The 72,089-nt window shown below is 32.8% G+C and overlaps 3 protein-coding genes and 1 pseudogene across 5 annotated transcripts; 2 read left to right on the forward strand and 2 right to left on the reverse strand.

The window, feature by feature from the left end:
- The first annotated feature begins 14,192 nt into the window (after positions 1 to 14,192).
- LOC121115271 (interferon-inducible double-stranded RNA-dependent protein kinase activator A homolog) lies at positions 14,193 to 16,640 on the forward strand. 3 transcript variants are annotated; one of them, XM_071887460.1, is made up of 4 exons: positions 14,210 to 14,486; positions 14,552 to 15,114; positions 15,175 to 15,256; positions 15,406 to 16,640. In XM_071887460.1, exons 3-4 carry the CDS (start codon positions 15,208 to 15,210, stop codon positions 16,434 to 16,436), a joined length of 1,080 nt encoding a protein of 359 aa, XP_071743561.1. In that variant the 5' UTR covers positions 14,210 to 14,486; positions 14,552 to 15,114; positions 15,175 to 15,207; the 3' UTR covers positions 16,437 to 16,640. The 3 variants fall into 3 exon arrangements, with proteins under 3 accessions (XP_040565413.1, XP_071743561.1, XP_040565412.1); XM_040709479.2 differs by having other exon boundaries at positions 14,193 to 15,114; XM_040709478.2 differs by lacking the exons at positions 14,210 to 14,486; positions 14,552 to 15,114 and having other exon boundaries at positions 15,115 to 15,256.
- Positions 16,641 to 21,069: 4,429 nt separating this feature from the next.
- On the forward strand, positions 21,070 to 25,301 carry LOC121115272 (GATOR2 complex protein WDR59). Its single transcript, XM_040709480.2, has 8 exons — positions 21,070 to 21,355; positions 21,648 to 22,034; positions 22,203 to 22,900; positions 22,964 to 23,284; positions 23,353 to 23,493; positions 23,556 to 23,863; positions 23,936 to 24,502; positions 24,558 to 25,301. Exons 1-8 carry the CDS (start codon positions 21,157 to 21,159, stop codon positions 25,066 to 25,068), a joined length of 3,132 nt encoding a protein of 1,043 aa, XP_040565414.1. The 5' UTR covers positions 21,070 to 21,156; the 3' UTR covers positions 25,069 to 25,301.
- On the reverse strand, positions 25,293 to 26,693 carry LOC121115273 (aspartate dehydrogenase domain-containing protein). The gene is made up of 3 exons (XM_040709481.2): positions 26,547 to 26,693; positions 25,713 to 26,310; positions 25,293 to 25,632 (listed from the first exon to the last, which is right to left on the reverse strand). Exons 1-3 carry the CDS (start codon positions 26,587 to 26,589, stop codon positions 25,440 to 25,442), a joined length of 834 nt encoding a protein of 277 aa, XP_040565415.1. The 5' UTR covers positions 26,590 to 26,693; the 3' UTR covers positions 25,293 to 25,439.
- Positions 26,694 to 37,135: 10,442 nt separating this feature from the next.
- On the reverse strand, positions 37,136 to 38,719 carry LOC121115388 (sperm-associated antigen 7 homolog; annotated as a pseudogene).
- Positions 38,720 to 72,089: the final 33,370 nt, after the last annotated feature.

Consider the following 72,089-nt stretch of genomic DNA (forward strand, 5'->3'; position numbering starts at 1 on the left):
TGTAGTCAATCAGGGCTGTATGGGGGCCAAAAATGTAAAAAAGGAGTTCACAAGAACTCAAAAGACTCATGCAAAAGAGTTCTGCAATGGAGGAGATGGTTTCTTTCATTGGTGCTGTCAAAAGTGCACTCTCCAACTTCTCAAGGATCTTTCCACCCACTTTTTTAATAGCTCTCTGGACAGTCTGTTGTAAATACATCGAGATATCTTGGAAAGAGTTAAGGGGATTGGACTGGGCTGTTTTTCCGTAACTCCTCCTGATCCAGTTTGGCCTTTTTCATTGAGGTCTTCTTCCGCCAGGACGTTTCGGACTTGCTGAAGGCGTAGACGGTAGTCCTGGAGACGTCAAACTGCTTGGAGTGCTCAAATGGAAATTCGACGATCACGTTCAAGTGTAATTTTCTCGACTTGTACATAAGCTGGAGAGCTCAGGTTTGGTTTTGTAACTTTGTATGAATTAATTTCAATCACTCAACCTTAATTAATTATTGAAGTAGTTAGTCTTTAGATTTCAATGAACCGCCCGATATAATAGGTACGTCGATATCGGCCTATGATATAAAGAAATAGATATGACGGGTTAACAAAAAAAAATGTATTACTATCTCGTCAACATATACTTATATCGAAATGTATATTTTGGACATAACTAATTGTAAGATAGATCAAAGCTTTGTATATCTTTTTCTTAGCCTCGCCATGGTTTTGTGATCAAAAGTTGGGTTACCTTGCCTGTAGCCCAGGCTAGAAAATTACCTTCTATGACGATTTTCAAATATTATTTTTTATTCTGAAATGAGGAGTCATTCGGATATATTTTTATTATACAATCTGACGATGAGACTGTCTTGCTCCAGGACTAATTGGAGCTAATTCTATAATGAAAAAGAAAATCGAAAAATATCATAAACACACTCCTATCGTACGACATTAAAAGGCATCATTATGAATAAAAATTTCTACTCTTCTTTATTGGAACAAAGAAATATGCCTTTATTATGAAATAAAATATTTACGGTGCTATAATCTTTATTGTATTTATTGCGTGTCTATTCATTGTACCGCAATTCTTTATGCAACATATCTGGCCAATCAACACAAAAACAAGCTAGAAGGTTTTTTTCACAAAATTACTATGTATTAAATTCCTATTCTTCAACGTATTATCGTACGTTTTTATCCATAAATGACTCTTATTAATCCTTTGGGTGCGTTGCAAATTGCAATTAAAGTATCAAAAAATGACTATAGGAGAGTTGTGGAGGATATTTGTGCAATTTTAATTTCGATGATTGCAAGAAACGGAGAGTTTGAATTGAAGTTTTATAAGACTATTGCAGGTGCTTGGAACTGAGCCTCTCACTTTATTAGATATCATCCATCAAACTATTCTATACATTAGTGGACATTGCAAAAGATTCTAAAACTTTTTAGAAGGAATTGGAAGAAACGAGCTAGTTGTAAGCCTCAATATGATTCTGCTCTTACTATTGCAAATTTCAATTTTAGTGGTTTGTTGTTTAATTATTTATTTCTATTTTGACGAGAATTGATATCAAAATGTCGTATTAGTTTATTTTATTGATTTTTATTAAACTAATATTTTATGCATATTTTGTTGTTGAGATGCAAATGTTTTTAAATTGGATTTATGAATATTTAAGTTTGTATGTAACTCTTAATCTAGTGAATAAATTTTAAACTAGAATGCTGAATTACATTTCTTCAAATGATAAATCTAATAGTCTAAATAAAAGTAAAAAAAAAATAATCATCACAATAAAATAATGAAAAATTGATAGATTTTATTTGAAAAGGTCCCATATCGTATCCAATATAAGTATTTTTAATAAAATAAAGGTTACCAACTCTAGCTACAATTATTGGATATCTTAAATTGTCCCAAAATTTTTAATTCATTTACCATGGTTGACTCAAATACGTCTATGACATATTGGGATGTATAAAACAATTGGGATTATTATTTTTGTTCTAATTTTTTTTTATGTTGACATACCAGTAGGTTTGTACCCGTACAACCTTTTTGCATTCATTCGTTCATTTTGTAAAAAAAAAAACCCGTTCGCCGTTCATTTCTTCATTTTTTTCGTGTTCAATCGTTTATTTTTGAATTATTTAAGATTTCTCAATACATAAAAATGGCCCTTAAGGGGCTTGCTTACTAAAAGCAAAATAGGCAATCCCAAGGGTCCTGAAATGTACAGGGCTCTGATATGCAGGTAAAAATTATGTTCCCAATTTTAGTGTTCAATTTATTCAAAAACAGCCTCAAAATAGCCTCGAGTCAGTTTTTAGGGCAGCCTCGAAAAGTGTCTAAAGGAATTACTATTATTCAAAGCAATTTCCAATTTATTTTCAACAGCCTCCCTCCTTTAAAAAACAGCTAAACAGACATATTTTTTCAGAGTACCTTATTTACTAGCAAGGCCGACCCGCTTCATAGACAATATAGGCAAATGCTAAGGGTGTCGTTCATTCCAGGGGTGCCATAATGTGTGAGGAAAAAAGGAGAGCCTGAAACTAACCCGACTTTCGGGTTGTGCTCAATTTTTCCAACATGATAGTTTGGGCAAGTTGGACCCATAATAGAACGACCTGGTAGGGCCTTAATTTTTGTATTGTCGTCCTAGTCGGGTTTCATTTTTTATTTTGAGGTGTATTTTTTTTCGAAAGGCCTTTGATTGGTTTTAATGGCTTTGCTGATTTTTTTAAAGCCCTGTAAATTCCTCCTGTGAGCTCATCTTTGATATACCTATAACTTAGTTTGTTTATAATTTTAACCCCTCCAGACAGGTGGGTTCTGTTTTTTATTATTATTATTGTTAGAGACATTAATGCAAGACTTTGGTGTGGAAGGGGGGGGGGATTGCTTCACGTGCGATACAACAAAATTAGTTCCGAATTACTTGTTTATATTTTCGGCTACAACCTAACCTAAATCCACTGCCCTGACTTGTTCAGAAATGCATTTCTTAGTATTAAGATAATAAATTCATTTCAAGATTATACATATATTCGTGCAGTTGTAATATTTGTAACTTATTTTGAAAAACTTGTCTACAGTTTTCGTTTTGTACATAGTTCAACTTTATATTTTGCATCGGCTAATTTTTTTAATTATTTATTATATTATTAGAGGTTTTTATTATTTCTCAGAATCTAATAAATGTCCAAGGCAATTAATATTTTCAGCTTTCTGTGAGAGTATAATATTGAATATACATATTATTGGCTAATATTTTGCATAGAGCGCCAAATTGATTCGGATTGGCCCTGGTCGATTGCATAGCTAATCACAAAACACCTTAAATGAAATTTTTAAATACAAGAAGCAAGAGTAGGTAGAAGCGTCAAACGTCATCCACACCCTTTTTTTTTAACTGGCTTTGTTTGAGGTCTACAAAATGAGTAACAAAATCCAACTAAGACGAAGATAAAGCCATAAAATCATCCCAAATTATAATTGTAATATGAATGAAAACCTTTGAATATCTTTGAGTGGTGGGAGCATTGTTATCTTTTCAAAATGGAGTATCGCAAAAAAAGTTCAAATACTTGTGCTGTACCCACATGTATATTTCCTCATCTGGACTCAGATCAAGGGTGGTATTGATATCACAGGTTTCCGAAGCCACACAATCTCCAAGATAAATAGATCAATGCTTATCGCGGAGAAGACACATTTAATCCTAACACGGCAAAAATGTGTTCTACACATTTTGAAACCAATGTTTTGAAAGAAATTTGAAGGCCGAACTAATGACAAATTTTGGGGGGACTACCCGTAAGAAAGTTCGGAAAATCCAACGCTGTACCAACTCTCAATTTATGTTTCAGTTATCCTACAAGGCGCGCTCAAGAAGATCAATTCAAAGTCATGAGAAATCAAAGGTTATATTTTTATTTTTACTATAATATTAATAAAGCTATTCAACAAATTTCAAAGTCTTTCACTTTTTTTGATCGATTGAATTGTTTTACTGTATTTGCAATAGATATATTTTTTTCTGGGGTTGCAGCCCGAAATACCAAAAAGATATTTCATAATCTGGTTCATGATATCGAAGACGATAATGAACATGGTGAAGAGGCAATGGACGACAGTGAACAACACAGGTTTGGATGTTTTAAAGGAAGAAAAATTATATGAATCTCTATCAATTCAAACAAATGTTGATATCGATGGATATAATAATTGGAGAAATGAGAAGAAAAAAATGCTTTTGACAAATTAGTAGGCTTAAAAAAAGAATAATTTTCCTTGAAAAGATAAAATTGGCCTAGGACGCATCAAAAAGACAAGCATTTAAAACTTTGAAATTAAATTTGTGTAAAAAGATATCTTCAAGTCAAGCAAATGTGCTTCTTAGTAATAAGGCAAAACAAGACCCAAAAAATGTACAGAAGAAGACATTCAAAGATCATTGATGCTAAGGTTCTTCTCAGGAGAAAATGCCTATAACTATCCTTAATAAAATTATCCTTTCCCTTTGTCCGCATTGTCAACTTTAAAAAAGTGGCTTTCAAAGTTTAAATGCCCACCTGGAGTTCAACACAAACTACTTGATATTTTACAGGAAAAAATGGATGGTAAATTGAACAGATTATTAAAATTAATAAACAAATAAGTATGAAACGAATTTTTACAGAGTTTTCCAAAACGAATGATCAATTAAAAAAGTATTTTGGGAGTTTTATCTTTCTATGAAAGGGGCATCAAACGAAGCATCGATTATTCACACTCTTTTGATCAAGTATTTGGGCCCTAACAAGATGGTTCAAGTGGCAATGTTACGTAAACTTTGTGATTCATGGAAAATGCCAGTATATTTTGACTTTGACGTTCCCATGTCTATCGAAAATTTATTTGACCTAATCAAAGAGATAGAAAAAAGAAGAATATCTGTTGTGGCAATTGTTTCAGATATGGGTCTGTCAAATATCAAATTACGAAATGCACTTGGCATTACTGAAAATTCTCCACATTTTTGGAACCCTTCTAATACATCAGAAAATATATATTTCTTCTATGATGTACCTTATTTGATTGATTAAACTTATAAGAAACCATCTACTAGATAAAGGGTACCTTTTTCCTGATGGATCCACGATAAAAAAGGAAGATTTTCTTCAATTGATGCCTAGAAATTGGCAGGAATTAAAAATAGCCCATAGGATTAAAAATCTCCACTTGGATTGTCACAGTAGTCAAAGACAGCGTGTTTGTTTGGCAACACAACTGTTAAGCCATACAATAGCCTCAGCATTCAAGTATTTATTCGCAGAAAAAAGTCACAATCTCAGTTTATTGAAAATATAGACTCATGGTTTAATGTCTTTAATAGTCGAAAGCCTTTTGATACTAGGAAAAAATCTTGTAGATTTGGCATCCACTTCGATGAGCACAAGGAGGTTCTTGAAAAGATGAAAAAAATGATTAAGAATTTAAGATCGATTGGGAAATAACGGATGCTAATACCCTTCCATTAAGGGATTTTAATTTCTATTTCATCTTTAAACAACATGTTTCAAGATTTGAAAGAAAAATTTAACATAAAATATGTCCTAACATCTAGATTAAACCAGGACTGCTTAGAAAATCTCTTCTCACGTTTAAGGGCCCTTGGAGTTGCCCGACCAGTGTGGACTGTATCAATAGACTAAGATTACTCATTCTTGGTTAGGGCGGCAAAATCAATTTGAAATATTCAGTAGTTGAAATGGAAAGTAATGAGTCAAATATTTTCCTTAGTTTTCTCGTGAATGATCTGGAGCCTGAGACAAACGAGTCAAGGATTGATTAGGAGGAATATGAGGATGCTTCTTTGTTAGGAAATGAATTATCTTTGAACCCAGATTTTGAATATGAAGCATCAACATTTTCCTCCACTTCTAATTCAAGGTATCGGGTACATTCCCGGATATTTGGCCAAGAAATTTAAATATCCTGAATTTGGATGAAAAACATTGGAGTACCGAAGTATATATTCAGATTATACACCATTGATATCAACCTTGTCAAGAGGAGGCCTAACTAAGCCAACAGAGTCCTTTTTAAAATAAATAAGAAAGTTTGAAAATATCGTTGAGACCTTTCATTGTCCGGAAATATCAGGCCAGCCTCAAGTTATTCAATCCTTGATATCTGTACTGCAAACATCAGCTCCCCACTTCCCTCTTGAGGTCATTAAAAAGTATGCTCGATTAAGGACATTCATGAGAATGAAGAAGTTAAATGTACAAATTAATGTTTAAAAAAATACAGAAATCGCAAGAAAATTCAAAAAGTTGTCAAATAATTTAAAGTTTTTCCAAAATGTTTATTTATTTATTAAATTAATTATTAACCTTCTGAAAAAGAGTTTCTTTAGTTACTCTATAAAATTTATTATAAAATTTATAATTTGAATGTTATTAGGTAAGTTTTAATAAGGAAATTTATTCTATAAAGATATTGAGCAACAATTAGGCTATTGAAATAAAATTTAACAATCTATATGCACCTAATGAAGAAAAATTGGAGAAAAAATAATTTATTTTACCCCTTTTTCTCAAGTGTCAAACGCAATTTCACATTACAATGACGTCATAAGTCGTACCGGGCGAAAAACTCCCTCGACACGCATGGACAGTTCTGAAGAACATACCTTCTATGAGGCCTGCCATTTTGAATTTTAGCTAAAAATATTAACATTAAAATACTTTATATCTAAAAAATATAAAAATAAGGTATTATCTTGATCATAGCAAAAACCAAAGTTCAAATAAATTAAATATCTATTGAGATATTAGATGTTTAAACTGGTTTATTCATCTTGTGATATCTGCAAATAATCTCTTCCTCCAAATGCAAGGCTCTCAGTCCAACTTGGACAATAATCCCGCTATGATGACTGGTCAATATACTACAAATTGTGTGGTTAGACATTTCATAGAAAGTAATCAATGAACAAAGTATTTGAAAGTTGTTCACAACAAAATTATATCTATAATTTTTGAATATACGATTAAAACTATATTTTAGGCATTATCTATCATCACATCACATCATCACCACATATGCATATTGTACACCTATACACCATTTCCCTACAAGATCTATAAAGGCACAAATGTGTTGTGATGACTATTATTTCAATATGAATGTGAAAAACCCATGCAAAGTCTTGAAAAGCGCATTTGGCTTGTAAAAATTAACTCTTTGTAATTTGTACAATTTAATTACAGGTAAACAGCATTGACAGATTGTTCTCCTCTTGAAGCCCTTTAAAAAATATCATTTTAGGTTAGACGGATCACCGACCTCATTTAAATGCAAGCCCAAAACGGATTAATATTTTCCGTGGGGACGGTGCCTTAGCTACAGAGTATTTTTCCTTTGTCGTCTCTATAATTGCTAATTTCTTGCAAATGGAACTTGAAATTAAAAAGTACTAGAATTCAAATATTATTCAAGGTTAATATATTAGTTTATATTACTATTTTTAAATGGAGGTTATAGGCGGAAAGGTTACCATATTATTCTAATTTTTCAAATAATAGTAGTTATTCCGTTCTCTATGATCTATCCTTTGAAGAAAAGAAGATATATTTTAACCAATGATGACGTGTACTCCATAAACTTGTTCTTAATAAAGTACATTTGATGTTACTGTTAAATTATTATTTTATTCGACTTTTCAATTACGTGTTTGACACAGAAATAACATGCGGGATTTCCCAAAAAATATTCACAAATGACTATAATCTGTTAAAACATCAGAATTGGGATTTTTTTTAATAAAACAAAAGTATACAATACATTCACAAATATGACATTCATTAGTTGAGGAAACAATCATGTTTTGAAGATTATTCGTATCTTAAATTCATTCAATAACAGTATACATAAATACTAGCGTTTTGGTTCGGCCTAAAAATCCTAAGCCGGACGGAGACCGTTATGATTTTTAGTGTAGCTAACTAATTTGGTCCGCAGTGGGTGGGCTGGAGGAGCTGAACCCCATCTCAAATAAAAGAAATTTTCCTTTTGACTACAATATTTAATATTTGAAATTTTTTTTTCAAAAAATTTAATTTGTCAATTTTTTTGATTTTCTGTGAATAACTATGGATTTTTTAAATTTTTCTCCAAAAAATTTAATATTTGAAATTTAATTATTCAAATTTTTTTCCAAAAAAAATTTTTTTTGTGAACAACAGTTGATTTTTGTAAATACTTGTAGATTTTTGAAATTTTTTCCAAAAAATTTATTTTTTTGTAAACAGGTGTGGATTGTTGAAATAATATTTTCCCAAAATATTTAATATTTGAATATTTTTTTCCCCAAAAAATATTCAATACTTTTTTTTTTCAGAAATATTTAAATTTTTTTTAATAGCTGTGAATTTTTTAAATTTTTTCTAAAAAAAATTATTTTTGGGGAATAGCTATGGATTTTTGTGTTTTTTTTTTGTTTTTTTTGGTCAAGATACTCGATAAAATTATTACTCGTGATAACAGTTAGTTCTTAATTTATAAAAGTAAATTGAAACCCTACTGTTTATAATGGCGAGAGGGTCATTCATGTCAAATCGACCAGGGATTGAATGATTTCTGGCACACAAGCTCAAATTTATGAGTAAATTAAGTATGCCAAATTTTAGCACATAGTTCTGAGTGTTTCGCAAGATATAGATACTCGTCTCAGTGCCTTTTTGGACCAAAATTTTCAACGTCACTTAAATGTTTTATCTCTGGGTGCTAACTTCTTGAAACTTAGTATTATTTTGAAGAGTGAGGATTCCAAAAATGAAGTCAAAAGTAGAATATTTAAACTTCTTATGAACATTTATGAAACATGAAAATTTCTCAGTACAGTAATGTATGGAAACTTTCAGCCCAGCTTTACAGTAATTATAGAGGTATAAATTAAAAAAATAAAAGTTCCGTCCATTTAATGTAAACGGAACCTTTCGAAATCAGATACCTACTCATTTGAAAAATCACAAAATTCCGAAACATTCCACCCCTTTGCAACTCTAACATTAAGTACAGCTACCATCTTCTTCTAGCACTCTACAAAATGCCCATCCCTACGTGTCATTCAATTTGATTAATTCAAACTTTGACTTAAATCCAAATGTTCAAGGATGGAGCATTTAGAAATATGTTGAAAAAACAATATAATTGAACTTATTAACAAATTGAAAAAAGTCATTTAATATACTCGTAAAATTAAACAAAAACCATCATTAGGAGTTTAATTTCATAGAGCAATCAAATTTTATTTCCTTATAAATATTCAAAATCTTTAACTCAGCGAAATTAAAGACGATGTTACTAACTGAAAAACATTTCTTCCTAGCTTAGGTGGAATTTGCAAAAGATTCCGTCTTGATTTCGAGATCGTTTAAATAGATCAGTAGTAAAAAATTTATGTATAAAATAAAAAAATAGAACAATAGAATTTCAAAAAAAATAATACTATAAGTATTGTGGATGTGTATATGTATTTCAGCTATTTAGCTTCATTTAGCAGCAATGATGGTTTCCAGGCGGCGGTGGAAGACCTGACAACCACATCAGATATAGTCCTCTTTCATGGCGTCCCAGTGTTGACTGGCAATGGCACTGAGGGCCTCAGTGTTTGGATGACGGACACTGCAGGTTTTCTTCTCGATATGTACCCAAAAGGTGTATTCAAAAGGCTTGGCATAAGAGCTATAGGGGCCAAAAGTTTAAAAAAAAGAGATCAACAGAGTCTTGCAAGAGAGGAGATGGATTTCTTTTATTGCTGGTGTCAAAAGTGGCCTCTCCACCCTCACAAGGCTCTTTTCACTCACTTTTTGATAGCTGTCTGGACATTATGGTGTGAAATCCCGAGTTCTCTTGCATAGGACTTGAGGGGATTGGTCTGGGTTTTTTTTCTAGACTCCTCATGGTCCAGTTTGACCTTTTTGGCAGAACCCTTCTTCCTGTTCAACGTTTTAGACTTCCTAACGGCGTAGACGATGGTTCTGGAGACGCCCAACTGCTTGGAGTGCGCGAATAAAAATTCGTCTATAACGTTTAATTGCCATTTTCTCAACTTGTACATAAACTAGAGAGCTCAAGTGTGGTTTTTTTGTAACTAATTGTTCATGCTTTAATTTATCGAAATATGAATTAATTTGAATCACTCATCCTTCATTTATTATTGAATTAGTAAGTGTTCAGATTTGAATGTACCAACCGGTAGCTGATCTCCTCATAAAAAAATTCAAATTGTCAAGGTTACCATGTTGATTTTCAGTTTTTTTTTAACATGCCCATTATACACAGGATTTTCATCAGCAAATTTTCTTTTTTCTAATCTTTATCATTTACTAACAGTAGCACCCGGCATTGCCCGGAGTAATTAGGCGTCGGCTACAACACAAGTTCTCAATTTTTCATGAACACACTCACACGAAACTACTCAATACGCATATCAATTCATATTTATTCTAATCTCAAGAATGAAGGAATAGAAATAAGAATTTTAGAAAAAAGTAATATAAATATTTGAGACTTAATGCCTGTAAACATGTTAGCCTTGGCTGCTGCAGGGTTGGGTTGAAGGGCGTGTAGCCTCATCCCAAATATTACAATTTGCAAAACAATTTTTTTTTTCTATTATTTTTTTATTTTTTTTGTGAATAGCTATGGATTTGTGAATATTTTACAGTAAATTTATTTTTTTGTGAATAGTTTTTGATTTTTTTCATCCAAATTTTAATATTTGAAGTTTTATATTAGAGTTTTTTTCCAAAAAAATTAATTTTTGATTTTTGAATGAATATGTATGGATTTTTGAACTTTAAAAAAAAAAAATTATAAATATATAATCTTGCAGACGCCCCTGGTAAGGAACAATTTTTGGTCCCTTGAAGTGATTGGTGTCTGGTTATGTATTACCAAGGCAGTGACGTTAGCACAAAGTAGGAATATAATAAATAAGGTCTCAAAAAAAAAAAAAAAAAATACATGTCATATATTATTTTTGGTTCCTTTACTTCCGATCTTATTTAAGAGCCTCTGAAGTCTTAACTAAATTTTATACACGATCTACTGTTACAAGGACTTCAGCTGTTGACATAATCAACCAGTCACCAAGAAAGGCCCCAAGAAAATAATTATATAATACAATTTCCTTTTTATATTGCTAATAGTTTAAAAAAGTTATAGTAAGTTGTTTCTGGGGGAAAAAAACCTTAGTCTTATGCGAATCTTCATACTTGGGTTGCTTGATTTAATTCAAGTTTTCCCTAAAGGTAAAAATAGATCAACAACAGAATTTGCATTATGAATTTTATTAATTTTTTTTTAATTGATAAGGATTTCGAATCAGTGATAGCTTGTAAAGGCTGATTTAAAAAAACAAAAACAAGGGAGCCCGATTCAGTTAAAAAGTTGAGGTTACAGAAAATTTTTCTCTTTTGTGATTACAATCATTGATATTTATTAGTGATGTCTCACGAGCAAAACTCATAAATTACTAATGAAGTTTTATGACGTAAATATAAAACGACAAAACAAAACTCGGCTCGTAGGCATAAAAAGCCGAGTGTTACTCGGAACTCGTCATAACTTTGGACTCTCTGTTTTTCTTTTTCGAGCCCATTATAACATGTAAATCTTCCTAAACTGACTTCCTTTCTATGTGAAATTTAAATTTATGTTTTTCCACTATGTAGAAACAGGTTGACTTTTGTGCAATGTGTACTATTAATCCCATTTCGTTGGAAAAGTAATCTTGGTTTAATTTTTTTAAGCTAGGAGGAGTAATCGACATTTCTAGGAATTACGCAGTTTTTTAAGCAGACTCTCAAAAAGTAATCCTCAGACCAATTGACAGACGAGAAACTTGGCTCCATTAATATAGATTAATGAATATCTCTAAATGCATATGGGACGAACCGCTATTAAACATAAATTTGAATGGTCAAATATGACTCTCAATCGACTAGCTACTAATTTGTTTGGCATATCCCTTCAGATTTAAGTTTAAAACATGCTCCCCATTCCTCTAGCTCTTTGAGTCTTTGAGTATTTCGGTACTAGAGTATTATTTTAGTAACCATCCAATACCTCCTTTGTTTAAATAGTAGTTACATCTTAGAGTAAACTAATTCTTAAGTGAATTTTGGAAAATTAATTATGAAAACAGTTTTCATATAACAAGTTTTAATAATTCTTTAAAAAATAAGATTTGTTTTTGTATGATGAGTTTTTTTAGTTAGCAAAAGAGTTCAGGTGTGTAACGAGTAAAGTTCGTAATTCCTCGAGTATTTTTTTAGAAATTCGAAAATACTCATGCTGCAAAATTCAGCTCGTGGGACATCATTTATATTTACCAAAGCAATAGTGAGCGGTGCTCATTGTTTTGAATCACGAGCGAAAGTGGAAGTGCGCTCACCAATTCAGAAGAGCGATAAAATAGCTCGATTTTTCGCGCTCATTTGTATAACTTTTTCAGTTTATGCCTCGAATAAGATAACATCAAAAAATTTGAGAATTAAAGAGTAATTTTAAAGATTGCAAGAAAAGATGGTTGAAGTTATGTTTCAAGATAAGTTAGGATATTTTCTTCCATGCTGCATCTGTAGATCTCTGCTAACTTCAGTTGACGAGTTTTTGGCTCCCATGTAACTGGCCACTCTAAGAAGACTCATACATAAGTTCCCTCATAGACACCACCAGCTCCTTATTCAATATGCCCACCTTCATTATCAATAACAGCCTTTACACGTCGTCTGACGGCCATGCATGAGTTGATGTCAAACTCCTCCGACATGTTGTCCTATACATCCACTATGGATGATTTCAGTGAGTCCATAATTGGATGTGAGGTCCTGTTGGTTTTCCTCTCCAAATTGCTCCATATAAAAAAGTACAGAAGGTTTAAATCTTGTGATGAAGGGGGATATCTCTTTGGACCACAATAGAGCCACATTATCTGCGCTTAACTTTTGGCACTTACTGGATGTGTGAGAAAGGACGCCGTCCTGACTCCACACGTAGTCCGCGTGGTTGGTCTTGAGCCATGGCGAAATGGTGTACCTAAGCACCTTATAGTAGGCCTCCTGGGCGATTTTCTGTCTAGGCTTGAAAAAGAACGGAGAAATCTTCTTACCATCAGAGGCCACAAAGCCGAATACCATTGTTTGGGCCGGATATTTGGTGTGGTAAATATCTTGGACCTCTTCTATTGTTTCTACATGTCAGCAGTCGTTGCGGCGGTTGTGGAACTGATCATCTGTGAAATCTTCTTGTTCGAGAAATTTTTCAGAATTGGAGCATTTGCCATAATCCATTTGAGTATTTTCTTGCACCTCTCGAGCCTTCTGGTTTTAATGCTTTCTGTCAGATGTTAGCGTGGGGGTACTTGTGAAATAAACTAAGCCCAAGTTGTGTTTTATAGCCCTCCTGATGGGTCCAAGAAGCCACAGAGAAGTCGTTGGTGAGGCAATTCATCAACTTAGTCGAATCCTCCTGTATGATCTTTATGACCTTTTTGTTAATTAAAAAAAACTTCGTATCCCTTTTTAAATGATGCCCTCCACTTCTTGACATCCTCGAGAAGTCTTTTCCATTTTTTTTTTTTTTCATCTTGGCCAATTTAAAAAACAAGCTCTTAGAACACATAACAATCTTCTGTAATCTTCATCATATCAACTCCAGCATCTAGGAGATCTGAGATGCGCTGACGTTTTGCCGCCCTACCCTGTATATATTTTTAGTGAAAACCTATAGCGAAGAACTGGTCTTTCTATATTAAACTTAAGCAACGTTTGTCTATTTCTCTGACTGGGGATGACACATTTTGAAGAACGTGAGTAGCTAAAGCTCACCTCCTCATACTTAATAAGTAAAGTAAAGTACATATTTGGTGTGTTAACATAAAAACAATCTTAAACATCAATTATGAAAAGAAAATCCTAATTTATTTTTTTACATCATATATACACAAAGTCCAATATTTCATAAACATATTTGACTCAATTATAAGTCTTGTATTCAAACTTGTGGTATGAGTTAAAATACCCAAGACTTTAAACTATTGTTTGATTTAAAAGACTTATATTGACCCCGATATGGTCCTTCAAATAAAATCTAGCCATTTCTTTTAAGACAATAAATTTTGGCTACTTTAAGTACAATTTTCTGCACACGTAAAGAGTTAATAAGAATAATCAGTTGATAGAGATTGACGATAATTTTGGCCTTTGTCTTGAAGGGCCCCATGTATATCCAAGGATTTTGGTTCGATTTTGTATTTTTTGAGTGATCTCATTTTTTAAGGGGGTGTACAAGCAAATATTATGTAACATTCTTTTTACCATACCTTTTACCATTTCAATGTAATGATAAAGACGTCATACCCGTAAAACTTAATAATAATTAAATATCACAATCAGACAATGTCAATATAATACTGCGCTTCGTACAAATTCAAAATAAAGTAATTACTAATTATATTTGATATATTGAAAATTCCCTACTCATCGTGAATTGTTGTAATCTAAGCTATGATATTCGGTATTCCTTATCGCTATGGAAATATTTCGAGTTCAAAACAAGATTCAGAAACAATAAAAACATTTATATAATCAGGAGAAACCCTTTTACATCAGTTTTATTCATCGTACTTAAATTTGATGATTGTCTTAATGATGACAAAGGTCTCGACGATAATAGTTCCAAATTACTATAATCTCAAATATTTCTGAAACCTGATTACCCAAAAAAAAAACTGAGATCAGTTCTGGATTTTGCAGTCAAAGATAAATTATATTCTTGGCTTCATTTCATTGGTAGAATTTGGTGTTCCTAGCTCTGTGTTATGACTTATGAATGATGCAATTTATGACGTCAGTGAAAACACTCCGACAATTTCATAGGATACACAGTAAAAGCTATTGCAACCTCTCCTTGTCACTATTGAAAGAAGGAAGGGGAAACTCTGAAGTACTATCTCGACAGGAGAGAATATTAGGATTAGTTGATGGTAACAACCAAGGACTAGGAGTTGTCTTTGTAATAACTAACAATTAACTCCACTTAGGATCAACTAGAAACGACTTTGAAGAGTAAGAAAATAAGTGTAGTATATATATTAATTATTATATTATGGGATCCCTTAAATGCAGAACGAATACAAGCGAAGACGTCTTATCAACGTGATGGATGGTAAACTTCTAAGAGATCACAACTCACCAAGTCCTCACAAGGGTAATAAATTAATGACTAAGAAATACATTGATATCGAATCAATGTATTATCTTTTGACTTTATCTTCAAGTACTATATGTTTCAATTTGTATTATAATTTATTATTAGTAATAAAGTTAGTTACTATTAAACTTTATTCATATTTTTAGATTCGAACAGCCACTTGAATGATGTTACTTTTGGTCCGGCTATCAAACGTGGGGCCCTGCCATTCAATTGCCTTGTCGCAAAATTGCATTTATATCTATCGCAGTATAAATTAGCATCAGAATTTATCCTGGAGTCCCAAGAGGGGACTCCACACAATCCTCTATTCCATTTCCTTCTGAAGGTAAATGGTGAGGAATATAGAGGATCTGGTCACACCAAAAAGTTGGCAAAAAATGATGCCGCCAAATCTTTCTTTGATCGTAATAGTGTTGTAAAAAGTGAGGTTGTTGAAACAGAGATAAATAATATTGCCTTGACAATGGAGACGTCATCAGTCAAAGATGAGTATATGTCTACTATTCATATAGAAACACCTATTAACGTTAACTATGTTGGAAATCTGCATGAAATGTGTGCAAAATGGAGTTTTCCCGCGCCAGAGTACGAATTTAAGGAAGAAATGGCGTCTAATAAGATATATATAGCACGATGTAAAGTCGGCGATAAAGTAACTGAGGGTCAAAATTCTGTAAAAAAAGAGGCAAAAAAGATGGCTTCTATGAAAATGATTGAAATGATAGAAAGTAGCCTTAGGGGTGGCAGTCCTATTTCTTCTCTTAATACTTCTGTAAGTGAATCCAAACCCATCATCCCTAAGGAGACATTAGTAACTCCAGAAAAAAAAGTAAAATTGGTACCGCTGGATTCCGCTGGTAGGAAAGAAATTGCATGTTTTCAAAAGATATTGACAAAGTCCGAGGATCTTCACAATTTCTTGATGGAAACAAATATATTTGATATGAGCAAGGTGGATTATACAAAATTTTTATTTGATATATCAAAAGTACATGAATTTCAAATCGCGTATGATTTTCAAGTGACAGAGACTGAGAGTCAAAATCATCTTTGTATTGCTCAATTAGGTGTTTTCCCCGTTATTGTCATCGTGGGATTGGGATCTAATAAGGAGGAGTCACAAAATATGGCCTCAAGAAATGCTTTATTATATCTTAAAGCCATATTAAGATAATAACTCCAAACGTAGCGATTGTTTATTTTGAGCCCATTAATCTATGAACAGTATATCATACTGGCATTTATCTTTAGATTTCAACTTATTTCTAAATTGTTTACCCATTGAATAACTAGCGTTATCATTATATATGTATATGTTATTAATTAAGTCATTAAAAAGTAAAGAGTCTATAGTAAATAAAAATGACTGAAACTGTTATTGATAAATTGTTCTTTATTCGATATTGTTAAATTAGTTACTTGCATACTGTCTTTCTTTATATTTATGATTCAAAGAATTTTTGTGTATTGGATTTTAAAATGAAATTAAAGGCAAATGTATCGTTATTTAAGTTATCTACACCTATAATTATGCATTCATACGTTCTATGTATATATGGGAATTTGTCTATTAAGAATTCAAAATGCCCATTCTTTTATTTATGTATATTAGATGTCTATTGATCTTTCTTTGTTGCTGAAGGAGTGGATGCGGAGATGAGAGGATCTTTCTCCTTCTTCTTAGAGAGCTGCCAATCCACTACAAGTCGACAACATAACATAAGAAAAAATACTAGTGATGGAGCAGTCCGCTCAAAAGCGTCATTGATTGCCCAATGGGAGTAGACATTTAGGGTCTTAAACCCTAGTAATAGGATATTAGCAACGTTTTTACATTTTCGATGAGGCACTGCACACATGATGATCCCACATAGGATTTCAAGACCTCCAACCGTTCTGCGATACCATTTAGATGGGAGTTTAACCTCTAGTAGTTTAATAAATGGAAATACTCTGGCGTATTTTGCGTACTCAGTTCTTAAGTCCTTATGTAGGTCCCGACTTATTTTTGGGGTTATTTTTAGGGTTCCCAGGAAGATGAAAAAAACCCCTAGGAGAATCGATAAACTTTTTAAAACAATTTTAGACATCTCAGTGAGGATGATGCTAATACAGCTATCTACTAATAATCTAATACAATAACCGACAAGTGGATCGATATTCTTAAACAGCTGCACTCATTCTGCAGGCTTTTTTTTTTTTTTTTTTTTTTTTTTTTTTGTAATAGCACCTTTCATTCATTCGGATCATTGTTCCGAGTTTTGCTCACGAAGCCTAAATGAATAATTAGTGTACGCATTAAAAATTTGAAGTATCAGCATACTGTGTTGTCGAAGCTCAAATAAATAAAGAATAAATAGACTAATTTGATAATGAATCTATAGCTCATATTACCAAATATTGTTTGTGTTACTGCTGTTATAACACTGTATTATCATGACAAATCGATGTATTCATTCATTATTATTTGTAATTATAATTTCATAATATGTCATGCATTCCAAATTAATTGAATTTAATACGGTGACAAGCAAAGTTCTTTGATTAATTTTATACATAATATATATTTTGCGATTTTGTACAAAATACTACTTAAAAATTGAGATGACTAATTTTAAATGAAGGATATACAGTCCTTGGGATGACGATAATGTAATAACTGAATATTATATGGATGATCGATACACTAGTGACTTAGTTTTTGACTATTTTAATACAAATTACAAAAATATAACTATCTTATTATTTAGTTCAAATGTCCACAATTATATTACTCACAAAGATATAATAACCATGTAATTTTAATAGATAAAAATCAAATGATAGCATCAAGTAATAGTTGGTAAATAGAATAAGCTCATGTTGTAATTGAATAATGTACAAGTTGCAACTCGTACAACTTGTACACACCATAAGGTACACAATAACTTTTTCAAACTGTCAATGTGTACAACGGTGGCACACATATGTTTTAAAATAACCATTTTTAAAGGGTCATACATTACATATTGCTCAATATTATATTAAAAGATATGTTTGGAATTTTGTGGACAATTAATATAAGGCTCGATAATTATTCACTGAGTCTTATAATTAATTTTAAAGCCCTAAAAAGATCAAATTAAGTTTGAAATTAAACGTGGTTTAACATGTCTGCCAGCTAGGAATGCCATATAAAAAGAGATACCGCGATGAACTTGTTGTAAAAAGTAAGGAAACGCGTATTTTATATATTGTTAATAAAAAGACCCACTCACAGTAAAAACGGCTCTGAACCTGTACAGTATCTATGAGAAGCTATTAGGTACTCCCCCCAAAGAGATCCAATATTAGAGATTATTATAGGATGTATTCGTTTGGTTGTCTAATAGATAAATAATTAATTTGAAAACAAATCTCTTTATATTCGGTACCTATAGTCATTTCATTATCATCATACGAAAGAAAGATCAATTGTTTTAATAATTCAAAAATGGGTTTGCCATTACTATTAAACATCTACTAATTTTACTCGTTCTACTAATAAAATAACGAAGTTCAAATATTTAGTATGTACAATGTGGAACTTGGAAGTCATTTTTTTCATATAATATATGAGTACCTACTTCAGAATAACTAACGTACCAATTTGTACATTGAATATTTGCTATGTATATATTTCTTACATAACACAGTCAAATACGGATAAGAGCAAAACCTTAGTTCCAATGAGAATTATTGCTCAAATAATCCAAAGTTCAATTTTTTTATCTACAAAAATAGATATATTTATTCATAGTCTTCAGACATAAGAGTAATTTTCATTGAGTTTTGCAAATAAAATAAGATGTTTCTTGTAACGTTGGACAACCAACGTTAAAATTATGGAGTTTATGAATAGTTATTAATTAATATTAATATGGGTAATACAAGAAATAAATTTATAGGATTTGGTATTATAGCCCATCGGGCTGAGGGATGCTTCATTAATAATTAATCAAGAGCAGATGAATTAGGTAGATTTTGAGTATTTTTATTGACAAATTATTATTTAACAATTGGATTGAACATTAACATAGCTTCAAAAATAAAAGACAAATTAAACATTTATTTCAGCATGAAATTTACTACATTGAATATTGATATTTCCTCATTCTGAAAGAGGGAGGAGAACATCCGACACGTAATGATTAAAAGAGCTATTGATTTTAAGATAAGGGTTGAGGGTTTGTGTAGGCCTCTTTCACTTCTTTGGACAAGTAAATTCCGAATAAAAACAGTCCTATACTCTTCACTACGGACCAACGATATTCATTCGAATAAAGGGTTTTTATAAAGGCCCATGTGCCTTTCTCATCCTTTCCAGATCCTGGAAGCGCTTTTCTACCCACTGGAATCATGCTGAATCCTTTATATTCTTGAATTAGGCTAATGAGTTAAATAATATGTTATGTAAAGGTAACAGACGAGGGTCGCACACACGAATATTTTTGTAGCTATAATTTGCTTAATTCATCAGCAGCTTACAATAGTCATGATCTAGCTATCAGCCGGCCATACACTTAGCTATCTATATAGCCATAAAGTAACGAAATTTTCGTTCACTTAGGACTATAGGAGCATTTTCCTCGGCTATCTACGAGAAAACGTTTTCCCTCACGGGATGTCGTTTTTGAATTTGCACAAATAAAGTTATTTTATCATTTTCCTATCGGTCGTATGTTTTTTTTCTCCCCTTCACAGAATTAACCTTGCTTAATTCAATTCAAGGGGTGAATTAATAGAGGTGCGTAGTTAGTCATTCATGGCACCTTCGATTAACTATGGATTGCTTAAGTAATTTTTATTTAGGAAATTCATGGACCATCAGTGGAGAAACAAGTTGTCTAGTAGCCAACTAAATTAAGCCAATAATTGATCACGTGATCTTCGTTTCGCCGCTTGTTTTATTATTATTATTTATGGCTAGTGCAGAAATAACATACTAATCTTTGCACACATGCTTAGTTCTTCATTCCATATCGTCCTTTTAATTTTTCTCCCTGCTTTGTTTTGACATCATAATCCTAGCTCGACTTATTTAAATATTTTTCCAAGTACACAATATATTATCAATTATTATTTATTTATAACTAAGTAAGCACTTGTTTGATAAATCATACTCGTTGAGTTAGGTCTCATCCCCGGGGCAAATCTTACTATAATTAATAATTAGTGTTAGATTCGAGTACTACTTGAATTCGAAAAAAACTTAACTTAACTAAATTCAACATTTTTTGAAAATTACTCAAACCCATTTAAAATATTCAATGAAATACTCTACTAAACTCGTTCAAATGGAGTTTAAACATTATAGTATTAAAATGACTTCATCTGACCTAGGAATGGTCTTTGAAGCACATATACATAATGTATATTTTCTTCTCTAGGAGCAAACAGGAATCGAACCTACGCGCATAGAGTTCAAAAGAATAATTTCTCCTAAGCTACGTAGTTCCATGCCCTCAATTTAGCTTTCATAATAGACTATTGTAGATCAGGGGTCTCCATATCTATGGCCTCCGGCCAAATATGCTCTCCAACGTGTTCAATCCAGCCCAGAATTATCTACATCCTTTAATTAACTACTGAATGCCTTATAGTCATCTCATCAATTCAATTTAGAAATATTTTCTTTGAATTCGACTTGACTCAATACTAAAAAAATCGAACTTAAAAGTATTAGCTCGAATCCAACACTACTACTACTACTCATAATAATAAATAAATAATAAAACACCTGCTTTGTTTTCTCTGACGTCACACTTCACCAACAACAAAAGTAAAATATTTATTTATTTTATTTTAGTTGAGGAGTAGTAACTAGTTGCAGACGTTGTTGGTAGATAAGAGTATAATAATTTAGAGTAGACAAGATGATGTCCTCGTACGAATATCGTGAATTATCGGGTTGCAACACCATGGGGCTAAATTGTACGGGCTCATTGGCTTTAATTGCGGGTCGACGTTCCTATGGTGTCATCAATCTCAATAAAAAAAGAAAATTAGACAAAAAGATTCGTCGAACAACCTGCAAATATGATGTGTCAGCCCTAGAATTTCATCCATTTAGAGGTTTATTTCTTGGTTCTTTCTTTAGAATATGTTTATTTTGCAGAAAAGTTAATGAATTCATTCATAAAGTCCATATTAGTTAATGTGATATAAAAATTATAATAAGAAATCAACTAATATTCTCATTACTTAAGAGAAACATAACTATGTCATAATAACTAATTAATAATTAAGCGTGTTTAGAACAAAGACTGTATTAGAAAAGTCTTTGTTAATGACTCCATCATTATCCAGTTGACAACAAATTAATTATTGAACGATATACATTTTCGTCTATATTTATTATTTTCAGAGGAGCTTAGTGCATTGTCATCAAACGACCGAATTGAATTGATCGATTGGTCAGGCTTAAGAGACATGAACCTGATAGCAAATGTTAAAGCCCATTGCCACGTACTCAACGATTTAGCCTGGCATCCTACACTAAGAGACAATTTGGCATCATCTGGAAGTGATAGTTTTATTCATTTGTGGGATATTCGAGAAATTCGAAAGCCGTCTCTTACTCTTTCATCCGTTTCATCTGCAGCACAAATCAAATGGGAAAAATTTCCGCACGGTGGCCAGCAGTTACTAGCTAGTGCACATGAAGGGGAAATTAAATTATGGGACATTCGACATGCCTCACAGCCTACTTTTTCATATACTAATGCTCATCTATCCAAAATTTATTCTTTAGGCAGGCTCAATTTGCATTCTTTACATTACTTTTAAAATTTATTATTAAATATTTACGCAAATGCTGCTGAAAGATGTACTTTTAAGTATCTATCAATTAATTATTTTGTTCATTAACTTTTTTACAAGTGTAAAGAATGCCAATTATATATTTTTTCGTGCCCATAAGACTTTTCACCTATTCGCTCTGGAATTATGGTGACATCATCTCAAGATTCTACTGTGAAAGTGTGGGATCTTTCAAATACGCGGTCACCCATCAATGTTATTAGACTTCCTCAAGTGCCTGCGTGGAAAGTTCGTTTCACCCCTTTCGGCGGTGATGGTCTCGTTACTCTCACCATGCACACCATCCAACGTTGTGAAAATAATTTGATGTTATGGAATATAAGTAATGCTTCAGTCCCTGACCCAGCCCCTGAACATGTTTTTAGTGGCCATATTGACATGATCATGGAGTTCGCTTGGAGAAAGTCAGACTATTTTTATGAGGATCGTATATACTTGTCTGATGATATGGAGGATAATGGGAATGAGTCGATGTCCCATCACCAATTAGTAACTTGGTCGAAGGATAACTCTTTAAGAATATGGACATTGGGTGATAAAATTCGTTCACTATGTGGATCATTAGAAGCTCCTCAAAAAGAAGAAATTGGCCGTGAAGCAACAGAAGATGTTGTTAGAAAAGAGGCTGCTTCTAGCTCCCGGCCTCTTAGACATTCAGAACCAATCATGTCATCTTCTTTATCTTCCAACTTAGATACTGTGATCGATTCAATTCAAGATGATACAGATGAAGATGAAAAATTCGAATCCATGAATACTTCATTACCCAACTTTAAAAATCAAACAAATTTGCAACAAGTAAGTGTATTGATGGAGAATAATTGATAATTTACAAAAGATTTTTTTAAATTACTTTTGTAGGAGTTCTCTTTGCTCAATTTTGGAGATCGACTTATTTTAGAAAAGCTGGACTTGAATGAAAGATATTGTATTATTACAGCTGAGACCTTAAATCATAACATTGCACTTCACATTAAATTCCCTGCGAATTATCCAGGTTCAAGTGCTCCCTTATTTTCTTTTATGAATCCAACCACACTTGACTCCGAAATAAGAACTCAACTACTGAGAAAGTTGAAATTAACTGCCCATCAGCAAGCGGCAAAGGCTCGTTTTTGTCTCGAAATGTGTTTAAGGCAGTTTGAAACTGCCATTGAGAATATTTACCAAATTGAAACTGAGGTGATACTGAAATAATATTTATGTAACAAGAAACTATAAGGGATAATCTTTCTTCTTTCATGATGAAGAGTTTAAAGAATCAAATTCCCTCACCAACGGATATGATTGGAGTATATCAAGATACAAACATACCTTTTCCGCGTACTTCTGGAGCAAGATTTTGTGGTATGGGTCAGCTTGTTTGTTTCGGATTTTCACCTACTATAATGGTATTAAATCAAATTGTGATGGATGAACAATTATCATTTTTTTTTATTTTTTCATTTACAAGATACCCATTGAGAACAAGCCCAAAACACAAACCAAAACCCCTCGTGCCATGTCGGCCACCAATCCACCTCCTGGATATTATGGACAACCCTCAACCATGAAAACGAGACGTGGAGTTCGATTCTCGCGATCTGTCTCTCTTATGGGCGTTCCGGGTGTTATTCAAAATTCAGGAATGACAACACGGCATTTTCAAGGGACAAAGTCTTCAATATCCACTTCATCTGAGAGTGTTCCTGAAAGTGGTTATCAAATTACGATATATGATGTTTTATCGATATCTTCTGTCAGTAAATATCTGGGAGAGAGGTGGGGTATTTAAAGAATAATATTTGTACTGGTGTTATTGGGCCTTACTACTACATGATGTAATTAATTTAGGTGTTTAATTGCTGATGAAGAAACAACAGTAACGGAGGCCTGTTCAACAAACGCAAATCTAGCAGCATCCATTGGTCGTCATGATATTGCTAAAACATGGGCAATTGTATCAATATGTGCGCAAGTTCAAGATAAACTGAAAAGTTTTCGCAAGCAAAAAGAGTTGTGCCGCCTCAAACATAAAGTACAAATCAATTCGATTTGTTCTTGCCCTACTCAAAAGAATACTCAAGACGACGAGGAAATGAAAAAATTCTTTGACATTGACCTTCCCTGGGCGCAACATCCTTTTGGAAGAAAACTATTGGATTCTCTTATCTCGCATTATATACGACAGCAGGATTTGCAAACAGCTGGGCTTCTCCTATGCAATTTTTATGAGGAAAACGACAAACTTTTAACTGAGAATTCTAACTCGAACGAGGATGAGGAACAACAGCCAGCAGTATTAAATATGTGGGATGTTAGAAGAAGAAAGAATAACAGCAAATCTGAATGCTCCGTGGACACTGGTCGAGATATTGCACTAGATATTTTATCATCCTCATCAAACATCAAACATTCTAGGTACGTAACTATTTAATGAGTAGTATTGTAATTATAATACATAATGCATTTTTAGATCAAACTCAGATACGCAGTCTTTGGATGATTACGCAAAGAGTTTTGCTGATAGTCTTAAATCTTCTTTAAACGAGGATCACAGAAAAGAAAAAGTTTTAGATAAAAAGAAGGATCTCATGCTTTTGGATCCCTCAAAAAACAAGTTGTACGATGATGTGAAGGGAGCCTATGCTGAGCTTCTATTACGTATGGGTCTTAATTCAAAAGCTACTCAAGTTCGCAAACGACGAAGTTCCATGGCCATTCAAGATACTTCCAGCTATATTGTTTTTACAACTCGACAATGTCCATCGTGTTTACGAACTATTCGGGGAGGAAGTTGCTGTAGGTACTGCAATGATGGTGGATCCGTGTCTTCTTGTTCTCTTTGTCAGTTACCTTGTAGAGGGGTCACAAGCGTATGCATTTATTGTAATCATGGGGGTCATCTTGGGCATATAGTTGAGTGGTTTAGAACTCATGATCAGTGTCCTACAGGATGTGGATGCAGATGTGTGGCCAGAGAGTAGTGATCTCATCTATCAATTAAGCTTGAGTAAATCATTTGTCATAATTGTCAAAAGTTATTTTTTCACTATACATTTTACGATTTTATAACTTTTTGTAGGGGTTATTTATATTTATATAATAACTATAATTAGTTATTTATGAGTTGTTACTTTTAAAATACATACATATATATTGTTCACTGTTCAGGTTTATTTTTATTAAATTAAATAAAAGATTATCGCTATATTATTAACTCGAGTTGTATTTTTTTTTATCGTTCATCTCACATTAAAATCATTCTTCATATTATTATACAAATTTTGAAGGTATGCATAAAGGTTACTTTCACACCAATTTATCAACCTTATCTGATTAAATAATATGTATACCCTTAACATAAGTGAAATCCTGGACCGCAGCCACCTACTCTATTAAGAGATGACTGAAATGACGCATATGTTGCAGAGCCAGTAACTGCACCTGGTTTGGCAGGATTTCTCCTAATGGTCTCAACTGAAAAATGATTTCCATCTTCCTGCAAGGGACCAATTACATCCACTCTAACTTCGTGCCAATCTAAGAGCCTATGCATTAAGAATAAAATGAGGTAATATTGTATTTATGACTTTTTTAAATAAATATTGGCAATAATGATGACACATACCCAGGATCAGCTATCAGCCTTCCTCGGACTTTATCAAATCCCAAGTTATGAGCGGCAACGGCTGCTGCCGCCATTGTGTTCACATTATTTGGTGCTAAAGGGCATAATTTTCTCACGGGGCCATCATATAATACCACTGCTACATCCGAAACTTTATCATTCAAATCTTTCAAGTGTCCATTCAGCTTGAAACTACTCGGATGTTTTGTCATGGTGACCGTCAATCCCTTAAGTGTATTGCTATCAGCCATTTTTCGAATATCTTCACCACCCCAAAAAGCTCCACTAGGGATATAAAGACCATGCATCTTACAAGCAGCTAAAAGCTTTGCTTTTAGAATGGGATCCGCCAATGCTGTGGGAGATCCCAGCATTGTATCCGCATTTTTAAGAAATAATTCACCATATTTATGGGTTATATTTGGATGAGCAACTTCTACAATGATATCAGGTTGTCTCAATACAATATCTTCCAAGTGATGAAGTATGAGGTCTTTAGGTACTTTTAACGAAGAGTCAAAAACAGAGGCGGTTCGGTTCCACACAAATGCCACTCTAAGGTTTGGGGACTCATTGATGAATTCGTATAAATGTTTACCTGCAAATAATAGTATCTACTTAAAATAATAACCTAAGGCTTTGAAAGTCATGTGAACGTACTCAGAGTAGTACCATTATGTTGAAATAAACACAGAAAAACTTTCAATTTAAATTTATGGAATAGAACAAATTTTTATGATTTTGTAGGCCCTATACGTAAACAGGGAAAAATCATGAGAGATTTGTTGCAATCGTTTTGTCAAATAAATATATCAATTGAACTCTAAAACATACCTAAATTTCCAAAACCAACAATTCCAACACTTTTTTTATCCATATCTTAATTTTATTTCACAGCTTCTTCGATATAAAAATGAATTATAAGTTAAGAAACCGGTTACTTATTATTTTGTATGCTTGTGTTTCTTATGATAATATTGTCTGCATGAATTATTTTTCCTTAGACGCCTTTGTATGTACAAAGTATATTTGATTATATCGAATATATTCTGATATTATTTTAGGGTTATGTATTGTTCAGGACTCAGGGATAGCCTTTCTCTAAAAGCTTATGTAAAATTCTTACACATCATAAACATAAGTAATTGGTGTAGCAAAAATATATCCATTATTTTTAATGGATTTTTTTAAATCTATTTCAAGGGTCGTCTGCCCAATTATATTTTTAGGGGGGGTTTGGTTTTTAAATTTTTGATTTTTTTTTTCAAAAATCCACAGCTATTCGCAAAAAATTAGATCTTTTGGAAAAAAATTTCAAAAATCCACAGCTATTCACAAAAAATTAATTCATTTGAAAAAAAAACTCAAAAATCCACAATTGTTGACAAAAAAATAAATTTCAAATATGCAATTTTTTTATCAAAATTTCCAAAATCCATAGCTCTTCAGAGAAAATTAAATTTTTTCGAAAAAAAATTGAAAAGTTCAATTAAATTACAAATATTAAATTTTCTAATAGAAAGTAAAAATTCCTTAATTGCGTGGGGGGGGGCTCCACCCCCTCCAGCTCACCCCCTGCGAACCCCCCTGATTTATCTTTGGTAATTAAAAGAGTGCTTAAATGACGGTCGGACTTTACGATTTCCGTTATTTTATCTACATCTTTGACAATCACCTTTCAGAGCGTGGTGCAGAGCGGAATCGACGAAACTAAAATTTCACGTGATTGGCTGCTGTCAGGACTAATGATGAAAATCGTGTGTATTTTGTTGATGTTAAAAAAATCCGTAAATCAACATGGAAACATGGTGCTATAGATTTTAAAGATTAAATTTATGAACAAACCAAAAATTAAAAATCTTTGGTGATTAAAAACGAGAAGTTATTTTCTAAAAGTGGTCATCTGATCAAATCCTCGGACGAAGCAAAAATTTTAATGACAAAACAAAAACTATAGAAGGAAATAGACGTAGCTCATGGGAGAAATTATTCTAGTTAACTCAATGTGTGTAAGTTCGCGCCCCGGTTATTCCTAGAGAAAGAAATATACTGTTTATATATAGCATATGGACTTCACACAAGATTCCTGGGTTAGTTGGAGTAATTGTATTATTATAATGTTTGCTTATACTTAATCAGTGCAACTCCATCTAACCAATTAAAGGAACAAAATTAAAATTATAATAGATATTTTTAAAAACAGGGAGAAGGATTCTTAATTGGTCATTTCAACAAATCCTAAGGCCGGGCAAAATTTGAAATTTTTAACATTAAAAACAGAAAATGTAATTTTTTTAAACCAAGCAATAAAAAACTAAGCTTCATTCTTTGTTTCTATTCCCATATGTTCAGCCCTGCTACGCGAGCGTCCTCTATTAGTCATAAATATAATAAGACAGAGGTACAAATATCCTATATTCAAACCAACTTTTTTATTTAAAAAATGAATCTGATAAGAATTGAAGCAACTTTTGTTTCTTTCAATATTTGATATGAAGCATTTTATGTTCTCGAAATTTGCGAAACAGTTTAATTAATCGATATAATTTAAAAAATCTAATTATTATTTTTGTATTATTATTTATACTTATATTTATTTGTTATTTAAAAATTATTATTATTTGGGGGGCTAAAGTGCACCCCTGCGGACGCCCCTGATAATACGTAGAGTCAGCTGCTTGAAATATTACAAGAGTCAACTTATGAAAATTAATAAAAACAGCATAACTGAATTACACCATTTATTTGTTTATTTAAAAAAAAAGCCATGCTGAGCAATAATGAGAGGAAGATAATCGACAGCTGACAAGAAATACAGACTTAATTTTGGAAATATATTTGTAACAGAAGAAAAATAACTTCGATAAATATAATTTTCAACTAGGAGCAAAAGCAAAATTAATGTTTTTTTTCCTTTCAAACCGCACGTGTGACAAATTTCTAACTTGATATTGGAAAACTCATATTTTATCAACCCTAATTCACCATACAAGATGCTCAAAAATCTTTTAAAATGATCAATCTTTAATTTATGTTCTTTGAGACATCGTTTTTTCATTGTAACTCGTAACCTCCCTCCTCCCTCCAAAAAGAATTAGTAAAATGCCCAAAATCATTTGCTAGTTATTAGCCATTTCTTCCTTATTACATCGAATTATAATGTAATAACCGTTGTGAACTGATCACAACACCTAAAAAGAACTAATTCTAATGCAACCAATCAACGTTCAGAACACTGATTAGGGGAAAAGAAGCCAAAAAATGAGCAAGTGACGAGGAAATGTACTGTAATATATTTTTTTTTGTGTTGACAAGGCGCTATCTCACTATTTATAGGTCGTCGTGGTGTTAAATTCTCCCTATAAAGTAAGGATTTTCGTCTATCTTTGGTGTAAATTGTTTTAAAAATTCACAATAAAATTCATTTCCTTCCTTTCCCCTACCAGTGTTATGAACGTTGATTGGTTAAATTCAAATTAGATTAGCTCTTGTTGTTAATCTGTGAACACTGAGACATCCTCAACAATTATCAAATAATACTGGCTGGTACATTAAAATCTGAACACTTACTAATTCCATTAATAATAAAGGTTGAGTGATTGAAATTAATTCATATTTCGACGTATTAGAGCATAAATAATTAGTTAGAAAACAAAACAAATCTGAGCTCTCTAGCTTACGTACAAGTCGAGAAAATGAAACTTGCACGTGATTGACGAATTTCCATTCGTGCACCCTAAGCAGTTGGGCGTCTACAATACCACCGTCTACGTCGTCAGCAAGTCTAAAACGTTGGAGAGGAAGGAGGGCTCCGTCAAAAAGGCCAAACTGGTCCCTGAAGAGTGAAAGAAAACAGCTTGGGCCAATCCCCTCAAGTCTATGAGGGGCCATGCAAGAGATCTTGGGGTTTCACAACAAACTGTTCGGAGATCTATAAAAATAGTGGGTGGAAGGAGCCTTCTGAGGGTGGAGACATCAATTTTGACACCAGCATTGACAGAAATCCATCTCTTCAGTTACAAGACTCTTTTAAATAAGTCTTTTGAACTCTTTTTTGACACTTCTGGCCCCCTACAACCCTGATTCAAACCCCCTCGACTAAATTTATTTTGGTGCAAATCGAGATGAAGGGCAGCAGTGTCCGTAATCCAAAAAACAAGTTCCTCAAAGCCACTGTCAGACAGCACTGATGTAGCCCATAACAGAGGACTACATCTCCAGTGCGTGACAGGCCTTCCGCCGCCGCCTGGAAGCCATAGTGGCCACTAAGGGAGGGAACATTAATGATGAAGAGAACTCAGACACAAATCTATTTATAGTATTAATTTTGTTGAAACCATATTGTTAATTAATAAATTATAACAAAGTATTCAGATTTTAATGGATCACTCGGTAATTATTTAGTTGAGAAGCTAGCAATTCATTTTGACCCTTTTTTATGTTTCTTTTCGAATGAGGAAAGGGTGCCAGATGCAATAAAGGTAACGACATGATGTAGGTATTTACACACATATTACATATTCAAATGCATAGAAGAGACTGTTTAATTATATCCGTAAAAATTAAAGTAGAAAAAGTGTTTATACCCGGTTGTTTTTACTTGTGGAATCTTATTTTTTTTACGTGTGAAAAATAATCAAACTTTCATCAGACTTTAATTAAGAAGAAACAGAGATGACATATCATGATAAACTTTCCTTCAAAAAAAAAAAGAGAGAGAAAGAGAAATAAACAAGAGTTTCCTCTTTCTTCTCTTTTTGAAGGACCTGCTAAAATAGGACAATCTAGTTGCCTCGTAACAAATAAAATACACAGTGTAATTTGTTGTCTGCTTTTTTTGCTCATTTCCTGCAAATTACAAACTGATACTGGGCCTTTACTCCTTTTGCTTTTCGGACATATCCTTTACTTAATTGTATCACGCAACCTTTCATTTTCCAATTGCGTGGAAATTTGTTTTTATTTTATTTTAGGAAACGAACTACATATCCTACATGACCTCCATCAAAAACTACATCATAACCTTCCCATAAACTTTGAGCTCCCTTGAGGGCCTCCTGGTTGACGTTGAAAGGTTAGCTTCAATCAGAACTAGGGCCCCTCGATCTTAACTGATGTTTTTGTTGTTCTTGGCCTCCCTGATCTCTTTCTATCTCTGAAACTCATTTATTCCTTCCTCAAAATGTCCTTAATCTTGTAAACGGCCTTGACGTTCACGCTGAACCTCTAAGCAATGTACTTGGGCTTATTACCTGTCTCGACCCGCTCTGCGATTTTTGTGCAACGAGACTCAATTTTTAATCGTTTCAGCGAACGGCTTGAGACAAAATTTCAGTGCGGAAATATTTTCAATAAATTTACGTAGCTTTTGTTAAAATTGCATTATGTGTACACGTATGATAGATGTGGTAACCCAGCTTTAGTAAAGTAACACCGTGATCGAAAAGTCTTTGACTACTTTGATTTTGCCTCAAATAACCATGACCAATAATATTAGAATGAGGTTGTAGACGAAAATCTCATAAATTTACTTTTTTAGTTATACATTATGAAGATTATTATCTTCGAATTTGTTTCCACTAGCTTCAATGACAGTCTGGTGATGTTGCAGTGATGGACTATTCTGTCTTTAGAATCAATATGCCAGCCTCTTGAAAAGTCCACAGGTTTCTGATCATGGGACTTGGGAGGCCAAAAGTCTTTGGGCCAGAAATTTATGTTTTCTTGACTCCAATTTTATTAGTCTACCGCTTTTAGTCCGATTCCGAATTCTTTCCTTCCATTTTTGTAAATAACAAGCAAACGATTACCCGGGTTCGATTAGGCAAAGGAGGGAGCGGGAAATCACATTGACAATGGTCAACATTATTCCTTCTTCATCATTAAACCCCTTCGGCGCCGGCGAGCATTATAATATATGTATTAATATAAATTTAAAAAAAATGGTGTTATATAAGACAAAATAAAAAAAAATTGTCTAGTTGAGATGTCCATTTTTCACTTTTGTCAAGAAGTTGCAAAATTTAAATTCGCAAAGAAAACTGAAGAAAACATTTTGCACTAATTTTGCAAAAGAACAGTATTAAATAGCATTTATTGGAATTGTAAAGAGGAACACAAACCTACCAATATTGTTTTCGTAAAAAACGTAATGGAGAATAATGTCACCAAAAAATTAACCTTAGATAATTATCTATAATAACTACTAACAAAAATTATGAAATAAAATGTTCAAGAAATTGAAAAAACATTATAGCAAAGTTGAAAATAAAAAAATTCAAGTCAAAAATGGATCGTTTTGTGGCATGTTTGATAAAAAAAAGAAAGAGTAAAAATTGAACGATTATTCAGAAAATGGCAGATATTTCAGATAAACATCAATTTTTATGTGTCAAATTTATATATAAACGTATTTCCAGACAAATTTTTACAAACTTTATTTGATTTACGAATCCAATATATTATTGAAATTACATATTTTGCACCTGAAAAAAAAAAAAAAAAAAACGAAAGTCCAATTATCATCGATTTCTTATTTTGCTCATAACTTTTTTGCTTTTCAATCAATTTAGACAACGTAGTTATTTGTATAGTTGTTTTTTGAGACGCCAGTCACTTTTTGATTATAAAAAAATCCGTATCTAATCTCCCTTTTAGTCTAACCAAGTTCAAATGAGGCACCTATGCAAAATGTTAGGCTCCTAGGTTCAACGGTATGGGCACGCAGAAAGGAAACATACACAGGCATACAGATACTCTTTTTTTTTTTGGTGTAAATTAACAAATAAACAAAGTTAATAGAAATACAAGATTAGACCATCATGTAATCGGGCTTGCTAGAATTTTCAATTTGATGTATCGTACAGACTCTGGGCAGGACACACAGATTTTGACAAAACACGCAACCACTCATCTACTATGACGTCAATATTAAAAGCGTAGTGGAAGACGTCAAACATCAGTCGTACACGCGTTATGGTATAACCTTTTATTTCTATTAACCTTGCATATAACAATGTTACAGCACATTTTCGTTAGCATTGTAATCCAGCTTCAGCTGAAATAAATGGAAAAATTTGATCGGAACTTTATAAAACCTCTTAAATTGTTGTTATATAGGTGGTCAAATACTTTTTAGACCCGATTTATTCATTTGGATCTTTAACTTCACTGAAATGTGACGAATCAAAATAATCATAATTAATATTTCTTCAAAATATTATTGCAGGATTTTCTTTTTTGATTGATTAATTAAGCAATTAATACAGTTTAATAGCAATACACATTAAACACGTAATAACATGTACATGATAATTACAAATTATGTTTCATGTGAATAAAAATTTAGGATTGCTATGTAATATATGGATCCTTTTAAAGATACGACATATTCATCCCATCTCTCAACCGTCCCTCCTCTAAAAAAAGAAAGGAAATAACCCTGAAATTAAATGAAAGTTGGGCAATTACGCCCTATAATCACCCACTGTTGAGCCATTCTTCATTAATTAGTTAGTAGGAAATTGTTCACAACATAGCAATTACTGAACAATCATAAAACATTTCGAGTTCAACCAAACAACATTTATCTCACAGCCTCTTCTCCGAAAAGAAACAGAAGAAAGATCCTAATCAGTTCATAGTAGCCAATTCTTCCCAACAAAAGACTTATTATTCCATAATTTTGGTAATGGCCATTTCCAATTCAACCAAACGACCATTGACAACAATATCTATCGTAAATTTTTATTATATTGAGGTAACACCATGTTTAATTTTCTAACTAGTAGAGATGAGATTTGTGTAAAAGTGCAAGTAGAAGCGGGAGGGAGACAAATGGTATCACTGTTTTAAGACCATTGTTGATATCAACTGTCTGCTATACGGTTTTGGTGGGAGAATATGAATTATTGCTAAAACAGGAGAACCTTCTACATTTAGAATACCAATAGTGCAAAGTAAAATATCATAATTATAGTTAGAGACATTTATATATATTTTATTATGTATTTGAAAAACAATTTACACCAAAGATAGGCAATAATTCTTCTTTTAGATGGATACGTTAACAACCCCACTACTAATTTAATAATTAGAAGAAAAGAAGAGTACCCATCAACAGTTTTTCCTTTTCTAGTTTTCTAATTGCTAAACTTTTCTTTCCACATATCCCTTGTTTACTAATAAGAGGCAAACAGCTGATAAGCATATACACTGGAGTTGTTGATATTTGTTGGATTACTTGTCTTTTAGTAGTACCTAAGCACATAGGCCCCAGAATAGGACACCAAAGCTATAAAACATGTGTACCACATGACCAATATTTGTCCAAATTTAGTTGTCTATGCAACACCTTTTTGCCCCCTGGGGGCCTTGACAGCCCCATAAATGTTAATGTAACTACGTAACCTCCATTAGTTCACCCTTTTAATTGAATTAACCAGGCAAATTCTTCAAAGGTAAGAAAAAACTGCATTCGTCACGGTGAAAGTTGTTATAATAAGGCCATTCCAGGTATCTCAAAAGTGACGTCTTGCAGGGAAGTGGGTGGGGGTACTTCATTTTTCACGTAGCCAAAGAAATCTCCTCAAGATAACAGGTGCGTTTTGTTTCATCGTTTGATAACTTTGTAGGGGACTAAGGAACCATTATTCAAATCTTCCTCACTTTTTAAAGAACAATAATGATGAAAAGTTGCGTGATTGTATTGTCCTCAATATACTACGTCATTTTATTTAGCTTGCTCCTTTCTCTACTTTTGATTTGGTTTCGACAGCCTTGTCTGAACGCTAATGAGTTAAAATCGAATTATTTGTCGGGAAATCACAATAAAATACTCCCTACATCTCTCAGCCTTTCATAATTACATTGAATGAAAAAAATAAATGAACCAAAATTAATTGGTAGCTACAAACTACACAGTTAAAATTTTGTGGTCACGTAGCGTCATACAAGTAGGGAACAGAGCAATGTACTTACAGGTGTATTTACACATTGACTCAAATTTTTACTAATCTTCGACATTAAATTGTTAATATATACCGAGCGCGTAGTTGAAATCTGCACACTTACACAAGAGATAAATAAGAAAAGCACATGAGAGGAATTAATCATTCCTCAAATCAGCTAGCTAATTGTGTGTATTGACATCCCCTTCCAAAAAAAAAAAAAAAAAATCATCACACAACCAATCAAAAAATGGCCTCTCAAAGAGACAATTTAATCAAGATTGCTACTCAACTTCCCATAAAACCCACCAATAGAGTTCCAAAACTTGACTTAGGCGAGCAGGCAGACTAATTAGAACGTCAAAAGGCCATTAATGACAGTATTGGCATCGAGATGAGATTCAACATGATGTTACACCAACAAACACAGAAAAGGTTACACAGTCCCTTTTGGAGACCAGCATTCAAATGGGAGAAAACAATGTGGCCACCATACTTGCAAGATGACAACCCGCTGGACTATTCCTTCTGACTGCAAGTCAAGGCCAGGGCCTCCTGGACAAGGAACCCAAATCTTGTAGCTCTTGAGACTTCTGTTGAAGAGAATCGGAAATCAACCAATTACAATATTACCACCTTTCAGAGCTTCCAGTGGAACATCAAGGCTATTATCAAAGTCGGTGGATGCTACATTGTAGATTAGAAACCCCAATGCATGTGCCAATATCTGTACAAAGTTTAGTGTCTGAAGTTAAACTTGTTAAAATTCAGAGTTCAAAATGCTTAGTTTTTAATTACACACCGGTAGATAGTAGTTTTTGCTAAGTGAATGAACAATAGATATCAATAAACCAACTTTCAAAGGCCTGGAATACTTAAGCTAACTATATAGCATTAACTTGTTTATAGGGTAATTACATCCGTTCTCTTCAACTCCTAGACGAGTCTTCATTTAATAGCAGTAGTGATATTCACCATTTAATATAATTTACTTCTAGTTCAAATAAATCAATGTTTAGAATAAAAGGAAAGTGGTGATAAAAATACATTAGAGTTGTGAATGCTTTGTGGATATCAACTCCTCTGATCCCTATAAGGTTTCATTAACAATTGTATACATCTTTCTAGAGGGGAAAATGATTCGATCCTTGAAGAAATGGATTGATGTATTGAGCATAGAAGCATAAATGAAAGTGTATGTAAAGCCTTTTTCTTAAAAACATAAATTTAATGCAATAACACGTTTCAAAAGTCACGAAAACAAGTCACTATAAAAAGAGGATTCACAAAATACCATCAAATTTTGATCGTTTACGTACAAAGCAAGGGATAGATTTAAAAAAATATCAAATCAACTGCTCTCTTTTTCAAAGACATGTCCGGATAATTATTTATACATTTATGAAATGTCTGGTTTTATTAGTTCTATCAAGATCAAAAAATCTATTTTCTATGAAAAAATCAAACATGAATCAATTAATAAAATGGAAGTAGTAACTCAAAGAAATTAAATAATGTCCAAGTGAAGCCATTGTTTTTTTGTCGTCTATGGTCTAAATTATTAATAATTGTTCTTAACGTCTATTTATTAACTCTATTACACTTCGCTTCATTAATACAGTACTCAATGAGAATATGAACTTATATCTAGGATGTCTCCAAAAAGTATCATAATGCCGTTTATAATCATTACTCAATAATTAAATTAATGCGTTATATTTATTTATTTCAAAATTTTGATGCTCTTGCCTTCAAATCTACACTTATCAAACAAAATGTTCTTTATACATCAAAATAGGACCACCTTAGTGTATAAAGTTTTTTGTTTATAGCCAATAGGGTATGATCAAACAAGAAAAAAACATATATAAACGCTAGATGGCGCAATGAACTAAGCTGTATTAATAAACAGAATATCAATCGTTAAAAACAACTTGTTTTCTGTGGGTCCTTGAACGGGTTTTCCGGATCTTAAAAAGCATATAGTATTGCTTAATAACAAGATTTTGGGTCTTGGATCCGGATCTGAAGTACTCTGATACGGTATAGACAACCTTAATCCAGATTCTATTTTATTAAGCTCTGAACTCCGGGTAAAATCCTCATAAAATTCAAAACAAATATTCGTGAAATTTTGGTTTCGGATATGGATCCAAAAGTTGGGGTATCCAAAATTTACTCGAACAATTTTGTCTAAAGATCCGAACCTACCCGGATTTGAGAAAATGTGGATCGGTCCTACCATTAGCTCATGCTCCATTTAGGTGAAGAGGAACGAATCTGATCATCCCTAATTTTAAATATTATATTGCAAGTATAAATCATATTACTACCTGGGAATCAATTTTTAAATCCCGGGATCCAGGTAAATTCCGGGATGAGATAATAAGTAATAAATATTGTGAAATTTAAGGTATTTATTTCATGATTACTTTATTTTATATAAATAAGATCAAAATTTACTCATATAATTAATTATAAGTCTATTTTTGCAATATACCTAGCTTCAAGACTCGTCGTATTTGTCCCCGTTTTTTTAGCTCGGATTTCCGCTTATACTTCTTGCATAGCTCTTCTATCTTATTTACTTTAAGCTGTCACTATACCAATAGGACATTTTTGCAATCACAGCAACTGGAGACTTTGAACTGATCCAAATAGGATACTTTAGGCTCTTAAGACAGTTTAGATTTTGTATCTTCACTTCCTTCCTGGACTTCTTGTGCCTTAAAAAGCACATTTTAACGCTCAGTTTATTGTCGATCATACTTTTTTCCACCTCTGTGACAAGGTAGTTCCTCTTCAGAAGTTGCAAATTCCTGCTTTAAGACTACAATGTGTCGATTATTTCTTCTTCATCCAAAGAATAGACTACAAGTCCAGCAACTTCACAAACTTCTTTAAGAATTCTACAATGATATTGATTCATTGTAGGATATGTTTTTGACTTCTGGGAAAGATATTTCTTTATGAACTTATCTACATTTTTCCCATTTTAGAGCGTAAATCCTCCATTTCGACTCCGCGGATATCTTAGAGCTTTTATTGATACACTTCTGAGATAGCCGTTTGTGAAAGTCTATTCATAAGACCAAAAATTGAGCCCAATAAGTCTACGATAATTGATGTAGTCCTGTTCTCAAAAGAAAAAATGATGGATCGAACATTAATTCAGGTTCCTTACATAGAAGGTCAAGTTATACAAATTAAACATTCATTTGTACTTTTATTATAGGTGATTGATTGGGCACATTTTATATTATGCACAATATTTGCACTGTGGCATAAATCGTCTGTATCTCAGGTGAATCTTCAATAACCTGCATTCAACTTTTTATTGAATGAATTAGATGAAGGAATGTTTTATTTTCTAATAACTAAATCCGATATTCTCCACCGAAATACTTTTTTGAAAAACCCCAAATATATCTCTGGAAAACAGGATCCTGATATCTCCTGATAGAAACAGTAATTTCAAATGAAACTCAATTGTATGATGGAACGACATAGCTCAATGGACAACGCGCTAGGGATAATTTATTCTCTTGAACTCAATATGCGTAGGTTGGCGCCTTGTCGTTTCCATTATTTATGTATATGGACTTCAAAGAAGATTCCTAGGTCAAATGGAGAAAATGTAATAATATAATACATAATGTTTACTTATACTTTATCAGTGCAACTCCATCGGAAAACTAAAAAAAAAATCATCATTAATTTACTACACCAGAGATTTGAAAAAGTCCGGATCAATAATCTGAAATGCAAATTGGACCAAAACTATCGGAGTTATCGGGGACTCGCAATTAAAAAGGTCCTGAACAAAACAATAGAGTGATAGGGGTTGGTGGGATGGGGGATCTCGATTTGAGATCTTGGAGAGTACCTCCCATTATTATAAAAATCCTCATAGGTAGGTGCAGGTCTGTCCCGTGGCGTAAGCAGTATAGATAAATTCTTTGAGAATTCTCTGCCACTCATCCAGATACACTGGTAGCTGCTGAAAGAAGCCTACCTGAGATCTACTATGATGCAATAACGCCTCAGTGGACTTGCCATTATAAGCATAAACCATTTGGTCTCAAATCAGTTGTCATATGATAATGTTTGGATGCCTTTGCTGAAAAAAATACGAGGAGAGTAACGCTGTTGCAGATTATGTGACGTTGAGGAATTGATGGTGTAGTTTTTTAGTCATTAAAGTTAAAAAAGTACCAAGAAACACCACTAGAATTCTTTGTAAAATATCTTTTTTTGTTACCATTTTGATTCACAACTTTGTAATTTTTGTTAAATTAAATTCAAAAGGCTATTTAATGCTAAGTGTTTTAAATATACATTTGCCATATTTAATTGATTAGTTCTAAGTAATTTGCTTGCCCAGTTGCTTTATTTGAATCAAATAAATTCAAAGTTGTTTAGTTTCTTGTGAGCAAATACTAGGTACGCAAGCTATCTAAGCTGCCATTTTCGAGCGCTCTCTTGATCAAATGTGGCCACTTAGGCAACTGAATCCTCCTTGGGATCCGTGCAAAGAGCGACAACATAACAATTCTTTGATCCACTAAAGAACTTGCCTCCCTACCACACCTAAAAGAAAGTATCAAGTAGCTCCAAGGCAATTTTGACGACTTCATCTCGATTGAATTTTGGCCTCCAAATTCAATGGATCTAAATCGAATGGATTTTTTTTTGTGTGGAGTGCGATGCACCGACAAACCAACCCTACCCCCTGCAACAGAACTAAGAAGTCAGGCCAAGCCGGAATGTCAGTATTTGCCAAGGGACCAAGTGGCGAAGGTCTTCTTACGCTTTCGTCCTCGTATAGAGACTTTAATTGAGGCTGGAGGTGAATTTATTGAATACTATCAGACATAATCCAACTGTTTGGTGGCACAGATCTCACCTGTGTACAGTAATCTAATGCGATGCAATGTGGGGGTGTCATCCAAAATCTTGTCCAGGGCGCCAAATTGGTTTGGTCCGGCTCAAAGTAAAGGGAAAAATAGCAAAAATAATACGTATAGTGTGATTTCTGAGAGTTTCTATATCTTAAAGTTCTACTTTCAAAGAAGGTGGATACATTTTTTTTATTTAAAAAATATCAATAAATCAATTTTACAACTTTTTTAAATTGCAATTTGTAGAATGATCACTGATTGCATTGTGGTGAGGAGTTAATTCATTTTTTTTACAACTTGTACTTATGTTAGATGTATGTATGTACAAGGGTTTCTCTCCCAAGATCCCATTTTCCCGGGATTTCTTGGGGTTTTATGTGTCAGTAAATAATTTGTGTACTGTGCCATATCAGCATAAAACGTTCCATATTTGAAATGTTATATTTTTTTTAGAGCAGAATGAAATCTATAATTTCAGATGTCCCATCTATATTAATATAGCAAAGTTTATCTGCATGTCTGTTTGTATGAAAAACACCCACAAGATGTACTGCATATAGTACTCCCTGATATTTTTTTCAAAGAAATTACAATGGAGTCGTATTAATGAACTATTGCAGGTGCGTATTTATAGCATCGAGCGTGTATAGAGGATGCATTGCATATAGTGGTCCCTGATGTATATTATACATATATTTTTGAATTAAAAAATATCAATGTAGTCCTATCTTTGAAATATTGCATTCGCAGCTCTGTTTCTGTACCTTTTTTATTGCTCTCTTGTGTGTACATAATAATCAATATACATTTTCATTATATGTTAAGTTTTGAATAAAACATAAAACACGGCTTGTACAAATGAATTAACTCTCGCAGTTAATGAGCGCTCGAGAGACTAATGTACTCATCAGCCATCTCATAATATTATTTTATTATTCCTAAACTCTTATAATGATTATTTTTGAGGAAAACACATTTATGGATTCATATACGTATTAAGTAGTTACGTGTGAGTGTGCTCATGAAAAATGGACTATAACATTGAAGATTCCTTTGGGAGTTATCTTCTATATCATTTAAGCAAAATTTGTCTCTTAGCCGACGCCTAATTGCTCTGGCCAATGCTGGTTAATGCCGCTATTTTTCTTATACAAGAGTAACATGGATTATAGTGATTCAAGTTAATGTTCAGTACGTGGGCCGGGTTGTATATTTTACAACCATACAACCAAAAATTAGCTCCTTCATCACTTAATATTTAAGCTTTTTATTTCGGATCAGATCGGGTTATTAAATTGGAAGACTAACTTATTAAAATATGTATACATATATATATAAATACTGAAATTGAAAGCATTTATTAATGGTATCCCAGCATTTACCGGGGACCTGTTCAAAGATAAATTCACGGGAAAGGAAAAACCATAGCATGTACATTCTACATACATGCTATTAAAAACAATGTGCAATAAAGGATAACCTTGTATTCAGTTAGTGCAAACATGTATTTTGGTTAATTTTTGCAAAGAAGGAGGAATTCAATTATGAAATAAATGATGTAGTCATTTATAAAACTAAAGTTATTTCACTACTTTTATGAAAAATAAGAATCAAATCATTTGTTAGCTGTCGATTTGAGACCTACTAGCCCTTATAATGAGTGTTGTGAACGTTGAGTTATTGAACGGTATATTAAGCCCTGTTAACTTCAACCAAGGAATACTCTATACTGTATTAAAGTGTGAGCTATTTAACGAATACAGTTGGTAAGTATGACGTCAGGATGGTTAATGTCAGCCATGTTGGGATCTAAACAATCATATTATGAACGAATAGCCGGACTACACTTCTTTGCTTGGAGTATTGAAGCATTGGTGATCATACGAATAGACGGACAAACTTTGCTTTAATAGTATGGATTGGATATGTCTTCCCACTTTATTTTCTTTTTTAATATGATGTGCAGAGTTTTAGCTCCACACGCTCGTTGCTACATTTATATCTTTTAGATCTAGTAGTTATGTGATATTAAGCAGGCACTCAAAAATGAGTCCTCTTTAGACAAATAGACTGAAAAACTTTCCTTGATTACTATAAATAAGAATGAACAAAGTTGCTCAATTATTTACATCCATATATGACGTCATTTTTATTAAACTGACCCTTCCCCACTTTTGAACTGGTTCCAGAGACCAAAGTGTTGTGTGAAAGCCCGAGAAGCAAACGATTTATAATTATATGTGACGTAGTCGTGCTTATTTCTTGGCGAGTTTTTAAGACAGATGATGATTTCACTAAAAACGATGAACTACAAAATTTTAATTGAGTGATTCTTCACCACTATGTATTAACGTTTAATAAGGTATGAACAGACTAAAAAAAAATATTTGCAAGATGGTTAAGTAATAAATAACTTAAAAAGAGCATTCCTTTTTAATATATTTTTATAGCACTCCAAATACAATTTTGAATTATTTGGCGGTAAGACTCGATCCGCTTTTCTAAACAAACTAATGCCGGGTGCAGATTTCCAATCTGTACAAAAATTTAACCTTTTTCTTGAAGTGTTTCCTGACATTTATATCAAAAAGTCTTAAAGCTAATTACAAAGGATTCCTTGATGAATTCGCAGCACAGTTTATTACTTACATTTTTCTCTCCATGCTAAGATGAACACTGAAAGAGACAACATGATTAAGATCTCTGCACTCCTTCGGGCAGGGATGAGTGTGGCAGAGACTGCTTGCCATGTAGGCGTATACAAAACCCCTGTGTCCACAATCCAGAGGAAGATAGAGGACAACAACAGCAGGGAGAAGCGTGGCAGGAAGAAAGTTATTAATTCATCCAAAGGTGCCATGACTCCCCTATCTGATTCTCAACCGGATAATGCCTCAATGAGACTGACTGGATGATCATCCTGAGGACAAAGTTCATCCCATTGGTGAAGACAACATTTCCACATGGATATGTGGGGCAATAATGGAACAGCACAAATGGCAAAAGTGGTCCAGAATATGGCCTTTATACAGCCAATACTTGCACCCGTTAGACTTTGATTTCTGGCCGCATATTGGGTCCAAAGCCTTTAAAATTCGGCACCCCAATATCGAAGCCTTCAGGGCTTCTGTTGATAAAGAAGTGCTGTTATTCCTTCAGGAGGAGGCTATTCGTTGTCATTGAGGTTGACAGAGGTTAAATTAGTTATTTCAATATATGAATATAAAATAAAATAAAAAGTTTTATTAAATTCGGACATGTTATCTCATAAATCTGATTGAAGTTAGAGTGTTCATTTGTAAAGATTGAAAATCTGCAACTGGTATAAGTAAATACCGTTCATGCCTTTGATTTAATTATATATAATTAAATGAAGCTTAACTTATGAAATTTATTATAGGTGTAAAACCCCGATAAATCCCAGCAAACGGGATCATCAGACCACAATGTACATACATAAAATTAATGATGTACTGACTAATCTCCAAAGTTGGGCGTTCGGAGAGGAATTTCCCTTCCATAGTATGTATGCCCCATGCATATGTAAATGTCATAATATCTGTGTAATGATGGGAAAAGTTTTTGAGGATGTTGTAAGAATCCCAAAGTTCACGATGACAGAGGAATTTCAGGTCGAACGACTAGTGTACATATAGACATACCCAAAGAAAAATGATTATATATAAGTCACATAAAGATCTAAACAAGGGATGTTCAACGCGTAGCCGTGGGCCACATTTCTGCCTGCTTAATGTTTAAGTGCGGCTCACTACTCATTTTTACTTCAAGTAATATTTTTTTAAAGCTAAATTGTTAAAATATCATCAAAATACGTTCAAACATTGAAAAACATTTCACAAATAAAGGAATTTTTGAAAAATAAAACACAGAATTACATTGAATTTAGGGGATCGGGGGATTTTGTACAAATGAATTGAATAAATCATCATTTTAATAATAATAATAAAAGCTTGATGTGTTAAAATTGGAAGTGTCTAAGTCAATCCAACTCGGAGTAATTCACAAAAAAAGTATTTCATCTTTTGGTGAGTCAGAAACTTTTCAGACCCCCCTCGTACACATTGATTAAATATATCCTTGATGTTTTTATGTCCGAGTTCATTTCACTTAATTAGTATTAAAATGAAGCACAGCATACAAGGTACATTTAAAGTTAAAAAAAAATATTATGGATTGTCTCCTTTCTTGATTTTTTGTTTAAGATTGCCTTTACGTTGACGCATTACATATACTTTAAACTGTTCATTAAACTAATTAGTTTGTTTAATGCATTAAATCATTTTTTGCTCAATATTTTCCCTTTTAACTTAACTGCATATCTGGTGGGTAAACGCAAGGGCATCTGCAGGATAATATTTTCTTGGAGGGGGGATAGCTTTTTGTAATTTTTTTGAAAAGATTTAATTCCAAATAAAAAAAAATTTGAAAAAAATATCAGTAATCAACTACCATTCACATAAAATTAAACTTTTTCCGAAAATAATTTAAAAAATGAATTTTTTTTTACAAAAAATTTCAAAAATCCACAGCTATTCAACAAAAAAATTTTTGACACAAAATTTAAACATTAAATTTTTGTAAAAAAAATTCAAAAATTAAATTTTTGGAGAAAAATTTCAAAAAATCTGCAACTTTTCAACAAAAAAAATTTTGACACAAAATTTTAAAAATTAAATTTTTTGTAAAAAAAATTCAAAAATGAAAAAAATTTCCAAAATCCACAGCTATTCAACAAAAAAAAATTTGACATCAAAATTTTAATTATTAAATTTTTCATAAAAAAAATTCAAAAATTAAATTTTTGGAGAAAAATTAATAGTTTTTCATAGGAAATTATATTTTTTGAAAAAAATTTCAAACATTAAATATCCAATTTTTTTGAAAAAAAAGTCATAAATCCGTAGCTATGCACAGAAAATAAAATTTCTTCGATATTTTTTTTTGAAAAAATAAATTACATTTTCTAGTAAAGAGCAAAAATTCCTTAATTTTGGGAGGGTGGTGCTACAGTCCTTCGAGCCCACCCCTGCGGACCCCCCTGATACTACATATTTTGTACCTAATTAACAACATGTACAAATCCCACTTTAGTACATTGTACATAGTTAAAACAAAAACAAAAAACGACTTCATTAAAGTTCCACTTTTCTCTTTCACCAACTTACCGTTATTTTATTTTTTTTACTTCCACCAGAAACTTTTATTTTAATGTAAAATTATATTATTGTTTTTAACGCGAGAAATACAATCATACATAGAGAAAAAAAAAAAAAAAAAAAACTTGGTTGGAATCTCCGTTCCGCTTTACGCATTTACAATGACGCGTACGTTCATATTTTTTATTTACTTATTTTAAATCCATCCAGAACAACTTTCACCACCACGAATAAAATAAATAACAATAAAAACACGTAAAAATCTTCTGTTAGCATAAATAAAAAAATCCTTTTATGTACATATGTGTTTTTATTTATTTATTTTGCCTTTATTGAGGAGAGGCATTGCTTGGTTTACCTATATAAGTATACGGCTATTTACATATGTGACCCGTCAACACAAAAGCAAGCTAGAAGGATTTTTCTGTAAATTGACAAAGAAATACATTTGTATTCTTGGGGGAACAATCAAAAAATTATTCTAAATACTTTTTGTGTTGACAGGTCACTATTTGCATTACAAAAAAAAAAAAAAAAAGGGTTCATCTTATCTCATAGTACACATATTTCTTATTTTCATTTTTTCAAGAGTAAAATTTAAGCGAGAGGTTTTGAGAGGACATTTATATAAAAAAATCTTCTGAAAATAGTGCTCGGTACAACTTTTATTCAATATGAGAATCCACAGCTCTAATAATTGCCTCAATAGTAGCCCTAAACCCTTGCAGACAATGACTAAGTAGTCAGACTCGAGCTTGGTCCACTCCTTCTTCATGGAAGTCTCTAGAAACTGGCCACTCATTTGAGGAGTAGCACACACCCTTTCCTCCAGACAAACCAACAGAGAGTAGCCCAAGGGGTTCGCATCTGGAGAGGGCATGTTAAGGTCCCAAAGGTCCGTAAAGTTGTCTCTCAGAAAAGCATGGGTCTTAGTTGCGCCAAACTTTTCTTTGGCCTAAGATGGCACTTTCTAATCCAGAAGTTCCATGTAAGCTTCTGCATTGAGCCACTCCTTCCTCTCTACAAAAAATGGGACGAGAGGTAGGCTCTACAATGCTCAAGACCATGGTTCTGGCTGGATTTTTTTGTTCTGAGGCTGAGAAATTATCTGAATGTTCAATTGTGATTTAGCAGCTGTTCTACTTATTCACAATGACATCAAAGGTGAAATTTTTGATGTCAGAAACGAACAAGACTTTGTCAAACCGTCTCAGATTGCTCTATTCAGAGATAAGATGTTTTGTTTTAACCTCCTTCGTGATTTTGCACCAATGTCATTCTGGAATTAAACTAATAAAATTTGGACCACTAGATAAGATCAATCCTGTAATTTGCTTAACTTATGAAAATTAATGGTGAAATTCATCTTTTTTTTTGCAAAAAAAACAAAAAAAAACAAGAAAAAAACTATCTGACAATTTAAAATTTTTCATTTAATTCTTCCAAGAAATGGATGTGACCCGTCAACTCAAAAGCGAACTGGAATGGATGTGGATTACATTTTTATTCTTTGGCGAATATTCGTGTATTTTTATCAGCAAAGATTATTCATATTCACCCTTTGGGTACACCGCAAATAACACTTAAAATAACTAAAATTGATCGCCACAATACAATAAGACGGAGTATCTGTTCGATTTTATGTATTTAAAAGACCATATTGGGGTTAATAAAGTCTCTTAAATCAAGTAAAATTTCTAAGCTATAGTTACAATTCTTGGATATCTTAACTCATACACCAAATTTGATTAATAAACTTCTATATCTCACTCAAATATGTGTATGAAATATTGGGTTTTAATGCTTATATGAAGTAAAAAAATAGTTTAGGATTGCCTTTTATTTCTTGATTTTTTGTTTAAGATTATTTTTATATTGACATACTGGATATACACTTTTTAAAAGGGTGTTTAACTCCATAACATAACTCCTTTTAAGCAATTATTAATTATTTTTTATATCCATGTTGAAAGGCCATATTAGAGTCAATATAAGTCAAAATAAAAGTTCTAAACTATCCATAAAAATCTTGGAATATCTTAAATCATTTGAAAACAAAGCCTATAATTCACTCAAACATGCCTTAAAATTGTAGTGATGTAGGTATTTTATTTATACGTTTTTTAAAAGGGGGTTTGACTCTGGACCAAAGGTCTTTTCAAGCAATTATGGATGCCTTTTTGTATCTTGGCATAGTATCACATTAAAATGTATATATACTGTATTTCTTGTCAGCTGTGAATTTTTCAACTATTAATCTTGATTCTAAGCCCTTATTAATTAATTGTACAGTTGATAACTTGAACTTGAGACAACATGGACTTGATTCTGATCTTTTTAAAGATTTGAAAAATGATTTTATCATTACAATCAAAGACTCGAGACTTGGACTCGAAACTTAACACTCACAACTTTTATTGGACTCGAAAGTCATTTTAATTTGTTTCTTGCATATAAGCTTTTCTAAGGACTTGAGCTGGAGTCAATATTCAAGGACTTGAACTTTTGAGCCAAGACTAGAGAATATATTTGGACTTGCATGGACTTTGCAGAACACGAATAAGCATTTTGTTAAGAGCTTTAAATAATGTCCTACAGTATTTTAGAAGGATGGTCTTGCACAGTTGAAAAGAGTTGCTAAAAACTTGTTTGGACCTCTTTGAGAGGAAGAAATGGTGAGCCATCAATTATGTAACCTAGTCTTTTTTATTCCTGTTTAGTAGAGCTGGAATTAGCCCTTGTTAAGAGCTGTAAACAATGTCCTACACTGTTATTTGTTATTTAAAGAATAGTTCCGTCGTTGGAAAAAATTGGCTTACAACTGCAACTTTTGTTGTTGTTGAAAGATTGAGAGATAAATTTGAGTACTCCTGCCTTTCAATATCCCTATAGTATAACTTGAAGACTTGTAGAGAAATTGTTGAGCTGAAAACAATTCCTTACAGTTAATCAATCATTGAAGAATAGTCACTTTGTTCGTAAGATTCATTAGTTTGATCTTACAAAAATTATAAAGGTCTTAAAATTGAGTAAAATTTCCATATCCAAACTCAACACTAAGTCAAACACCAATTCTGATTCTTGATCTTTTATATTTCTTTTTCATATGGGCAAAGAAGAAAGGGTTGAGAGATTTGTACAATAAAGATTTATTTATGTTCTTAGGTAGTGTTCTAAACATTGATGGGCTGAAGTCGAATGATCTCTTCTAAAGAGCTATTAACTATTCTACTCATTTAGTATTGAAGAATAGTCTCAAACTTAGAAAAAAATTGTCTACCAACTAATTTGACCCTTTTTTAATTTATCCCTCTTTTGAGTGAAGGAAAGGTTGAGACATAAATCTGTGCACACATGACCTTTAGTAGAGTTCTAAACGTTCATTGAATAAGTCCGAATGAACTCTTGTCAACTATTTACTAAACAATACCGTAATCACCGGATGGAAGAGCCCAGGTCCACCAATAATCATGTCAGGGCTAGTATTTGTTGGCACTATTGATGTTGAGTAATCCGCCCATTGTCACTCAAATAACAAATCCGTTTGTATAACGCAGCCATATTAATAATTAAAGAAAATAGTCTAACTGTAATTGGGAAGACGTTATGGGGTAAAAAATACTTTTGGAAGAGAAAAAGGTTAGAGAATCCTACAGAATAATGATCACATTGCAATGATATTATAGTCAGGCTCCTTGTACAATGTATGTACGCAATTTTTGGCCTCCCCATATTTACTTTTAATTCACATAATTATTATAGAATGTGTTTGCAATTTCAAAAACCATCCTGCCTCTTAACTGCGTACGTATTTTGTTTAACTGCGTACGTACTTTGTACATAGCCCCACACGCCATTACTTGAATAACACACAAATTTACAAAATTAAGTGGTTCTTAACCTATTTGGAAGTACTAAACCCCATTAGTTTCATATGAACATTAACCAAATCCTTCTTAATTGGTCAAGCCGAACCTGTCCTCACAAATAATATGAGTTGGGTGTGTCCCTTGAGGTCTCTTGAAGCCTTTAGACTGACTCACAGAACCCGTGTTAAGAACCACTGCCCCAATAAGTGTTTTGATTGTTGATTGGTTGAATAATAATTATCTCTTGTTGTGGAACTGTGAACAATTCTCTTCAATTATTATTATTGGGAAGCATTGGCTTAAACTACCAAATGATTTTGGGCCATTTGTCATTCAGTTTTTGAAAGATGAAAGGTTGAGAGACTGGAATAATAAGGATCACATATTATTAGAGGACATAAATATACAAATTAATATTATTTTTATACAAAATATGGGAAAAAAAGTTTCTACATTTTATTATCTACTTTGTATATATATTATGTTATTAATATATATATATACAACGTAAATCTTCGACCTTGAACTAGTTCAATGACTTCCTTTTTCCTCAAAGTATTCTTTTATACTTATTGTTATTTATTTTTGAGAATAAAAAAAATTCGCATCGTTTGTATTAACCCTTTTTCGGAAGTAAATTTCACTTTTTCGCTTCATCTTCCCCTCGTTAATAAAAAAAGAAACATGCACACAGTGCTCTGAAGACCTCTTTTATTGGGAGGTAGAAGAGACTTACATGCAGTTACTTATATTATAAATTAGTATGGTTGTTAAAAATATGACATTAGACGAGTGTGGGACTTTTTGTATTTGCAACCTGAACTGGGTTTTTATTTTATTTATTAAAGGTGCTATCTTGAGGAAATAACATTTAAGTATAAAGTAATTACTAGTCAGGGGCATCCGTAAGATTATATATATATTTTTTTGGGGGGAGAGGGGAGGATTGGTTTTTGGATTTTGTATTAAAAATAATACACTAATTATTATATTATGAAAAAAATTCAAAAATTAAATTTCAATTATTAAATTTCTGGAAAAAACTTTAAAAATTTCACAGCTATTCACAAAAAAGTTCATAAATTGAATTTCATATATTAAATTTTTTGAAAAATATTTCAAAAATCTAGTTTTTTTTTTCAAAAATCTATAACTATTCACAAAACTTAATTTTGTTGGAAAAAAATATCTAGTAAGAAGCAAAAATTCCCTAAATTTCCCCCTGACGTCTCTGCTAGTTAATGAGAAAAAAAAGAGTAAAACTGATGGTCTTTTGCGTAGTTAATCCCCTTCATCTCATATCTACTTGCAGCTGATTTATTGAAACGTCATGACAGCTAAACTCATCTTCTCCCAAACATTCTTTTAATCCTCCGAGTTACAATATTGATTTTAAATGCCTTTCTTTATTAACACTTTTGAAAATCCATATCATTTGAGTCTATGCTCATATTTTGTGATGTAAATCATGTGTACATATTTTTAGCTGGCCATTTTTTTATATGGAATTGGTAATTTGAAGAAGGAATTTTCTTATGCTCAGCTGTTGTCATTATTATTTAACTCCTGAGTAGTGAACCTCCTTTTCTACTACATTCAATTATGTTCAAAACCTGATTGAACATTCGTCCCTCCTAATAAAAGACGGAGAGTCCCTGTGAGGATTTGCAGTGGAAAATTATCAACAGCATTATATAAATAGGTTTACTTTATAAATATTCTAGGCAAAGGGCACCTGCGTTGCAGGATGAATGGAGGGGAATATAAACAAAGAATGAAGGTAGAAGAAAAAGAGAGAGAGAGAGGGATGTAGAAAGATACATAGGAAGAAGAAAAGAGGGGATGGGCAGAGAGAGGGAGAGAGATAAAGAAAGAGAAAAGGAAGTTATATTTCGGTCAAAAACAGACTCTTAATGTCCTCGGTGGCCAAAAAAAATAAAAAAAATATCATAGGAGCATGTTTGGTTATTTTATAGGTCTACTTGCAAAATTTCAGACAGATCTGTTCGACCAGTTTGGATTCCATGTGTGAATACATCAAAAACAGCCTTATAAATATATATTAGATATGATGAAAATTTTTTTTGAGGGGAGAAGACTTGAGAACCAATGGATGGGCTCAAGCCCCCTCTCCCAATAAGGGGCTAGCAACGCCACTGATCATGAGTCAATTCGATGATGTAACCCCCAAAATTGATACTTGTTCTGTATAAAAGAAGGTTAGTAAGAATGAAAATGGTATTTTACAACGTCATCACATTTCGAAGCTAGTCCCATCATTAACCAAGAGACCGAGAAGTGCATCATCCTAATTGCTGTTGTTTGGGGTTGTTCAAGTCAAGTGGTCATGTCCACCCTACTTTTTGAGAATTAACAATTATCATATAGCTCTTATTGATCCCATCACCTTTGTCTGTTTGACAGTTTAGTTTTTTATATTTTTGGTCTAATAAATATTGAAAAAGTATTAAAATAGGGATACTCATTTTTATACGGGAACCGGTACAAAAAATTGGTACTTTCACAACACTTCAGTATGAATAATAACTGTCTAAGGGAGGAAGGAAGTCTGCAAAATGCAGGGGTTCCCTGTTTATTCCACTTTCTCCATATTTATGTTAATAATAATATGGAATATACGCTTCTTCGACAACAACTACTACAAAAAATACGCGCGTAACTCTATTTATTTTCATATAAATACGTACATATGTGAAAAACCATGACATGAATACCAAGAGTTTAAAAACAGAGTGAAAAAAATATCCCAGATGTCGTACTTTCAACAAGTGGTCTTGAATCATCATTTTGTTTTTAAACCTCTCATTTAGATCACTTAAACAGCTATCGACAGAGATAGTTGATAGGTGGGACTGTCATTTTATACGGTTTTTTCCATCCCGTAATTTCTGGAAAATTTAAGCGTTATTTCGCGATCCTGAGAGAATCCTGGTAAATCATTATTATCTGAACAAAAATTTATTTTATATGAAGGCCCAGAATAATTCACGATGTTACAAATCGTTAAAATATAATAATAATCACTGACCCAGTGCGAAAAAACATGCTATCTGGACAAAAGCTTGAACACAGATATTTAAACTTTTTTTTTTAATGTTCCTTTAATTGGTTAGAGTGAGTTGCACTGATTAAGTATAAGTAAACATTTTAGTATTATAATTACTCCATCTAACCTAGGAATCTTTTGGTGAAATTCATATACAAAAAGTAAATGTCTTTCTCTAGGAATCACCGGGGCGCGAACGTACACTCATCAATTTTATTTTTTATATATTAGGACCGATAAGATTGGTTCTAAAACTGGACTGGACGACCCAACATTATGTTTATTTGAGTAATATACCTATATTTAATCGTAAATAATATTATCATTCAGGGAGTTGTATTATTTTCCCGCAAGATGGTGCCACTCTCTGCCACTTTGTTTAGAAACTAGTATAAGTAAACAAGGCACATAAAGGGGTGAATTGTACACATTGAAAAATTTCATTTACAGTTTTGGGTTTGGGAAGCCAGTTGTGAGTTACAGCGTTCCAAAATGGAAGTAGTAGGCGGAGCAGGCGGCCAAAAAAATTGTGGTGTTTATGTACCCTATACAGTATCGAATGCAACAGCAAAGCGGTGGTTCTAACGATTCTATGTCGATAAAATAATGGAAATGGTCGAGTTGAAAAACCGTTTGGAACCATCTACATCGGATAAAAAAAAACACCCATAACTTTTTTTTTCACCTATTATATATAATGTTCTCAGACTGATCCAGATTTTCTGGACTGAATAATACAACACTAGTTTGTACGTAGATGAATTATAATATGTATAAGTTCTTCCGAAAAATGTCTCATAATATAATCCTTCACCAACGTAAATAAAAAACCGAATATGAAACTCACCAAATAACCATTTCATTTATTAATTAGGACAAGGTGAAAAACAAAAAATATGCACATCGTTTCGAGCGGATGATGATGACGAGATTAATTATTATTATTAATTAATATTTCTGTGTTTGTTGTGAGATAGGATCAAGTTACAGACATGCTAGTATGTATATTAATATATTTATTATGGTTTCAATGGTAGGAATCCACCCTTTTATATAGAGTCGTGTAAAAGCAGATTCAACAAGCTGGAATTTGAATGTAAGTTTCATCCGTCTATATGTACGGAATTTTAGTGACTAACAACTTATAAATAATAAAAAACCGACACTTTGTTTTGAAATTATGGACTGGTGGAAGACCGTTATACGGTATTATGTAGGTTTGCCTAAAGACACTTTGCCTTATACCATTTCGTCTCAATGATATTTCGCCTTAAAATATGAGTAATTAATGATAGAATTATAGCCAAAATTTCAATACATACATCCTATCAAAATTTCACTACGTAATGAGTTCGAACCAGAGACAAAATATTTAATAAAATTTTTAGAATAAGAAAAATAAAAACGGGACAAGTATTCAAACGGAAGAAGTGCTAATCACTACTCCGTTATTAATTAGAATTGGACATGATGGAATATATATGTTAGATAAAACTCATGGATTGACGAAGAAGCCTAATTTTAAAGTGCACAATTCCATCATTAGCCAAACATAAAATGATCATTTCACGCGTTTTATAGTAATACACATTACAGGGAGCGGGGATCAAATTGTCGCCAAAATATTTTTCTACAAAAAACAACATAAAATATACCTTTTTTAACTTTTTTATTGAAAATCAAAAACTATGACAAGCATATAGGTATAAAGTAGCCATTCATTCGATATAATCACCGTTGGCATCAATAACAGTCTCAATACGGCCTCTGAACCGGCCACAGGCTCTTCTGACCATCTCATTGTCCATGTTGCCGAATACCTCCTTGATGGAGTCCATTAGGCTGGCCTTGGTGCTATGAGGATGCCTGTTGGTATGTCTCTCGACATAGCCCCAGACAAAATAGTCCAAAAGATTAAGGTTGGGAGAGTTAGGAGGCCACAAATCCTATTTTAACCAGTTTTTTATTTGTTACGACGTTATAACAGTTTTACACTTCATTTATTTATATTTTAAGGGGAAATATCCTTTAGGAAAAATGACCTTAAACGAAATAGTTTAAGTCACAATGTTCCGAGGCAAAATATTTGAATGCAAATGTACCGGGTACCCCTGAATACAGAGTGTAGCCCCATCATTTCCTTTTTTACAATGAGTGGCACTCAGGCAGTAGAAGTAGTATTGGGACGAACGTGCTTGATTGTAAATCCTAAAATTTTCTTGGAACTTCAAGTAGTCGCTATCATGCTTTGGAGTAGAGGAACGTGTGTTTCCCGTCGATAATGAATACCATCAAAAATTGTTTTACATAATATTTTATAAAATTGTATTAATTGCAATTTAGATCCTGATTTTTTTGTTTTTTCTATAGTGGGATTGATCAAAATCAGTTAATTGCTTCAATTTTGACGTATTTTTCAATTCATTTTCATAATCGGAAATTTGGAAAATTCTTTAAAGGCAAATAACTCCACCGATAATAATGCTAGAGAGCTCAAATGGACGCCACAGATTTGATGCTGGGCAAGAATTATAAATTGGTGCGGTTTGTTTAAATTGGATAATATAAACCGGATGTATTTGGAAAACCCAACATTTGTAAGACTTTTGAGTAATGGCCAATTAATAATGATCTAATCAAGTTATCATCCACAACTGCGTAAAACAAAACTTTAAATGTGTACTATCATTTTGAAATAAATATAAAACATTTTTGATGTACCGGATTGTCCATTGAAATCTGAACATTTACTAATTGAATAATTAATTAAGTTTTAGTAATTGAAATAAAAAAATTGAACGTGATGAACAAATTTCCATTCGCTCACTCCAAACAGTTGGGTGTCTTCAGGACCACTGTCTACGCCGTCAGCAAGTTCCAAAGTTGGAGAGGAAAAAGGGCTCTGGCAAAGAGGCAAAAAAAGACCCGGAGGAGTTAAAAACTGCCCATGCCAATCCCCTTTAAGTCTATGTAGACCCATGCAAGAGATCTCGGGGTTTCACACCATACTCTCAAGAGAGCTATTAAAAAAGTGGGTGGTATGAGCCTTGTGGTGGTGGAGAAGCCACTTTTGAGACGCGAAATGAAAGAAATCCATCTCCTTCATTTCAAGACCCTTTTGAATGAGTTTTGAGTGAGTCTTTTGAACTCTTTTTGAAATTTTTGACCCTTCTACAACCTTGATACCAACCCTTGAAGTATCCCTCATCCAAACACCGATGTTCTCAAAGCCACTGTCCGCCAGCAATGGGGTGCTATGACAAAGAATTATATTTGCATTGGGAACAAGGCTTTCCCCCTTCACCTGGAAGCCATAATTGCCGCTAAGAGCAGCTACATTAATTATTAAGAGAGCTCAGACAAACATCTATTTATAGTATTAATTTTGTTGAAATTCGATTGTTAATGAATGAATTATATCTTGTTGAAGGGTAAAATTCAAAATGTTCTGATTTTAATGGGCCACTTGGTATAATTCTAGTTTGATTTCCTTTATGGCAAAAAGAAGTTATGTCGTTGCTCCCACATCGTTACCTGTATTCTATCACAAAACCTTTATTCCCGAAAAGAAATAGAAAAACAGGTCCAAAATCTATTAGTAACAGTTAACCAATTTGTATCAAATACGAACTATTATTCAATAATTGCTAAGAATTGTTCACAGGCAAAAAAGAGTTAATTCAAATTAAATAAATCAACGTTCAAGAAAAAAAAAACGGAAAAGAAGTAGACCTATTGATAGTTGACAGCAAGATACACTGTAAATATATATATTTGAACGGATCTAATTACGTCTCTAGACTTGATCCTGAGAAGTAGATCGGGTAGAATGTGTTTCATGATATAAAACTTTGGTCTGAGCCGAATGGATAATATATTGAAATTGATGACGTCAATTGTGATTTTAAATTGTTATAAACATGTCTTTGATGACATCATACATAAAGACGTATTTCCATATATAATGGATATTATTTTGTGTGTTCAAGTTTCTGAGAACGATTAAATCGTATGGGCTTACAATTTGAGAACAATTACATTTCGATCCACGATCTTAAACCGGACATATCGAAGAAAATATCTAGAATAGTAGTTTGTGACCCCTAGGTTTGGTATGGTCTTTCAACAAAATAAAATCATTTTTAAATTCCATATCTTTCATTGAGCCTTCAAAGAGATTTTTTGTCAAAATGATTCCTTTAACATAATTTTTTTACCTATTTAATGACATGGTATTATGATTTAGTAACTAGTAATTGATTATTTAACCTATAAATTAATATATAGGCAGTACTGAACATTTGCTGCTAGTTATTTTTTCCCCTCTAATTTATTGATTCGACTTAATTGACGAAAAAGTCAACACAATTAGTTTTTTTAAATTATAGTATTTTTAAGTAGCTGTACTTTTTGGAATTGATAATAATAAAGTATGAGTTTGTGTTTGATAAAATTGGTGCATTCTAAGAAAACGGTTGGTCACCCTTGTCCCATAGGTGGCCATTTTTTATTCCTTCGGAGTCATTTGCAATTTATTTGTTTTTTTTTATTTGCATCTTCAATAATCCTCATAAATGGGGAAAAAAATAATAATGCAGAATTGGCCTGTCAAAATGGTTCTAGGATGTTTCACCCAGGGAACATTCCCCCTCATATATGTATATACTATGACAAAAGTATATCTTCTAATTTATAGTCTAAGGTTTAAAATGGCCATCCACTTCAAGTGATTTGTCATGCATTTTTGCATTCATTCTCAAATATACCTTACTGGTCCAATTCAACGTTGTACAATTTGATAAGGATCGTATGTTAATTTGTGGAGATAAAAGTGGGATTATCGACCTCGTTAATTACACATTGGGATTGTGACGAAACTTTCAAATGCCGAAAAAGCATATATCATCAGCTTTTTACAATAAGTGTCATTATAGGCTAAAATGTATATATATATCTCGTCTTTTTGCGTTACTTTCATCTAAATTGCCGGAGAAATACCGTCGCCTATTCGTATATTTGAAGGGGCGATATGTAGCTCAGAAACTGGAATCCTTAATGATTGATTTTGAGAAGACTTTTTGAATTAATTTGGTAAATAAAAAAAATGAAATACAAAGTACTTCAAGTGAAGAAAGACCCATTTTAATCCCGAAAAACTTTCTGGAGTGAGACTTCCCATGGCAAATATTCCGATGGCCGTCAAAACAAAGGCTAATTAGAATAATTTATCTCAAAATTGAATATTGATTATATTAGTATTCTTCATCGATAAGTTATCATCAATTTCTATCAACAAATTAATCTTGTAAACCCATGTGTTACGTTGCAGATTGCACCCCAAATTAATCTATCTAATAAAAGAATAGTAAATTGATACATTTTATGTACTTGAAAGTCTCTGGTATACAAATAAAGATTCTAGCTATACATATAATTCTTGAATATCTTAACTCATGCCAGAAATTTGAATACAATGCTTTTATAATTGACTCAAATATGTTTATAAATTATTAGGTATCCTGAAAATTCTCGCTGGAGAAATCCCCTCCGGGGATTTCCCTCCTGGTGAATTCCACCCTTTTTTAATAAACCAATTTCAAATAAAAAGACAAACTAAAGTAATTCAATTTTTTTGCATATCTATTTTCTATTAACTGTGTATTTTCTATATGTTTTCTAGATTAACAGCAAATATAAACATGAGATAATATTTAAAAAAAACATAAACATATATCAATTTTAAAAGAAATTAATATTCAAAATGCAATATTATGAGCAATAGCCCGAAAATAATAAAAAATTTAACGATTCTCATAGTTATTTAAAACACTCACAATACGTTGCTGACAATCACATCTTCTTTTAACTGGCAGAGAATGTCCTGCAACCTGTTAAATGATCTTTATGTGATTAATACAGAAAATATTAATATTTTAATGAATAAAAATAATTATTCTAATATTTGGGGAATACGAGTGATCTTGATTTCTAATATTCATTTTTTATTGTTTTATTTTCTCGATGATATGTAAAGAAATAATGTACTTCCTAAAGCCACATTCCATCTAAAAAAACCTTAATCCACTTCAATTATGAGCATAGATTGGGGTCCTAAAGGATTTTGTATCTGGTCAGATTTTTCATTTTTCGAAAGGATAACTGAACTCGTTGGTGACAGTTATCACTGGGCATTGTCTCCTACGCCGACAATATCACTTCATGCACCATGAAGTTAGCCCGCTATGTCGTGGATGTGGTTTAAGAGATGAAGAACACCTTCATCTCGTTTATGAATGTCCTAAATTTATAATTAAGTGGACACAGCTTTTAGACAATATTCGACCGTTTCAAGGGCAATCCTTCTCCATCCTCTCCAGTTTCTTAATGAATTCTGATAGGGTGGCTGGCTGAACAATGTACCATCCCTAGAACACGTTCCGGACAGACTGCAGTAGGATACCTAATCCGGCAAGTTATTGCGAGGGAACCAATACTTAAAGTTATTTGTACATGTGCCCGTACTGATTGTATTGTTTTATTGTAAGTGAAGCAATAAATGTTTTAATTATTATTGATTCCCATAGATAATGTTGCGAATGGTTGTCTCTAAATTCTACACAGTCACGTTAAATTTCTAATACAATTGGGAATATATTTTTAGACTGGAGAAAAATCATTCACATCAATTCTAGATGTTTATTTGTTTTGTATAAAATAATTTCCTAGAATCCCCAGGATTTAGAAATTCGCTTCCTGGGTCTCCTTGAAGGACAATTTCCTGGTAAATGAGAAACCCTCTAGTATATACATATATAGAGGTAAATAAAATGTTTGTTATCTATAAGGAGGGGGGGGTTGATAGTTAAATGCGCTTAAAGGAAAGTTGGCGCGTAGACGAGTGAAAAAATAGAAGTTTTTGAATGAAATATCCATCATCATTATAGAAGTACAATCTTTGAGATTGATGAACTTTGAAGAAGAAAGGGGAAGGGAAGGAATATTTTTTATTTCCTCCATCATTTTTGTATTTAAAAAAAAAAAAAAAACCAAGAAAATTTTTGGGTTTTTTTTTGGGGGGAGGGTTCATTTCTTAATAACAATTACTCCCCCCTCCCCAAAATGAAATGGATGATTTGAACGAGTAGTCAAAGGCAAATAGATGGATACATAATAGTGTTGAGACTCGGTCTCGTACCGAGTTTTTATTTCGGTTTGGTCGTAAGTTGTAGTGTTGTATCGAGTCTTAGGACCGATCCATGGAATTTTTCATGTAGAAAACAATAGGTCTATTTTTGGTGGAGCAACGAACGAAGTAGAAACTATGCCTTATTCCTCTATGCACCCTTCCTAATTGTCTGTATCAGTTTTCATTGATTTTGTAGAGTATGATTTCATATCTCTACTTTGCCTCTTTGCACAATACTCCAATAATAGTTGATCTAAAGACTCAACGACAAAGACTACTGTCAATTTGGAAGGATCCATAGAGCAATGAGGCATAGTTATACTTTTCCCGTTGCTCCAATCAAAAATCGAACTAATATATTAAGAACGTGTTATAATTTTTCTTAATTATATAATAGATTTTATCATATAACGGAATAATTAAAAAAGAAGAAGAAAAAACACACTCAATGACGTCACGAGGGATCGATTTTACCTTCTTTAATGACCTACAAGTGGGATTGAACTGGATGGGACTGGATTGGACTGGATTGCAGTCCTCAGTTGTTATCAAGGACGAAAACAGCACTAGTCATAAGTGATTCTTTTTAGACTGACATAAACATCGCAAAAGACTATTCATTTGAAACCGTGGACAAACGTCTTTCTTACCTCTCAAATTTATTTTCTGATTGAAAATTATTTCAATAGCGAATTTGGACCAATCAAAGCTATACACCAAGTGGTTATCACTTGATCAATATATTTCCATATATGGTTGGCTATGAGACAACGTTTTTTTATTCCGTTAGGGGTCTTAGAGTATACTTGAATATGCCTCTAGAACTAACTAGGAAACCTCAATGAAATTAGCAATAATTTTTTCTCGGAGAAGGGGCATTTCTGTAAGGCAAATAAGTACCTAAATAATTATATTGGTAGCACTTCGGTAAGAAACTGTTGTTGTTTTTTATTTAATTTGTTTTTAACTCTTTCCAATCCCATTTTTTTCTAAGAAAAATCCTAAATATGCCAAAATTATGGACTTTGAAAGATAATTGTTTTTGAAATTTACCATAAAAGAATATCTGTCAAATCAAAATTGTATTTTTATCAGAAAAATATTTCCTTACTTTTTTCTAATTTTCAATAGAGCATGTGCAAACAAAAATATATATCCTCAAGGGGGTGTAACAGTCTGTAGCTTTGTTAAAAAAAATGCCGATACGAATTTTCACAGCGACCTCTATGTAAGTAACATGCATCTATATTTTTGATTCAACAATATTATCATTCAGGGAGTTGTGTAATATTGTTGCCAGATTATTTATTTATTTTGGCCGAAATCATAACCTAAAGTTTAAACTATGGACCGAAATTTGAATCATAATTTGAAATTCATACCATGCAGCAAAATTTCCCTTTTCTTAAAAATACTTCATTATTTCTGTCCAGAGCACAGCCTTGAAATCGGGGACCGAAGTTTGAATCCTACACTGAATTTAAAACTGTGGACCCAAATTTTTTTTTTTCATAATAAAATGTCAAACATAAATAAAAAAATCACTCAATTTTAATTTCTATTGGAGGGAATGATAGAGTTGATCCAATCTACTGGAACACTTAATTTAAATTTTAATGCATCGGAAATCTATTCGTTAATTGTCTTAAAACTTGACAAAAGACAGGTTTTGTGACTCAAAATTCCGTATGTAAAGTTTCGACTCAATTCAAAACAAAGCAAACAAGAACGAGTAAAATGAAGGAACGAGGAAGATACCTTTTTAAAGCTTCTCTCACGTGGCATGTACACCATGCCCGTGTCCCAGGAGCTCTCATGCAGCCGTGCCACTGTTTATCATCACAAGGACGGTCTTATTTACCGCCACAATGGCCATTACAGGCGAAGTCTGCCCTCCCATTTTTGTGAATAGGAAGGAATGGCTCAATGCAGATGCTTACATGGAACTTTTGAATAAGTAAGTACAATTTTGTGCCAGAGAAAATTACTTTGTTTCCACTCAAGATGGAGCCCCGTGTCATTGCACAGCTACGACCTATGCCTTCCTGAGAGACAACTTTCCGGACCTTTGGGACCTCAACATATGCCTGCCCTCCTCTCCAGATGCGAACCCCTTGGACTACTCTCTGTTGACATGTCTGGAGGAAAGGGTGTGTGCTACTCCTCCAATAAGTGCCCAGCCTCTAGAGAATTCCATCAAGAAGAAGTGTACCAAGTTCGAGTCTGACTACTTATTCATTGTCTGCAAGGGTTTTAGGGCTATTATTGAGGCAATTATTAGAGCTGTGGATTCTCATATTGAATAAAAGTTCTACCGAGCACTATTTTCAGAAGATTTTGTCAAATAAATGTCCTCACAGAACCTCTCCTTAAAATTTTTACCAGGAGATAAGATCAACCCTGTATATAAACTATAACAGTCTCCGATTAGTCTTGAATGCCGTTCATCCAACACTAATAAGCAAGAAAGGGGTTGCTCTATCTAGGAGACTCTACCTAATGCTTGGTTATTCATTCCTGAATGAAAATATAAACAGCATATGTATCTTGGAGAAAGTTTCCCCTCTTGCATTCGTTGTTCAGCCTTGGTTTAACTTTATTTTTTTATTGTTATTATTTTTCGCTACCGGGCTCTCCTTTAAGAAGAAGAAGAAGAAAACGACACAATAATAATATATGTATTGTATCTACAAACATTGTACATATTATGTAGATAATTTAATATAATAAGTATCATACTTATTCTTGGAATTAAGCAAAGGATTAGTTTGGTATACATATAGCATCATTCATCCTCTCTTCTAATCCTGATTCCTATAGTACATATACAGATATATTCGAGGATATCTATGAATGTACTTCCATTTTATCTAATACATATTGAAAATTTATTAGTATATATGTGGACCATCAATATAAAAGCAAGCTGGAATGATTTTTCTCCAAATTAAGTACACTTCTAATCTTACCAGGTGGTCCATTAAAATCTGAACTCTTACAAGTTCAATAATTAATGAAGTTGAGCGATTGAAATTAATTGATATTCTGATGCATTAATGCATAGAAAATTAGTTACTGAAAAACTCACCTGAGCTCTCTAGCTTACTACAAGTTGAGAAAATGACACTTGAACGTGATCGATGAATTTCCAATAGCACACTCCAAGTATTTGGGTGTTTCCAGGAACACTGTCTACCCCGTCAGCAAGTACGAAACGTTGGAGAAGAAGAAGGGATCTATCAAAAAGGCCAAACTGGACCCAGAGGAGAGAATGAAAACAGCCCAGGTCAATCTCCTCAAGTCCATGTGGGCCCATGCAAGAGATCTCTGGCTTTATCACCAGACTTTGCAGAGAGCTATCAAAAGATTAGGGGAAAGAGCCATGGGAGGGCGTAGAAGCCACTTTTGACACCAGGAATGAAATAAAACAATCTCCTCCGTTGCAAAAAGAACTCTTTTTGACCATTTTGGCCCTCCTAAAACTCTGAGGCCTACCCCTTTTGTGTTTTATGTCGAGGGGAATGCCTTGCAGTGTATGTCATCCAAAAACCGATGCCCTCAAAGCCACTATCAGCAAGCACTGGGGCACTATGACACATGAATATATCTACCGCTAGAGCCAGGCCTTCTGCCGCCTAGAAGCCATCATTGACGCTAAGGGTGGCTAAATTAATGATTAAGAGAACTCAGGCACACCATCTATAGAAAGTATTAATTTGTTGAAATTCTATTCTTAATTAATAAATTATATCTTGTTGAAGTTTAAAATTCAAAGTGTTCAGATTTTGATGGAAAATTCCGTATATTTTTACTTCCCTGTCTAATATTTTATGAATACAACATTTTGTTAAATTATAGGCTTCATTTGATTTATGTGAAGGTTATTTTGGCCCCTGTCATAAGACCCTTTCAATTAGAAATGATCAATTTCTAATTCTTTCAATGCGACGATGCATTTTTACTACTTTAAGTGCTATTTGTGACGTCGTCAAAAGGTTATTCAGAATAATTTTGGTGATGAAGTTGACGATAACTAATTCGTTAATGAGTACAAGTGTAATCCAGCATCAATTTTGGAACAATCATTTTAACTTGCCTTAGTGTTGACACACCACATATATTTCTGTTGGATTAGGCAAATAATCGAACTTGAAAAAAACAAACAACAAGCAAAACTATAGTCTAAAATCGATAATTTCCTGAAAATTATTCGAACTGCATATATATACTTTATTGATGTGCCGACTCGAACAATTATTTACTTGCATCATGACTCAATTTTCAAATTCGAAAATAACCCTAGTCGACTTCATATTTTTATAAAGTGATTTTTGAGTATCCTTGAGCATCTGTCCATTAGTGATTTGGTAATCAATCAATATTTAATATATTTGTAGGCCCAAATTGGATTTTGCAGATTTTTCTAAGAGATTTATACAACATTTTATAGAAATTTCAAGGTGTCCAGGGAATAAATGTGGTTGTAACTATAAGGAAATGTTTTAGAAATTGTCGATCAGTATGTTTCCATTACTTGTCATAATATACAATTTCTAAGATTTATGAAGAATATTACAGGGTGGGGCAGTAAAACGTGGTCTTCTGCGCTCCTCTCCTGCCTCCCTTACGGCCTCCACTTTAAAAACCAATGTCTTAAGCAACTATAGTTTTCAGGGCCCCTAATGGAACTTGGGGGTAACTATGCAATCTGCATATAAGATAGCTGCGGCCTCGTATGTGTATAATATAATTTCCTGGGCCCGAATTTTCTGGATATGCCCCTTTTTTTAAGTGCCTGTTACTAAACGGAGTCTGTATAAAAAAGAAACTGGAACCGAGGCTGATAAAGCTGAACAGAGACCGAAACCGTTGAAATGAAAGAACCGGTACATGGACCGATAGAAACGCTGAACCTGAACCGGGCACAGCCTTGATTGTGCTCTTCACTTCCTCATTTCCTGGAGAGGCAGTCTCTATTATTCTTCATCTTGGGCACCTTGAAAACTGGGCTTCTGGAGCACTTCATAATGATCTTAACTTCCACATATAGGAGATCTGAGATGCACTGCCTTTTTGGAAAATAATTTCAAAAATGACATTTCAAATATTAAATTATTTGAAAAAAAATTCAAAAATTCACTCTTGTTCACGTTTAATTAAATATTTTTGAAAAAATTTCAAAAATTATATGTTCAAATATTAAATTAAAATATTAAAGTTTTTGAAAAACAAGAATCAAATAATAAATTTTCTAGTAAAAATCCAAAATTCCTTAATATTTTTTTTTTTTGGGGGGGCGCTACAGCCCTCCAGTCCACCCCCTACGTTCACCCCTATAATGTATCTTATGTACAAGTTGCGATTTTGTACAAGTTTGTACAACCAAAAAAATAAACGAACAATTTTAGATGAAGGGTTCACAGTACTTGAGATAAGGATAACTCAATATTCCTTAGATGGTCGATATATTAATGCTGTCATTTTTGTCTATATTTATACAAATTACTAAAATATAAGTATTGAGTGGCACATTGTATAGTTCAAATGCCCAGTGTTATATTACTCATAAATACATAATAACCATGTAATTTTAATTAGATCAAAAAGATATGAGAGTATCAATTAATAGTTGCCCATTAGAATGAACAATGTTGTAATTAAATCCTGCATTTTAAGATGAAGAAATTGCCGCTTGAACAATGCACGTGGGTGGTTTGAAAAGTTTCCAGCCTAACAAAGATATAAAAAATTTGTTCTGATTTTTTAATTATACTTTTAAACATTGCCTCGTTATGTCTCTTTGTAATTCTACACACTTCTCCCAGGGATGCTTCTATCCCGGATACCCGTCCAAATAGTACTCTGATATTTTTCTCCGCAAAATAATTGTTCACAAGACACTTTTTGTTTTTGGTTCATTTACTCTGAGTCAAATTTTAACACAATAAGCCGTTATATATCTGTTATTGTTTGAGTCTATTTAAAGGTTACACTTTCACAAAGAAATATTTAATGACAGCTTGATACTCGAGTTTGTCCATTATCACAAAAACACTCACATCAATTCCCTCAAAACTGAGCGTCCAAAATGGCTGAAACTTTAGTGAGTAACTGTCAAGGGATGCTAAATGTATTTGACTGGATTTGCAACTCCTAAAGACATTGCAACTTGTACAAACAGCCCAATATTTCACATTTACACATTTGAGTCAATTATCGGCTTATTATTCAGATTTGTTGTACAATTCAAGATGCACAATAATTTTAGTAATAGTTGTAAATCTTTATTTGATTTAAGTGACTTATAACAGCCTCAAAATGGCCTTTCAAATATATAAAATCTATCAATTTCTCATATATGTTATAGTGACGATCAATTTTGAAGTCTTTAAGTGGAATTTGCGTCACAGCTCAAGAGTTCATGAGACTCCTTTGTTGATAGAAATTGACGAATATTCGCATACGAATACAAATGTATGTAATTCACACTCAATTTGATAAAAAATGTTGAAGGTTGCTTTTGTGTTGACGGGTAATATATATTATATATAATTTCTATTTGTTTCATGTTGATTCCTTACCATACATATATTATTATACAGGCATATTCTGAAGCCAAGACGAGAAGAGTGAAAGTAGGCGAAAGAAGCAGAAGACGAAAATATAGAAAGAGAAAAAAAAACATGTTTAAATTGCATTTTTGAAATTGTATATAGTCATTCAAAGGGGGTAGGAGGAGAAAGGGTGAATGGCCCGAGGGCCCGGCGTGGAGTATAATGATTATATTATGATGTAAAAAATATATATACATAAAATAATAATTAGATGTAATTGAAAAAACAAAAAAAAACATAAATATTTGTATGTTAAAAAATAAAGGAACTAATGAATTAATCTTTATTTTTGTAAAGGATATTTTTTTATGAGAAGAATTTCCCTTTTATATTATCAACCTATGAGCCTATCCATAAACCTTTGACATTTGCCAAAAAAAAAAAGAGAAAATACTACCCTTTCAAATCGACTCAAATATATCCTTATTTTTCTTCCAACAGGGATATTTTGAAGGGCAATGAAGTTTCTATCATCTATATAGGTCAAAGCTCTGACCAACTATCTACCTTCCTACTTATATATGATGATGATTTCATAGGTCAATCAGCTAGGGCGACAAAGGGAAATGTGGCCCACTTATCCAAGCATGAATTCTGTATAATGTAGCATCAACAACATGGAACTAGGTTAACTAAACGAAATGAACAAGGAATGAACGAGGATAAAAATATATGACGACGTCTTTCCAAGAATTTTGTTTATTAATTACGCTCTAATTAAAAAAGTGGGGGGGGGAATAAATAAAGGAAAAACATGTTCCTCACGGCTCTGTGAGCCACAGTTTTTCTTTCTTCCTCTCATGTATCAATTTAGTTTGAAATCAGGGCCGCAATCACCTGAACGAGCAGGAAATTTTTTCTAGAAACGGATTGTGAACATATATTTGAGAAGACTCAACGCCCCCTTTAAATAAGAGGATCAGCTTTACTTATCATTTTGCCATTTTCATCAGAATGAATCACAGTTGCTACCTTTGGACTTTTGTTCATGCCCATCTGGATATGACTATGCTATTTTGCAAATTGGGTTCTACAGGGTGGTTCAGATAAATAGGGAAAATATTTAAAGGATTATAACGAACAAATTAGATGTGTTAGAACCATATTTTTTATTTATTATTTGAAAGCTATATTTAATGAAATTCAAAGATTCATAATAAGATACCCATTTCCACATAACCTTGGCCACACGGCACTGAAAGCATTGGCAGGCCCGGGCGACCTTTTGCTTTACATTTCCTGGATGGGTGGAGTAGCCCAAGGAAGAACTTATACAAGACAGTGCACCGGCCCACAAGACCAAAAAAGTCCATTATGTCTTGGGCACAAAATGGCCTCACTTTTGGAACCCGGATTTTTGGCCTGCGAACAGTCTGGACCTGAACCCATGCGATTTCTATCTGTGGTGGAGGATAGAGCATGAGGTCTGTACCAAGTACCATTCGTCCATGGAGGCCCTGAAGAAGTACCTTAGCCGTAGAATGGCAAAGATGGATCTGTACGAGGTCCCCCAGTCCTGAGAAAAAAAAAGCATATTTTAAGGTAGCCTTTATCATGAAATTCCTGTTCCTTACACCTTTAAGTCAGCGTCTCTTGGAAGCGACAATCCCTAGCAGACAATACTATCTTTCTCTCCAAATTCCTTGATGACATCCCTCATAAAATATATTGTTTTCAGTAGTTGTACTTATCGGTATGAAGTTTCAAGGGACTCACGACTCAGTCCCCCTTGGACTCAAAGGTAAACGATTCGTGACTAGAAGTGGTCTATAAAAAAATAACAAGTGAACACCTCTGTCACAGGGGCTATAAATTAAAAGATTACTTTTTGTCCACTGGAGGCACTGATAGTGGTATTAATATTACTTTATAACTAATTAAGAAAGTTCCATGAATGGATCCTTTAAATTGAATTAACATGGTGAATTCTGCCAAGGAAATAAGAAATTGCATACTTTATGACTAAAAGTATAAAATAACGCCATTTGTGACATTACAAAACAACCCCACATCTTTCGAGGGGTCTATAGTTTTCACATAGCTAACAGACAACTTTGGTCACTTTGTTTAATAGCTTAGACCGATATGTTCACTGACGTCACATATTTATAATTAGCTCATAGGGACGCCATGTTGGAGGTTGATATAGGAGTTATGAAAGAAAATGATGCAAATTTATCCCCCCCTAAAGCAAAAACTGCTAACAGCAAAACTGTGTTATTTATGCTTTTAACTTAGCTTTTTACCTTCATTGTAACTGACAATATTTCATTTTAGAAAAAGAACTCGGAAAATGGACGCAAAATTAGTTGGTAGTAGTTAGCCAATTATTCTCACCTGTAAAATTGTAATTCAATAATTATTAGGAATTGTTCACATCTGCTTAATACTTGAGCTAATCTGAATTCAAACCAAACTATAAAGTTCAGAGCACTGGTAAGAGAGGAAAAGGAGCACACTCATTAAAATTGAATTTTACAAAAGAATATCTATTTTGCAAAAAAAGGTAAGTTATTTTTCTATTTTCTATGGTATTTTTTTAAGTTTCTTCTTCATTAAATTATGGAATTATTATTATATTAACTTGCCCTTATATAAAATTAATTATAAAATGTCGTATTTTTAAGAATTTTAGACAATTTTTGCAGAATAAAATGATAAATAGGTCTAATAGTCTATCATATTTGGCATAAATTAATCCCTGAAGTATATTTGATAGTAGTATATTAGACACTTGATATCATGAAAAAAGATTGGAGTAGTAAAAATAAAGAACAAAATCAAAATATTTGCGCATTATACACAGTACTAAAAGAATATATTTATTATGTTGTGACGTATTCAGGACTAAACTACTCATAGTACAAGTCAAATTAGAGCAATTTTAGATAAATATTATTTAAAAAATATTTTTAATCTACAATACTTATTTTTATAGAAATCTTGTATCTTGATTTAATTAGATAATTTTAAAGGAACAATATGACAAAATATAAAATACGTACATTAAAGACCTTTTTTCGGACGTTTGAAGGTCATTTTCTTATTTAAATGAATAAAATAAAAAATATCCTGCAATACCAAAGTCCGAACTTTTTTTCCTTTCGGGACACTCTAATATAAATACATGCATTTTATGTCAATCCCAATGAATACAACTCCAATCCGTCAAAATCATTCTAATCATTGTCACTTATAATTCCGTGTGTATATATATATGTATATCATATTCTCCAACTTTCCCTGTTGAAAGTAGAGTGGAAAATAACATAAAAAACTGCATGGAAAAGACAGAATATATATGTATATAAATCACATTCAACTTTCCACAAGGAAAAAAAAAAAAAATACCTGAGAAATACGAAAAAAAAAAAGATTCAATGACTATTTTTTTTTTTTTTACTTTTTTCTATGTCCGTATATTTTTGTCCTGGAGTGACGATTTTTTTAGTATTATTATTAAAATTTCTCCAAGTACATAGAGACAACAATAACCCGTTTAGTCCTTATTCAAGCAGTCCCTGTTTCGTTATAATGATGTAAAGCGGGAAGTGGAGGGCATATTTTAAAAAGGGATCTAGAGTTCTTGTCCAACTTGGGAGGCTGCGAGAAACATCAGGATGGTTTTGAAAGGGGACATGGAATTATCCTCATACAAGAGGACCTCAAACCAGGAGACACCAGAGGCAGATTGATGTGGCGCCCTTCTACACCAAATTTGAATCCGCTGTACTTTGCTGTATGGGAAACTTTGGAGAGGGAAACCAACCAAATGTGGACCCACTGAAGGCCGCCATAGTGAATTTCAACAAAATGAATACTATACATATATGTGTACCTGATCTCTCTTAATCATTAATGTAGCCGCCCTTACCGCCAATGACATCCAGGCGGTGGAAGGCTTGGCACCCTCTGCGGCTGTAGTCCTCTGTCATGGCTAACAGTGTCCTTGAGAGCCTTGGTATTTAGATGACAGACACTGAAGACCTTCCCCTGTTGTACATACACTCAAAAGGTGTAGTCGAGGTGGTTGGCATCAGAGCTATGGGTGGGCCAAAAGTGCACAAAAAATAGTTCAAAAGAACTCAAAAGAGTATTGCAACGGAAAAGACGAGCTTCTTTCATTACTGGTTTCAAAAGTTTCACAAGGCTCTTTTTACCCACATTTTTGGTAGCTCTCTTGACAGTAACCCCGAGATCTTTTGCATGGTTCCTCATGAACTTGAGGGGATTGATCTGGACTGTTTTCTTTAACGAATCCGGATCCAGTTTAGGCTTTTCTTCCTCTCCAACGGCGTAGACAGCGGTCGTGGAGACACCCAACTACTAGGAACACACGAATGGAAATTCGTCGATAATATTTATGTGTCATTTTCTCAACTTATACGTAGTGTTATGATTGGTATAGCATTTGTTGTTTGAGTATAATTTGGTTTGGCATCGCCCATTTTTATTATACATTGTCCAGGAAATACTAATTTGTACCTTGTATCATTTGGATTATTCACTATTAAAAATATCAGTTAATATAATTATATCAAAATTCAAATAATTTTGATACTGTAAAGCTTAGTACAAAGGAAACAGTTCCCACTAGTGTTAGAATTTTACTCACATTGTTTATAATTTGACTTGTGGTAGTACACGTCAATGCCCGGAGTGATTAGGCATTGGCTAAAAGACAAATGTTGTTTTAATAATATAGAAGATAAATCCAGAATAAATCTTCCGTGTTACTATCTGTTTTTCATAAGGAGACTCACACTTAACGACTCAATACTTTACATTTTATTTAAATCTCAACATATACTAAAAATACAGCTGAATTATGGTATAAATAAGAGACCAATAACAAAAAAAAAAAAACAATGTTAGTTTTATACATTGCAAACCAGACTGGTTTGATTATCAACTTTTTTCGAATTTCAATTACGGATAGAGCAAGGTTAATAGAAATACAAGATTAGACCATCATGTAACCAGACTTGCTAGAATTTTCAATCTGATGTATCCTACCGACTGCCTGCCAAGACAGGCAGATTTTGACAAAACAGGTAACCACGCATAGTCTATTACATCACTATTGCTAGAATTTTCAATTTAATGTATCGTACAGACTCCTGGGCAAGAAAAACAGATTTTGACAAAACATGCAACCACTCATCTACTATGAAATCAATATTAAAAGCGTGGTAGAACTCAAATATCAGTCGTAGATGGTTATGGTATAACCTTGAATTTCTATTAACCTTGGGATAGAGTAGAAAATTTGCCTTGGTGTCTGAAAATTACCTATGCAAAATTGTGTTCTCCTACGAGGTCATCTGTAGGTCGCACATCTCGATCAAATTATAGAAAAGGCAAAAACTCTTTACTTAGGGAATATATGTAGATACTCCAAGAATACATTTTTAATATAAAATAATTTCGATAGACATTTTTCTAATCTAAATAAAGTACAAAATGTTTTTGTTTTTTTCTAAAATATTCTAATTGAGCAAAAAAACAAAACAAAAAAAGATTAGTAATTTTAATGATTTAGAAAAAAACTTAATTTATATTTTTTTATATGTTAGAATAATGTCTATCATAGATAATTAATGTAAAATAATGATTGATGTTATATCTTGATTCTTATTGTATAAGTAATGAACTTCTGTCTCCTTTCAAACATTGAACAAGATGTGTTACCTAAAGAGGACAACGTAGAAAAATGAAATTTGCATAGGTTATTTTTATGGAATATGACAACTTTTCCCCTTAACAGAAATTTAAAAAAAGTTAAAAATCAAACAAATCTAATGTACACATCTGCAATATTTCTTTAATACGACTAAACTATTATCTCTTTTAGCAAAAATATTTATATGATTTACATCAGGGAGCACTACATACAGTGCACCCTGTATACATGTTCGATGTTATAATGAGCGCACGTCTCCAATATTTCATTAATACAACTACATTCTTATTTCTTAAATCAAAATATTTGCTTTATGAATATGGATATCAGATATGCTTGACATCAAGAATGTATTGTAGGCCCTGATGAGTGCTATGAAAGTTTAAGTTCCAGCCCTCCTTGGCTTCGGGGAGACAGTTGCAACATTAGAACAGTCGCATTTAAATGGCATTTGTAAAAAAACTACTGCTTAGCCGACAAATTGTCCGATGAATTTAAAAAAAAATCAATATAAGTCTAACCTGTAAAAATTGTCCAGTCTCCCCATTATCTGTGGTTAGAGCATCGTTTGATATGACAGGAGTGTCTGCAGGGGGTGGGCTGGTAGGCAGTAATCCCCCCCCCCTCCCACAAATTAAGAAATTTTTGCTTTTTTCTAGAATTTTTTTCGTCACTCCGGCGAATTATGTAGCAGAGCAAAAATTTATGATTGGAAATTAAATTTTCCAAAAACTTAATTTTTATCGTTAAGCAATGGATTTTTTTCCACAAATATAATATTTGACATTTTTTATTCCTAAAAAAATATAATTTATTATATATAGTTGTCGATTTTTAAAATTTTTTTAAAATTTAATATTTAAAATTAAATTTTTGAATTTTTTTTCGAAAAAATTAAATTTTCCGTGAGTGCCTATGGATTTTTGAAATTT

The sequence above is a fragment of the Lepeophtheirus salmonis genome, chromosome 3 (assembly GCF_016086655.4).
Source record: "Lepeophtheirus salmonis chromosome 3, UVic_Lsal_1.4, whole genome shotgun sequence".
Taxonomy (NCBI): domain Eukaryota; kingdom Metazoa; phylum Arthropoda; class Copepoda; order Siphonostomatoida; family Caligidae; genus Lepeophtheirus; species Lepeophtheirus salmonis.

Bases quoted from the DNA above. Each gene is read 5' to 3' on its own strand.
- LOC121115271 (XM_040709478.2), top strand. From the start codon at position 15,169: ATGCAGAACGAATACAAGCGAAGACGTCTTATCAACGTGATGGATGGT. The intron at 15,257-15,405 runs GTAATAAATTAA...TCATATTTTTAG, and splicing joins CTCACCAAGTCCTCACAAGG to ATTCGAACAGCCACTTGAAT.
- LOC121115272 (XM_040709480.2), top strand. From the start codon at position 21,157: ATGATGTCCTCGTACGAATATCGTGAATTATCGGGTTGCAACACCATG. The intron at 22,901-22,963 runs GTAAGTGTATTG...TTACTTTTGTAG, and splicing joins ATCAAACAAATTTGCAACAA to GAGTTCTCTTTGCTCAATTT. The intron at 24,503-24,557 runs GTACGTAACTAT...ATGCATTTTTAG, and splicing joins TCAAACATCAAACATTCTAG to ATCAAACTCAGATACGCAGT.
- LOC121115273 (XM_040709481.2), bottom strand. From the start codon at position 26,589: ATGGATAAAAAAAGTGTTGGAATTGTTGGTTTTGGAAATTTAG. The intron at 26,311-26,546 runs GTATGTTTTAGA...TATTATTTGCAG, and splicing joins TGTTGGTTTTGGAAATTTAG to GTAAACATTTATACGAATTC. The intron at 25,633-25,712 runs GTATGTGTCATC...CTTAATGCATAG, and splicing joins AGGCTGATAGCTGATCCTGG to GCTCTTAGATTGGCACGAAG.